At 46.9% G+C, this 64,092-nt stretch overlaps 3 protein-coding genes, 1 long non-coding RNA gene and 2 other non-coding genes across 7 annotated transcripts; 1 reads left to right on the top strand and 5 right to left on the bottom strand.

Moving 5' to 3' along the window:
* Positions 1–4,329: 4,329 nt before the first annotated feature.
* Positions 4,330–31,594, bottom strand: LOC137412931 (uncharacterized). 2 transcript variants are annotated; one of them, XM_078770439.1, is made up of 5 exons: positions 31,466–31,594; positions 29,769–29,841; positions 29,308–29,544; positions 15,868–18,388; positions 4,330–5,591 (listed from the first exon to the last, which is right to left on the bottom strand). In XM_078770439.1, exons 3-5 carry the CDS (start codon positions 29,542–29,544, stop codon positions 4,942–4,944), a joined length of 3,408 nt encoding a protein of 1,135 aa, XP_078626565.1. In that variant the 5' UTR covers positions 29,769–29,841; positions 31,466–31,594; the 3' UTR covers positions 4,330–4,941. The 2 variants fall into 2 exon arrangements, with proteins under 2 accessions (XP_078626565.1, XP_078626566.1); XM_078770440.1 differs by lacking the exon at positions 29,769–29,841 and having other exon boundaries at positions 31,466–31,539.
* Positions 24,902–24,973, bottom strand: TRNAG-CCC (transfer RNA glycine (anticodon CCC)). Its single transcript has one exon. It is a non-coding gene; the product is annotated as a tRNA-Glu (tRNA).
* A 1,283-nt stretch (positions 31,595–32,877) lies between the features above and the next one.
* Positions 32,878–32,949, bottom strand: TRNAE-CUC (transfer RNA glutamic acid (anticodon CUC)). The gene has a single exon. It is a non-coding gene; the product is annotated as a tRNA-Glu (tRNA).
* A 4,049-nt stretch (positions 32,950–36,998) lies between these two features.
* On the bottom strand, positions 36,999–43,183 carry LOC137412270 (uncharacterized). The gene is made up of 2 exons (XM_068097526.2): positions 42,796–43,183; positions 36,999–38,886 (listed from the first exon to the last, which is right to left on the bottom strand). Exons 1-2 carry the CDS (start codon positions 43,181–43,183, stop codon positions 37,970–37,972), a joined length of 1,305 nt encoding a protein of 434 aa, XP_067953627.2. The 3' UTR covers positions 36,999–37,969.
* Positions 42,694–44,070, top strand: LOC137412271 (uncharacterized). The gene is made up of 2 exons (XR_010981460.2): positions 42,694–42,762; positions 42,866–44,070. It is a non-coding gene; the product is annotated as an uncharacterized LOC137412271 (long non-coding RNA).
* A 1,910-nt stretch (positions 44,071–45,980) lies between these two features.
* LOC137412269 (uncharacterized) lies at positions 45,981–55,123 on the bottom strand. The gene is made up of 2 exons (XM_068097525.2): positions 54,035–55,123; positions 45,981–48,126 (listed from the first exon to the last, which is right to left on the bottom strand). Exons 1-2 carry the CDS (start codon positions 55,041–55,043, stop codon positions 47,651–47,653), a joined length of 1,485 nt encoding a protein of 494 aa, XP_067953626.2. The 5' UTR covers positions 55,044–55,123; the 3' UTR covers positions 45,981–47,650.
* Positions 55,124–64,092: the final 8,969 nt, after the last annotated feature.

The following is a 64,092-nucleotide window of genomic DNA, read 5'->3' as shown; positions in this document are numbered from 1 at the left end:
TCTGAGGTATTATTAAGTCGTGTAATTGTCCTGACTGCATGAGAGTGATTATGAATTACTACAAGTACAGATACATTCAAAGTACATCGCCTCCATGCCAAATAAATAAATAACATCCTCCAGCGCATAGAGACGGCATTGGGAGGGAGAGGTGTACAATAACTGATTGATTAATTGTGAAATTAAAATTAATATATAATAATCATAAAATAATTAATTTCTTAATCAATTGGCGAATAGCATACCAAAACCACCGGTGTTTCACCCGAAGCTGGAATTTTTGAAAAGTAATTAAATAAGTCATTAATCCAAAATAAATAAATAATGAATTGATTAATCAATAAATAATTAATCGATTAATAAAAAAATCAAAAATATCCTTTATAGCCACATCACCTGGTCACTATCATGTCCAAATATTAGCTTCTGAGCTCAAAAGGTGCCTGAGATATTGCCCAGATGAGAAAGAAAATAAATAAATGATTAATAATGAAAATAAATAAATAATAATCGCAAAATAATTAAATTCTTAATCAATTGGCTACAAGAATACCGAAACCACCACCGTTTCATCTGAATCGATAACTTTTTGAAAACTACTTTTTTTTTTTACCCAAGGCATTCACGAACCGGCTGTCCATGCCTGGTCAAAAAAAAAAATTTGCTAACTGGTAACTGGTATCTCCACCCAGGTCATACTATCCTCTTCAACTAAAGTATCAAACAAGCCAGGATATGCCACTGTTAGACTATCGATCTTGTTAACTTGAAATAGGCAAAGCCAATAAACCAGCGAAACCAATTATAATTACCGTTTAGAACCCATTAGAATTAAACACTGAGGGTTGGAAAGGTTCTTCTTCTTCGTTTCTGACATCGGTGGAAGGAAGAGGAGCCAAATATTAAAGCGGCTTCACCGCTTTTAAAACTAGAACAATGTGACTGTCACCAATATGGCTCCGCGTAGTCCCACAACGGGTAGGGGATCACGTTTGTGAAGTTTCGTGTTGATCGGATAAGGTTCGTTTTTCTATCCAAGATGGCTGCCAAACTACGTGACCCATGACATCATCATTTTCAAACTATATGAAACAGTGCTGCTAGATTATATTTGTAAAATTTCACATCAATAAGGTGAGAGGTTTCAGAGATATAATTATTTAATATTTTCCTTCAATCCAATATGGCTGCCAAACCATGTGACCTACGATGTCATCAATTTAATATTTCAAAAACAAATGGGTCATAGATCATGCGCATGCAATTTCAGATTTTTGGATAAGGAATTCGATTAAAACATTTTTGGCTGGTATACCACTTCACCGATGATGTCATCATTATCATGCTTTTGTTCCCCATTGGGAGTACTTGACAATGTGCCAAGTTTCAAATTTTTCCATTCAGCAGTTTCCAAGAAATAATATTTTAATGATTTGCTTTTAATCCAAGATGGCTGCCATACCACGTGACCTATGACATCACAATTATAAAAACATTCTGCATGGGTGTCACTCCGACCCTGAAAGTTTCGTCTCCATCGGACATGTGGTTGCTGATAAAAACGAGGTTTAGCCCGTAAGGACGGAAGGACGGACGGACAACCCGAAAACATAATGCCAGTCGGCGGAGGCACAAAAAATATTTGCTGTTAAGAAATACAGTATAAAACCTCCCATTTTGAGCTCTTTCAACCAGGCCAAGAATAAAAGGCTTCCTTTTTTATATCGTTGTATTTTTTTAACACGGGCTTCTGTTGGTTTCACATTTAAGTGACATCCTTTAAAACGTAGTTCTTCAGATACACAAATGTAAAAAAAGAAATATTGTATTTCTGATGCACTACCACACCTCATTGCTTTGCATGTCCTGTATTTCATACGTTATTATCTGTGGTCCTGCTCTTCCACTTAGATTGGTAAATCGTAAAACCAATACGCTATGCTGTATACATCTTTCAATAATACAAACCCCTTCGTTCAATAAAATGGTGAAAGATGCATCATTCTCTTTCACCATATACAGTTGACTTATTTATTAATTTCGCACCATTGATGGCGGCTTTAGTTGTCGAGCCTGGGTCCGAATGTCGGCCCAGCTGTAAAGTGTTACCCGCATGGCATTTCACATCCTGGGTGAGGTATCAACGTGTGCGGCATCCGTTGGGAGGATGGTCAGCCGGAGGAACAGTCTGCCAGCATTGGTTAGTAGTGGGTGTTTAAAAAGGAGGACCAGTCTGCCAGCATTGGTTAGTAGTGGGTGTTAGAAAGGAGGACCAGTCTGCCAGCATTGGTTAGTGGTGGGTGTTAAAAAGAGGACCAGTCTGCCAGCATTGGTTAGTAGTGGGTGTTAAAAAAGAGGAAGTCTGGCAGCATTGGTTAGTGGTGGGTGTTAAAAAGGAGGACCAGTCTGCCAGCATTGGTTAGTGGTGGGTGTTTAAAAAGGAGGACCAGTCTGCCAGCATTGGTTAGTAGTGGGTGTTTAAAAAGGAGGACCAGTCTGCCAGCATTGGTTAGTGGTGGGTGTTTAAAAAGGAGGACCAGTCTGCCAGCATTGGTTAGTAGTGGGTGTTAAAAAAGAGGAAGTCTGCCAGCATTGGTTAGTAGTGGGTGTTAAAAAAGAGGAAGTCTGCCAGCATTGGTTAGTAGTGGGTGTTAAAAAAGAGGACCAGTCTGCCAGCATTGGTTAGTAGTGGGTGTTAAAAAGGAGGACCAGTCTGCCAGCATTGGTTAGTGGTGGGTGTTAAAAAGAGGACCAGTCTGCCAGCATTGGTTAGTGGTGGGTGTTAAAAAGGAGGAAGTCTGCCAGCATTGGTTAGTAGTGGGTGTTAAAAAAGAGGAAGTCTGCCAGCATTGGTTAGTAGTGGGTGTTAAAAAAGAGGACCAGTCTGCCAGCATTGGTTAGTGGTGGGTGTTAAAAAGAGGACCAGTCTGCCAGCATTGGTTAGTGGTGGGTGTTAAAAAGAGGACCAGTCTGCCAGCATTGGTTAGTGGTGGGTGTTAAAAAGGAGGACCAGTCTGCCAGTATTAGTTAGTGGTGGGTGTTTAAAAAGGAGGACCAGTCTGCCAGCATTGGTTAGTGGTGGGTGTTAAAAAGAGGACCAGTCTGCCAGCATTGGTTAGTGGTGGGTGTTAAAAAGGAGGACCAGTCTGCCAGTATTAGTTAGTGGTGGGTGTTTAAAAAAGAGGACCAGTCTGCCAGCATTGGTTAGTGGTGGGTGTTAAAAAGGAGGACCAGTCTGCCAGTATTAGTTAGTGGTGGGTGTTTAAAAAGGAGGACCAGTCTGCCAGCATTGGTTAGTAGTGGGTGTTAAAAAAGAGGACCAGTCTGCCAGCATTGGTTAGTGGTGGGTGTTAAAAAGAGGACCAGTCTGCCAGCATTGGTTAGTGGTGGGTGTTAAAAAGAGGACCAGTCTGCCAGCATTGGTTAGTGGTGGGTGTTAAAAAGGAGGACCAGTCTGCCAGTATTAGTTAGTGGTGGGTGTTTAAAAAGGAGGACCAGTCTGCCAGCATTGGTTAGTAGTGGGTGTTAAAAAAGAGGACCAGTCTGCCAGCATTGGTTAGTGGTGGGTGTTAAAAAAGAGGACCAGTCTGCCAGCATTGGTTAGTGGTGGGTGTTTAAAAAGGAGGACCAGTCTTCCAGCATTGGTTAGTGGTGGGTGTTAAAAAAGAGGACCAGTCTGCCAGCATTGGTTAGTGGTGGGTGTTAAAAAAGAGGACCAGTCTGCCAGCATTGGTTAGTGGTGGGTGTTTAAAAAGGAGGACCAGTCTTCCAGCATTGGTTAGTGGTGGGTGTTAAAAAAGAGGACCAGTCTGCCAGCATTGGTTAGTGGTGGGTGTTTAAAAAGGAGGACCAGTCTTCCAGCATTGGTTAGTGGTGGGTGTTAAAAAAGAGGACCAGTCTGCCAGCATTGGTTAGTGGTGGGTGTTAAAAAAGAGGACCAGTCTGCCAGCATTGGTTAGTGGTGGGTGTTAAAAAGGAGGACCAGTCTGCCAGCATTGGTTAGTGGTCAGTGTTAAAAAGGAGGACCAGTCTGCCAGCATTGGTTAGTGGTGGGTGTTAGAAAGGAGGACCAGTCTGCCAGCATTGGTTAGTGGTGGGTGTTAAAAAGTCCACACGGCTTTTCGCGAAGAGGCGAGATACGTCAGCACCTGGCCAAAGTTCCCAGTTCCTGTCCTGACCTACAGAGGGGCAGTCAGTACCAACACTTGCCAACCTCTCCTCCTCTCCACTCAGTCAATGATGCTACTTGCAGCCATATGCTGTATTCAACATAAGAAGAAAAAGAAGAGGAAGAAGCGTGCTAGTAGAGAGCTCAAGAAGAACCTGCAATCGAGTCGGCGGTGAGGCAATTTATTTGGGGACAATCAAGAACAGGAAGGCAAACGTACCCCAATTTACTTCTGCGATTATCCTCTCTGAATGTCCGAGGTTTCGCTCTCAGCTGCAACCGATCTTGTGCTCATCACATCCGCAAGCTGGCCTGAAAATCCCGCCATCATCTGAGAATTCTCTGCCGACTCCGATATGATACCGACTTCTTTCATGGAAGTCCTTGTAGTGTCTTTGTGTTTTATACTTCTCCACCCCCCCCCCCCTTTCCCATGCCTCCTCCCCCCAAGCCCTCTCCCTCCCACAGATCTCCCTGCTCTCAAATTTTGTACTTATGTGCTGCTACCCGCTCTATCTCCCCATTTTGTCTCCCGCTCCCTTTATCATATGCGTTATGTGTCAGTTTGTCTTTTTGTGATCAAAGTTAGCTCTTGCACGAGCCTCGATCTTGTATACAAAAAAAATAAAAATCGTCTGCCTCAATGTCTACTCCGCCCCGTGACGAGCATGTTCATTTGCAAATAGTATTTACCCCACAATGCCGTTGCATAAACGTTGCGAATGTAAGGACGCTCCTCCGTGTGAATTCCACATATCCGATCAAGTCCGATTCTAAACGGGTTTCTGCAGCAAGATCCGATTCATAGTGGATCTTTTCAGCAACGTCCGAACCATGGGGGGATCCTTTCCCCTGAGGTTGATGTGCTTTTTAAAATCCCTTTCGTACCAGAATGTGAACGAACACACTTCGCAAACGAATCGATGCTGTGCCATATGAATACACATGTGCCTCTTCAAGTTTAACAGAGACGAAAATATCTGTGGACAAATCTTGCAACAGTACGGGCGCTGTCCCATGTGAATGCGCATGTGCGCTTTTAACGGCTGTTCACACCAGAAGGCCAGCGAACAAGCTTTGCAACTGTATGGGCACTCTCCCGTGTGAATGCGCCAGCATTTTTGACATGTCAAAGCCCGGTTGAATGCCTTCCAACACTTCACATTGTTGGAACTTCTCCTATGACAATGGATGTGTCGGTTGTACATTGATCGGTAAATGAACGTTTTCCCACACACGTTGCACGTATATAACAGCTTAGATCCTGCTTGGGTTTGTGGGTGTGCCATGTTGGTCGATTTATCCTTTTCAACATCGGAATCCGGTCGATGCCACTCCGAATGCACCCGCAAGTAGGCCTCGGTGGTGAAGCTGCAAGAGCACGAGGGGCAGACATACTTCCCGACGAGACTCTTGCATGTCCCTGTGAAGAAGATGCATGAAAAAAATTAGTAACTCCAAACAGCTGGTCCATTGAATGAATATAAAGCTCAAAGTAGAGCCACAAAGGTTCCCATTTACAAGCATGTGAAGTCAAAAAAGGGTCAAATCGGCATCAAACCGGTATGCAAAAGATTTTCTACAAAAATGTACACCGTTCCGAGAATTCACCCCCTATCAACTGCCATCTGTGGTGTTCCAAGGTGCAGGGAAATCTCTACATTGTGTGTTTACTGTTTAGGTTTGTTGCATTCCATTCATGGGCAGGCTCTTTTGAGAGAATTGCCGCTTGCAAAGCAGTCACGAGAACGAGAATGGAATGGGCATTTTGCATTTGCCTGTCCCAGGAGTTATCAGGTCAGGAATTTAGAATCCTAACATTGCCTAAAATCCTAGCCTGGTGTTGGCTTAGCGGTTAGGGTGCTGGCTTGGGATCCTAGGATCCTGGGTTCGAATCCCGGTCAATCGCTGAATTAATGCCAGAAGGGTTGACTCAGCCTGTCATCCTTCCGAGGTCGGCAAATTGAGTACCAGCTTGCTGGGATGAATGATCATGGTGTGTACCCCAGTTTAGAATAGGTACACCGTATCCCTGCGCATCGTAAGAGCGTGACCAAGGGTTGGCGTCAGGAAGGGCATCCGGCCATAAAAACATTGCCTCAAACAGGGAACCATGATCGTCATGGGGCCTGCAAGGCTAACCCCCGCTCTAGCGGGGAAAATGGCCTTAAAACGATCATTCATATATATTCTTTCAACATTGTTTTTTATGGATATCGCCCCCAGACAAGGCATACAGCCACTCTAGGTAAGGGGCTAAGAGAATGTTGGAAAAAATATGAGGATAAAGCAAAAAAGAAAAATAATAATAATAAATAAAATAAACAAACAAACAAACAAACAAAAACAAATGAAAAATCACTCATAGAGCAACACTTGGCAAAAGAGAACAAAGCAGAATAGCACTCAGTAGAGAATCATTTTGACCTCACAAATAGTTGATTGAATTCAGTTAGCTGATATGAAAATCCAATTAAAATTTCAAGCCAATCGGATGAAAATTGAGGATTTTAGAATTTCGAAAAAAGTGGTTGGTTGACCTTTGGCCTATGTTGACCTTTTGACCTTAAAAATATATAGGATTTTGTCGGACCACAAACTCTACCATTTGGTGAAGTTTAGTGAAGATCGATTTAAAATTGTGACCTGTAGGCAAGTATAAGTGAGCGGACAGACAAACAAACACACACACAAACAAACCGGAGTGATCAACATACTTGGGGAAAAAAAATTGTTTTGCCAAGTCACAAACAAACAAACAATTAAAAAAATTAAATTAAAATTGAATAAAACAAAATAATAAAGAACCTGTCTCAACCACACTCAAGATTGAACTCTCAAACCTGTCTCCTTCCTCCAAATCCTGGTGGCGTCTGGTCAAATCCATTTTTGGTGTTTGTTCCTCCTCCATCCCCTCCCTTAACTCAAATGTCCACACAGTTGACACCACACGTGACAAAGCCGAATGCCTCAACTCTATGTTTGCCTCTAAATATTGTGTCCCAAACCCATCTCTCTCTATTCCCACCTTTCCCAGTCGTACCCAGCTGCTCCTGGACTCTGTGTCCTTCTCTCCTGACAAGGTGGAGAAGTTTTTGTCCAACCTTGACTCTGATTCTGCAAATGGACCAGACGGTATCAGCCCACGGGTCCTAAAATCCTGCTCTGCCGCTCTATCTCACCCTCTCTCTGTTCTTTTTACCCTCTCTTTTGCTCAAGATCATCTGCCAGCATCTTGGAAATCAGCAAACATTACCGCTTTACACAAAAAGGTGCAAAAACAGATCCTTGCAACGACAGACCAATCAGCCTGCTCCCAATTATCAGCAAAGTCATGGAATCCATCATTGCTTCGGATATCAAATCCTTCCTCTTCTCCAATGGCTTGATCTCTGATCATCAATTTGGATTCAGACCACGTCATTCTCCTCTGGACATGTTGCTTCTGCTGTCTCAACAATGGATGGAGGTCCTCAATGCCAAACAGGAAATCAGAGCTGTCTCCCTTGACATATCATGTGCCTTCCATACGGTCTGGCACCCAGCTCTGCTCACCAAACTCTCCTCCTATGGTATCCATGGAAATCTCCACTCATGGCTTGCGGACTTCCTCTCTGGTCATAGGCAACGTGTGGCCCTGAATGGATTTCTCTCATCTCCCCTCCTGTTCTGGCTGGAGTTCCCCAAGGTAGTGTTCTGGGCCCTGTGCTAGTTCTGGTCTTCATCAATGATCTCTCCGACTCTCTGGAAAATCCTCTCCATCTCTTTGCTGATGACTCCACTATCTGCCGCTCCATTCCTCATCCCTCAGATCAGCATTCTGCAGCCTCCTCACTCTCTGCAGACCTGGACAAAATCACAGACTGGTCAAACAAGTGGAACATGTCTTTCAATCCTGACAAATCTCACACTCTTACTATGTCTCTCCGAAAAGACCGACTGGAAAACCCTCCCATCTACTTTCTCAACAATCCTCTCCAAGAAGTTCCGTCGCTCAAACTTTTGGGTCTCACTATCTGCCATGATCTTTCTTGGAAAAACCACATTTCCAAGCTGGCCTCCAAAGCCAGTTGCCGACTGGGCATCCTCCGTCGTGTGAAGTCCTTCCTTGGCATACCTGAGCTCCTCACCACATACAAAGCTTTCATCCGGAGCTCAATGGAATACTGTTCTCCCCTCTGGGCCGGTGCTCCTGCCTCACACCTAGCTCGGCTTCATGCTGTTGAAACCAAAGCTTTCAGAATCATTGGAATCTCCCGCGATGAAGCCAACTCCGAGGGCCTTTCACTCACTCACCGCAGGCAGGTTGGTTGTCTTTCTGTCTTCTACAGACTCCTCTCTGGCCTAGCCCCCCCAGCTCTGTCTGTGCTCTGTCCCCGAAATACTCCTACAGGTCGCACAATATCTGCCAGCAACTCTCTTATGGTGAAATTGTCAAAATCAAGACTCTGTGCTCACCTTCACTCTTTCATTCCTCTTTTCTCCCGCCTCTGGAACAAACTCCCGCACTCTCCTCAATCCCACTCCTCCCTCCAGGTCTTTAAAACAGCTGTTCACCACCATCTCTTATCTTCCCCCTTCCAAAACCTTGATCTTTTCTACCCCCGTTAATTCACCCCAGATCCATTTTTTAAAAATAGCGACTTCTTTCCTGGAGTGTCCATGTGTTTTATACCTCTCCCACCCCCATTCCCCTCCCATGCCTCCTCCCCGCCAAAAAAACGCCACGATAAAGCTAACTTAACATGGATATACACCTCAACACACAACCCCATTGATGGCAATGGCGGGGAAAACCCCGCCCGGGGGAGAAAACCCACTTGGGGAGGGGGGCAAATGAATACGCTACACCTTCATTTTGCAACCCTTAGTCATCCTGTCAAGTTTGTTTGAGATTGGATAAGTAACGACGGAATGTATCACGGTCAAAAAATCATCAGACAGACAGACGCCAGTTTGAGTATTTTAGTGTGATTGTAGTGACACTGTGTGGAGTATTGTGCATGTCATATGAACGCTCTAGTTTAAGTCTTTGATCGGACTCAGGCGGGGTTTGAACCAACGACCTCCCGGACTTAGAGTGGACACTCAAACATTACGCCACAGAGTCCAGAAAAGTGTTTTACTTTCTTTCAAAAAATAATAAAAAACGAAGTTAATTCTATGGATAACATGTATATATGTAAGAGAAAGATCCAAAATGAAGAAGAAGAAACTCTCTAACACACTGTGTTTGCAAATCGTGTCGACTATGTCACCACCTACTTCACCACCTACATCACCGCATGGATGCCACCATAACCCATATTGGCCACCATTGTTACCTCCGCCCCCGAAAGTTTGGGGAGGTTATGTTTTCACCCCTGTCTGTCTGTGAACAGGATATCTCAAAAAGTTATGGAAGATTCAGACTAAACTTGGTGGATAGGTTGGGTGTGAGCGTGACAAAGAAGAATCAAATTTTGCTGAAGATCCGAATAAAGATGCGGATATGAGAATTGTTAAGTGATTCTTCCCCAATGAGTGATAGGGTCAAAAACAATATATTGCACGATATTCCAAAAAGTTGTTCGTTAAGTGACAAGAACAAGCCGATCAGATTTTGGTTCAGGTCCGAATCCAGATCCGGCCAATCAGTGGATACAAAACATAAACTGTTCAGCCTGGTGGAGGAATGCGCTCCACCGAGTGCCCTTCTAGTTACCTCCGCCACCAAATGTGGATGGAGGTTATGTTTTCACCCCTGTCTGTTTGTCTGTCTGTATGTTTGTTTGTGAACAAAATATCTCAAACAGTTGTGGACAGATTTGGACGAAATTTGTCAGAGATGTAGCGAATGTGACAAGAATGAAAGGATTAGATTTGGGTGAAGACCCGGATCCGGCTACTAGAATTTTTCAAGTGATTCTTCACCATTGGGCGATAGGGCCAAAAACGATACGTAGCAGGATATCTCAAAAAGTTATGGATGGATTTGGATGAAACTTGTTGGACAGGTTGTGTGTGTGACGAGGAAGAATCGATCCGATTTTGGTGGAGATCTGAATATGGATTCGGATATGAGAATTATTTAATTCTTAAGCGATTCTTCACCATTGGGCGATAGGACCAAAAACGATACATAGCAGAATATGTCAAAACGTTATGGATGGATTTGGACGAAACCTGTTGGACAGGTTGTATGTCTGACAAGGACGATTCGATTCGATTTTGGTGAAGTTCCGGATCCGGGTCCAGATGGGAGAATTTTTTAAGTGATTCTTCACCTTTGAGTGATACGGCCAACCACGTGGAGGTATGCTCTCCACTGAGTGCCGTTCTAGTTTTGTTATTGCATTGTGGATCCATTCACCAAAATAAAAGGAAAAACAATTCTCATTTTCTGATGTATTTTGTGGACTTGTAACCAATGAAGACAACGAGGATAACAAACCAGAGATAAAAAAAATTGTTCACGTTCAACGCACGCTGGAGGCAACACCGGAAACTAAAGAGGTTCACGACAGGGGTGGTCATCGTCTGCTTCTGAATACCTCATGCCAGTGATGACGATGATGAGCACTCCTTTTTGCATCTCCAGGTGCTTAGGGCTGCCGTAGCAGTTTCTTGGCGATTTGGCACAATCCTGGACGGGTCGCCACTCCGACGCAGGATACTCAAATGGCTTTTTTTTTTTTTGTTTTTTTTTTTGTATACAAGATCGAGGCTCGTGAAAGAGCGAACATTAATCACACAGAAAGACAAACCGACACATAAAACATATAACATCGGGAGCGGTAGACAAGATGGGGAGAGAGGGGGAAGGACACAAACACAACATTTGAGAGCAGGGACCGAGAGACATGGAGACATCGAGAGATCTGAGAGAGGGCGAGGGCTTTGGGGGGGGGGGGGCATGGGAAGGGGGCGGTGGGAGAGGTATAAAACATATGGACACTGCCAGGACTTCCAGGAAAGAAGTTGGAATTTCAAACAAGGTGGATCTGGGGTGAATTAGCGGGGGTAGAAAAGATCAAGGTTTTGGATGGGGGAAGATAAGAGATGGTGGTGAACAGCTGTTTTAAAGACCTGGAGGGAGGAGTGGGATTGAAGGGAGTGAGGGAGTTTGTTCCAGACGCGGGAGAAAAGAGGAATGAAAGAGTGAAGGTGAGCAGAGAGCCGAGATTTCGGCAGTTTAACCATCAGAGGGGAGAGGAGTCGGTAGAAGACAGAAAGACCACCTACCTGCCTGCGGTGAGTGAGTGAAAGGCCCTCAGAGATAGCTTCATCGCGGGAGATTCCAATAATTCTGAAAGCTTTGGTTTCAACAGCGTGAAGCCGAGCTAGGTGTGAGGCAGGAGCACCGGCCCATAGGGGAGAACAGTATTCCATTGAGCTGCGGATGAAAGCCTTGTATGTGGTGAGGAGCTCAGGTGTGCCGAGGAAGGACTTCGCACGACGGAGGATGCCCAGTCGGCGACTGGCTTTGGAGGCCAGCTTGGAAATGTGGTTTTCCCAAGAAAGATCATGGCAGATAGTGAGACCCAAAATCTTGAGCGACAGAACTTCTTGGAGAGGATTGTTGAGAAAGTAGATGGGAGGGTTGTCCAGTCGATCTTTTCGGAGAGACATAGTAAGAGTGTGAGATTTGTCAGGATTGAAAGACATGTTCCACTTGTTTGACCAGTCTGTGATTTTGTCCAGGTCTTCAGAGAGTGAGGAGGCAGCAGACTGCCGATCTGAGGGAAGAGGAATGGAGCGGCAGAGAGTGGAGTCATCAGCAAAGAGATAGAGAGGATTTTCGAGAGAGTCAGAGAGATCATTGATGAAGACCAGAAAAAGCACGGGGCCCAGAACACTGCCTTGGGGAACTCCAGCCTGAACAGGAAGAGGAGATGAGAGAAACCCATTCAGGGCCACACGTTGACGACGACTAGAGAGGAAGTCCGCCAGCCATGCGTGGAGATTTCCATGGATACCAAAGGAGGAGAGTTTGGTGAGCAGAGCGGAGTGCCAGACCGTGTCGAAGGCACATGATATGTCGAGGGAGACAGCTCTAATTTCCTGTTTGGCATTGAGGACCTCCATCCATTGTTGAGACAGCAGAAGCAGCATGTCCAGAGTAGAGTGACCTGGTCTGAAACCAAATTGATGATCAGAGATCAAGCCATTGGAGAAGAGGAAAGATTTCATATCCGAAGCAATGATGGATTCCATGACTTTGCTGATAATTGGGAGAAGGCTGATTGGTCTGTAGTTGCTAGGATCTGTTTTTGCACCTTTTTTGTGCAAAGCGGTGATGTTGGCTGATTTCCAAGCAGATGGCAGTTGACCTTGAGCAAAAGAGAGGGTGAAGAGAACAGAGAGAGGGTGAGATAGAGCAGCAGAGCAGGATTTTAGGACCCGTGGGCTGATGCCGTCGGGTCCAGTTGCAGAATCAGAGTCGAGGGTTGACAGAAACTTTTCCACCTTGTCAGGAGGAAAGGACACGGAGTCCAGGAGCAGCAGGGTACGATTGGGTATGGTGGGTACAGAGAGGGATGGGTTTGGGACACAAGATTTAGAGGCAAACACAGAGTTGAGGCATTCAGCTTTTTCACGTGCGGAGTCAGCTGTGTAGCCGTTTGAGGTAAGGGAGGGGATGGAGGGGGAACAAACACCAGAAACAGATTTGACCAGACGCCACCAGGATTTGGAAGAGGGAGACAGATAAGAGAGTTCGGTCTTGAGAACGGAGAGATATTGTTTCCTGGCTCTCCTGAGGGTGGACACACACTTGTTTCGGGCTTTGTGAAAGGAAATGAGATTTCCTTCCGTTGGATTTGCTTTCCAGGAGACGAAGGCAAGTTGTTTCTGGGCAACAGCCTCACCACAAGATTCCGTGTACCATGGACGGGAGGAAGGGTATGACAACTGAAGACGAGATGGGATAAATCTGTGCATGAGAGAGAGCAATTTACTTTGGAAGAATTCCCAGGATGAGTTGATGTCAGAGGTGGTAGAGATGGGAGACCAGTCCAGATGATTGATGGCTGCTTGAAGACCGTGCCAGTTGGCCTGAGTGAAATGCCAGACTCGTCGACGCTGAGCAGGCTCCCTGAGGATGGTCAGAGAGATGTCCACTTTAACAAGGACATGATCAGATGATCCGATCGGAGCAGAAGAAGAGCAGCAGACATTTTCAGGGAAGTTAGTCATAACCAAGTCCAGAAGAGAAGATGTTCCGTTGACTGAGATCCGGGTCGGGAAATTGACAGATTGTGTCAGTCCCAGTGAGTCGCAGAAGTCCTTTGCTGAGGAGCCATGGCTGGTGAGAGAGGTACCCACACCCAGCCAACTGGCATGATGACAGTTGAAATCACCACATATGAGGAAGAGAGAGTTGGGATGAGTAGATAGAAGTTGGTCCATATCATCAGACAGCGAGAGGTAGATGGAGTCATCACTGTTTGGTGGACGGTACAACACACATATGAACAAGAGGTGGGAGCGAAGGGGAAGCCGTAGCCAGAGGTATTCCTGGGGGTGAGGTGGAGAGAGTGCAGTGCAGGGCGAGTGAGGAAGAGAGTTTTTGATAAAGATAGCAACCCCGCCTCCAGGACGAGGCTCAGGTCTATCATACCGGAGGAGAGAGTAGCCCGGGAGAGATACTATGGAATCAGAGACATCATAAAGGAGGAAAGTTTCTGTGAAGCAGATCACGTCTGGTTTGACAGAAGCAACCTGTATGGAGAGATCAGTTAAGTTTGAACGAAGGCCCCGGATGTTTGAGGTCCATACCGTTAATGAAGAGGAAGGGGGAGCATCAGATACAGAACAGGGGGGAGGAGGGGTAGGGTAAGATGTGGAAGAGGTGGAAGAGGTAGGGAGAGCTGTTGAAGGTGTGTCAGAGATTTCAGAATAGCTCGGAGAAAGGGAAGGATGGGGCGGACAAAAGGTTTGATGGTGATTGGGTGAGCCACAATGAGGTGTTATTTGAGGAGGGGGGAGAGCGAGGCAGAAGGTTGGGGGAGATGGAGGTGAGAGTTTGAAGGGGGAAGAAGCGGGGAGGACGCTTTGAGGAGGGGGAGTGAGAGGGGGGAAATTGAGAAGCAATGAGGGTGGGGAGATTTGAAGGGGAGGGGTGAGGGGGGAGTTTGGGAGGGAAGGGACAAGGGGAGGGATTTGAAAGGGATGGGATATGGGGGAGATTTGGAGGGGAGGGGTGAGGCAGGAGTCTAGGAGGGGAGGGGCGAGGGGGCGTCTTGGCGGGGAGGGGTGAGGGGGTAGTTTAGGAGGGAGGGGGCAAGGGGGGAGATTTGAAAGGGATGGGTGATGGGGAAGATTTGGAGGGGAGGGGTGATGGGGAAGATTTGGAGGGGAGGGGTTATGGGGAAGATTTGGAGGGGAGGGGTGAGATTGGATTTTTGAAAGTGTACGATTTATGGGAAACGAACATTTATTGCAAAATGAGTTTCTTGTGACCTTCGAGTTAAAAATACGTTTAAGGACGCTGGATGGAGGATGGAGTGCAGGAGAGTTTAGGGAATGTAGAAAAAAGGCACTATAGGAGATGGATATTTTTTTTGGGATGAATTGATTTGGTGAGCAAGTCGAAAGCAGCCTTTTAAAGAAGAAGAAGAAAAAGGTGTTATAAAATATGACGGAATACATAACTTGAGGGGAAAGTGTAAACATTGAAGGTTAATGAGTGAAAACTATCTGGGGAAATGGGGGAGAAACACGTGGTCGAAGAACGAACGAACGAATAAGAATGAATAAACGAATGAGAACAGAGAAGGAAATGTTTTTTGTTGTTTTTTTTTTGAGTTGAGATTTACACAAGGAAGTAGGCTATGGGTGAAAAGACTGGGAATACAGAGAACGAAAATTATTGGATCACAAACGACGGACCGCTGAGAGAAAAACAAAGCCTCAAGGTTGTACAGTGCACACTGTACAAGGCCTCAAGACACGACACGAATTAACACGATTTTCAATACAGGTATGAAAGATTTGCACCGAAAAATCTTCGTCGGGACACAATATACGTACAACACCATAAATAAATACAGTTTTAACGAAAATACAAATGGGAACAATCACTTAACTTCGATTTCAAATCGTTCGCGACGCGGCAAAGGCCTTGCTCGCGACACGGCAAACAGACGATCAATTTATGAAAGATAAACACCGAGAAACAACCAAAGTTGCACACAATAACTTCACACACCGAAAGATAAATACAGTTTCGACAAAATACAATTGTGAACAGACTTAACTTCGAAAAACGTGGAGACCGTGTGGAGCTTCGAAAATCACTCCCACCGTCTCCGAGATCTCAATTCATTGAGATCTCATTCATCCTCGTAAGCTTGTACTCATTTGGCCGACCTCGTAGACGCAAACCCGGTTCCCCGAGAGCCGAGTAATCATTCCCCGGCAAAAATATAGGGTAACTCCTCGGCTCTCGGGGAGAAAGATGTCCCCAGGGTGTGTAGATGCGATGACAAAGGAGAAGGGTACTGATCGCATGCGCGATAAGCAGTGTCCCCGAGAGGTGGGGACAATGTGTGAATGCAGTGTTTGTGAAAACTGGAGAGATGCCGATACCATTAGGATGGAACTATGGAAAGGAAACGAGACTTGAAGTACTGGGCCAAGGTTAACCCTGGACTAAACTTGTCAAAACCCGATTACGTCATGGACTCCCCACAATAATGACAATTCACAGGACTCACCATCCTCCTGGTCCCTTCCATCAGACCCAAACGAATCCTCTTCTTTGATCTTGATGCTCAGGACTCCAACATGTCCTACGGTCAGGTCCATATAAGTCTGCATAATCGGCCCCCCAGTAGGCCTCAATGCAAGACCCACAATAGGCCCCAGTGCAGGCTCCCCAGTCGGCCCCAGTGCAGGCCCCACAGTCGACCTCAGTGCAGGCACCACAGTAGGCCCCAGTGCAGGCCCCCCAGTCGGCCTCCGTGCAGGCCCCACATTCGGCCTCAGTGCAGGCCCCACATTCGGCCTCAGTGCAGGCCCCCCAGTCGGCCCCAATGCAGGCACCACAGTAGGCCCCAATGCAGGCCCCCCAGTCATCCTCAGTGCAGGCCCCCCAGTCGGCCTCAGTGCAGGCCCCCCAGTCGGCCTCAGTGCAGGCCCCCCAGTCGGCCTCAGTGCAGGCCCCCCAGTCGGCCTCAGTGCAGGCCCCCCAGTCAGCCTCAGTGCAGGCCCCTCAGTCCTCAGTGCAGCCCCCCCAGTCGGCCTCATTGCAGGCCCCCCAGTCGGCCTCAGTGCAGGCCCCCCAGTCGGCCTCAGTGCAGGCCCCCCAGTCAGCCTCAGTGCAGGCCCCCCAGTCAGCCTCAGTGCAGGGCCCCCAGTCGGCCTCAGTGCAGGTTCCCCAGTCGGCTGCAATGCAGGCCCCCCAGTCGGCTGCAATGCAGGCCCCACAGTCATCCTCAGTGCAGGCCTCCCAGTCAGCCTCAGTGCAGGCCCCGCAGTCGGCCTCAGTGCAGGTTCCCCAGTCGGCCGCAATGCAGGCCCCCCAGTCGGCTGCAATGCAGGCCCCACAGTCGGCCTCAGTGCAGGCCCCCCAGTCGGCCTCAGTGCAGGCCCCCCAGTCGGCCTCAGTGCAGGTTCCCCAGTCGGCCTCAGTGCAGGTTCCCCAGTCGGCTGCAATGCAGGCCCCCCAGTCGGCTGCAATGCAGGCCCCACAGTCATCCTCAGTGCAGGCCTCCCAGTCAGCCTCAGTGCAGGCCCCGCAGTCGGCCTCAGTGCAGGTTCCCCAGTCGGCCGCAATGCAGGCCCCCCAGTCGGCTGCAATGCAGGCCCCCCAGTCGGCCTCAGTGCAGGCCCCCCAGTCGGCCTCAGTGCAGGCCCCCCAGTCGGCCTCAGTGCAGGCCCCCCAGTCGGCCTCAGTGCAGGTTCCCCAGTCGGCCGCAATGCAGGACCCCCAGTCGGCTGCAATGCAGGCCCCACAGTCGGCCTCAGTGCAGGCCCCCCAGTCGGCCTCAGTGCAGGCCCCCCAGTCGGCCTCAGTGCAGGCCCCCCAGTCGGCCTCAGTGCAGGTTCCCCAGTCGGCCGCAATGCAGGACCCCCAGTCGGCTGCAATGCAGGCCCCACAGTCGGCCTCAGTGCAGGCCCCCCAGTCGGCCTCAGTGCAGGCCCCCCAGTCGGCCTCAGTGCAGGTTCCCCAGTCGGCCGCAATGCAGGACCCCCAGTCGGCCTCAGTGCAGGCCCCCCAGTCGGCCTCAGTGCAGGCCTCCCAGTTGGCCCCAATGCAGGCACCACAGAAGGCCCCAATGCAGGCCCCACAGTCGGCACCAAAACAGGCCCAATAGTCGGCCCCAATGCAGGCACAACAGTAGGCCCCAATGCAGGCCCCACAGTCCACCCCAAAGTCAGCCTCAGTGCAGGCCCCCCAGTCAGCCCCAATGCAGGTCCCACAGTCGGCCCCAATGCAGGCCCCCCAGTCGGCCGCAATGAAGGCCCGCCAGTCGGCCGCAATGAAGGCCCCCCATTCGGCCCCAATGCAGGCCCCTCAGTCGGCCCCAATGCAGGCCCCACAATCGGTCCCAATGCAGACCCCACAGTCGGCCCCAATGCAGGTCCCCCAGTCAGCCCCAATGTAGGCCCTACAGTAGGCTCCAATGCATGCCGGCCCCCAGTCGGCCCCACTGCAGGCTCCAATGTGGGCCCCACAGTCTGAACCAACGCAGCCCTCACTGTGGGCCATAATGCAGGCCACCCAAACGGCCCCAATGCAGGCCCCACGGTAGGCCCCAATGAAGGCCCTACAGTCGATTCCAACACAGGTCCCACAGTAGACCCAAATGTAGGCCCCAATGCAGCCCCCCCAATAGGCTCCAAAGCAGACCTCTGAGTAGGCCCCAATGCAGGCCCAACAGGGGCACTAGGCCTTAATATTGTCTGCACAGTCGACCTCAATGCAGGCCCCAGAGTCTCCTCAGCGTAATTTCCATGTCCATCCACGACGGTCCGTTCCGATCCTCTCCCCGCTTGGCACGTCTCCATGAAATGGTACAGCTTGGCATACATGGGGTAGTTGAACTTTCGTGTGACCAATAAACACAGTCGATCCCTCACCGGAGCGGGCTTGGCTCGGGCACAGAGAGCTCCGAAGATCTCGATCCCCAGACCCGTAACCACGGCTCGGAGAGACTCCTCCGACAAAGCCTGGATCTCCAGCCAGGACAGGCTGGACCCGAGGTCACGAAGAGCTGTCGTCTGGTCCATTGTCTGTGAAAAACGCACGTCCAGTGAGTAATAAATAAATGAAAAATCACTCAAAGAGCGACACTTGGCAAAACAACAAAGCAGAATGTGTTACGGATTCATCACTTCCGTTGTTGTGGTTTTCATCCACTGTAAACATTTTTTATTCCATGTACTATTATTGTTATCATTTGGGGGAAATAGAGATTACTATTTTCAAAAGGTAAAAAAGTTAATGTTTTAAATAAAACCGGAACCAGACGACGACGAAGAGGAAGAAAAGGCGGCGCGAGTGAGTCGGACAAGAAGCCGAGCTGCTTCGAGGTCTGGAGCAAACGATTGGCGAACGAGGGTCACGAGTGAACTTTGGGTTTCCCGTGAAAGGGATTCCTGCGACAGAGTGGTTATCGCTGTGACAGATTAACCTGCGTGTCAGGTTTTGCGGTTGATTCTGAAGAGAATCGTTGGAGTGCCGTTACGCCACGAGAACGGGCCGTCGGCCATTTTGACTCGCGCGCTTTGCGCATCGCTCAAGGTTTTTCACTTTGTTTCAACCATTTTCACCGCATTCAGACGTTAATCTGGTGTGCGTGTGTCACGTGACTTTTGAGTGGGAAATCTGTGGTTCGCCGATTTGGAGCCGTGGAACGTCCATACCCGAGGGTGTGATTTCCCAGTCGCCTTGGGGGCACATTTGCGCAGCTTTGGCAGCGGGCGTGACTGTCAACCGAACGGGATTCTGGTCTCGACTGGACATCGTTCTGATGATCGCTGGAGCGGATCGACTTTGGCTTGATGCCGGAATAGAATTGGGGAATGTTCTTCGTTTCGCTCACTGGGAGCACAGTGAGTTATATTGTACAAACCTGATGGTACCATCATAGGAAATATATATTGGTTGTACAATTGATTACTATTGTTGTTGTACTGTTATTCTTGTGTGATCTTAATACAATATTTGTTTGTTGGTAACAATTGGTGTGCCGTGGAGCCGTGGAACCGTGGAGCCGTGGAGCCAAAGTGGAAGACGCAGAAAACATGCTATGATATGATATTTCGCTCACATCTTCACCATTGATCTTTGACATACAGAATAACACATCTTTCTGCCGTGACTCCTCTCGGGGCTCGGAGGTACACCGTGACCGGGGTTTGGGGAGGAGCACGTAACAATTGGCACTCAGTAGAGCATCCTTTTGACCTAAAAAATAACAAGCGTTACGCCTCGGTCCCCCGTTGGGGAAGTGATGTGAGTTGACAAAGTGGAAGACGCAGAAAACATGCTATGATATGATATTTCGCTCACAAGGTTCAGACATACATGGAGGCGGCCATCTTGGATTTTGACGTGGCGACCCAATTTTCAATAGCGTTCTTCCTTATGCCTAGATACACCCACACACCAGATTAGAAGTTGGTACTTCGCTTATTTTTCAAGATATTCCGCTCACAAGGTTCAGACATACATGGCGGCGGCCATCTTGGATTTTGACGTGGCGACCCAATTTTCAATAGCGTTCTTCCTTATGCCTAGATACACCCACACACCAGATTAGAAGTTGGTACTTCGCTTATTTTTCAAGATATTCCGCTCACAAGGTTCAGACATACATGGCGGCGGCCATCTTGGATTTTGACGTAGCGACCCAATTTTCAATAGCGTTCTTCCTTGTGCCTAGATACACCCAAACACCAGATTAGAAGTTGGTACTTCACTTATTTTTCCAAGATATTTCGCTCACAAGGTTCAGACATACATGGCATCAGACATACATGGCGGCGGCCATCTTGGATTTTGACGTGGGTTGCACCCACACACCAAATTCGAATGCGGTCCTTCGCTTACGCACGCACGCCCGCACGCACACACGGACGGACGGACACACGGACGGACACATGGACGGAGGGGAAACCATAGTCCCCCTTTCGCTCCGCTGTACGACGGGGGACAATTAGTGGTTGAACTCAGTGACCTGATATGCAAATCGTCTTCAAAGTTTAAGTTAATCTGATGAAAATTGACAATTTTAGAAATTTGGCCTATGTTGACCTTTTGGCCTATGTTGACCTAAAAAATAGTTGGTGGTTGGTTCCAGTAAGCTGATATACAAATCCTATTCAGATTTCAAGTCAATCGGATGAAAATTGAGGATTTTAGGAATCTGCCGATTATGCAGACTTATATTTGAAAAAATACCTATGTTGACCTTATGACCTGTGTTGATCTCAAAAATAGTTGGTGGTTGAATTCAGTCAGCCGATATGTAAATCCTATTCAAATTTCAAGTCAATCGGATGAAAATTGAGGATTTTAGAAATTTGGAAAAAAGTGGTTGACCTTTGGTCTATGTTGACCTTTTGACCATTTGACGTCAAAAATATATAGGATTTTGTCGGAGCACGAACTCTCCCATTTGGTGAAGATTCGTGAAGATCTGTTTAAAATTGTGTCCTGCAGGCAAGTATAAATGAGCGGACAGACAAAAACACAAACCAACAAACAAACACACAAATGGAAACTCACTCATCGAGTGACACTTAGCAAAACAGAACAAAGCAGAATGCCACTCAGTTGAGCATCCTTTTGACCTCACAAATAATTGGTGGTTGAATTCAGTGAACTGATATGTAAATCCCATTCAAATTTCAAGTGAATCGGATGGAAATTGAGGATTTTAGAAATTTGAAATTGTTGTTCACCTTTTGGCCTATGTTGATCTCAAAAATAGTTGGTGGTTGAATTCAGTTAACCAATATGTATATCCTATTCAAATTTCAAGTCAATCGGATAAAAATTGAGGATTTTAGAAATTTGAAATTGTTGTTGACCTTTTGGCCTATGTTGATCTCAAAAATAGTTGGTGGTTGAATTCAGTTAACCAATATGTATATCCTATTCAAATTTCAAGTCAATCGGATGAAAATTGAGGATTTTAGAAATTTGAAATGGTTGTTGACCTTTGGCCTATGTTGACCTATTGACCTTTTGACCCCAAAAATATATAGGATTTTGTCGGACCACGAACTCTAGCATTTGGTAAAGTTTCGTGAAGATCGGTTTAAAATTGTGACCTGTCGGCAAGTATGTGAACGGACAGACAAACACACACACAAACAAACACACAAACCGGAGTGAGCAACACACTTGTCAAAAAAAAAAAAAATGGCCAAGCAACAAATCACACATGTCTTGACCGTCTTTATGCCTCTGTTGACGAAGTCGACAAACGCATTATGTTTTCAGGTTGTCCGTCTGTCCGTCCGTGATAACTTGAGATAACGTGATACCTTTTGTCTGTGATAACGTCCGTCCATGTTAACTTGAGAATGGCGAAAGGGATCTTCGTCAAACTTGGTGCAGGTATATATAATGAGGTAAAGATGAACTGATTAGATTTTGGGGTCAGGAGGTCAATGGTCAGGTTCGGTAAAAATCCTGTTACCATGATAACTTGTGAACCAGTGATGGGATTCTGACCAAATTTGGCACAATTGTGTCTAATAATGTATGGATGAACTGATTCGATTTTGGGGTCAAGAGGTCAAAGGTCAAAGTCTGTTATAGGTCTATAACTTGAGAACGGCTGAAGTGATCTCATTTAAACTTGGTACAGGTATGTATAGTGATGCAATGATTAACTCCTTAGATTTTGGGGTCAAGAAGTCAAAGGTCAAAGTCTGTTATCGGTCTATAACTTGAGAACGGCTGAAGTGATCTAATTTAAACTTGGTACAGGTATGTATAGTGATGTAATGATCAACTGATTCGATTTTGGGGTCAAGAGGACAAAGGTCAAATTCTGTAATGGGTCTATAACTTGAGAACGGCTGAAGTGATCTAATTTAAACTTGGTACAGGTATGTATGGTGATGAAATTATTAACTGATTCGATTTTGTGGTCAAGAGGTCAAAGGTCAAAGTCTGTAATGGGTCTATAACTTGAGAACAGCTGAATGGATTTAAAACAAACTTAGTACAATTATTGTAATGATGTAATAATGTGGGCGGAGGCATATCGGTCGACGTCGTGACGTTGAAGAGTGCCGTTCTTGTTTTATAAAGAAAATGTTTCCGGAGAGTAACTGCAGCAAAGATAATTTAAAGACAAGATAGCTCAACCTGATGAAATTCAGTTTGGATTCTCGATCATTTTTGAAAAAAAACAATTCAGTTTCTCAGTTCAACGACTAATTTTCTCGGGGGAGGGGGGGGGGGAAGGGGGGCGGGGAAAGTTATTGTCGGCGGGGGCAGGGGAGGAGCCACAGACAGCACGACCGATATATATATATATATATATACTGTATATGCATATGTAATAATAATAATAATACATTTATTTTATATAGCGCTTTTCAAGAAGCCCAAAGACGCTTTGACAGAGTACAAAAAACAAGTGCAAAAAGACAAAAATCAATAGTTAAATAATCAGAGCAAAAGGAAGGAGAAGGAGAAGAGATAGTCAGGGGTTAAATGCTGTGGGTTAAATGTTGAATGCAGTGTTGAACAGGTGGGTCTTGAGTGATGTTTTGAATGTGGTGAGTGAGGAGGAGTCTCTGATGGTGTGAGGTAGTGAGTTCCAGAGGGTGGGAGCAGCGATGGAGAAGGCCCTGTCCCCCCAGGATCTGAATTTGGTCCGGATGGGCGGGGGGGGGGGGGGGGGGGGTCAGGAGGTTGGTACCAGCAGAGTGGAGGTTGCGGGTGGGAGTGTGTCTGGAGAGGAGGTCAGTCAGGTAGGATGGGGCCAGGTTATGGAGGGCTTTGTAGGTTAAGAGGAGGATTTTGTACTGGATTCTCTGGGAGATGGGGAGCCAGTGAAGCTTGTAAAGGACGGGGGTGATGTGGTCACGGGTCCGGGAATGGGTGAGTAGACGGGCAGCGGAGTTCTGAATGTATTGGAGTTTATTGGTGATTTTTGAGGGTGAACCATAGAGGAGGCTGTTGCAGTAGTCCAGACGGGAGGTGATGAAGGCGTGGATGAGGGTTTCTGCAGCCGTGGAGGAGAGGGATGGACGGAGACGGGCGATGTTTTTCAGGTGAAAGAAGGCTGTCTTTGTGATGTGTTTAGTGTATTTGTCGAAGGAGAGGGTTTGGTCAAAGATGATGCCAAGATTCCGGATGTGAGGGGAGGTGGATACTGGGAAACCGTCGATGTTGAGGGCAAAGTTATGGGTGGATTTGGTGAACGTTTTTGGGCCAATGATGATTATTTCAGATTTATCACAGTTAAGCTTGAGGAAGTTAATTTGAAGCCAGGATTTTATTTCAGTGATGCAGTTTGTCAGGATAGAGTGGGTGTCGGTGGAGACGGACTTGGTGGAGATGAAAAGCTGGATGTCATCGGCGAAGCAGTGGAATTGGAGACCATGACGGCGGATTAAGTGACCGAGGGGGGACAGGTAAAGGATGAAGAGGAGGGGGCCAAGAACTGAACAATTCTTCCCATTTTTCTGAAGAAAATAAATAAATAATGATTTTGTACTTACAAAGCAGGAAATTCGATGAGTCACGAGTGGAGCAAACATATTGTGTGAGGAAAGCGAGCGATAAACAGGCTGCACCACATGGTATGGACCGTCCGTTGTTTACTGGCACGAAGACAATGCTGAGAAAAATGGTCACACCCAATTGGTCAGTGGTGTGACCAATCGACGAGAGAAAAAGGTGACATCACACCCAATTAGTCATTGCCGCAACCAATCGATGAGTGAGCAAAGGCGACGTTTCACCAAATTGGTCATTGCCGCGACCAATCGACGACTGAGAAAAAGGTGACGTCACACCAAATTTGTCATTGCCGCAACCAATCGATGAGTGAGCAAAGGCGACGTTACACCTGATTGGTCAGTGCCGCAACCAATCGACGGTGGAGAAAAAGGTGACGTCACACCGTCACAACAGAACTAGTCCACAACTTTGAGATATCCTGCTCACAGACAAACAACCAGGGGTGAAAAGGTAACCGCCCACCTTCGTGACGTGGCGGATAAGTTTATCAAGAAGAGTCCGCAATGACGACGACGACGACGAACCATCCTCGGAATCTCTTCCCTCATCTTCAGGTACAACGGAGCCATTTTTCTGCAGGATTTCAGGGGATCCTGGAACAGGTCCTCCCGTCTCCTCGACGTCTTCTCCACGTCTGTTCATGACGGTCCGTCCCGATCGTCTCCCCGCACAGCACGACTCCACGTACCGACAGAGCTCGACGTACATGGTAATGTAATGGTGAACTTTCGTGCTGACAATGAACAGAGTCGATCCCTCACCTGGGCAGGTTCGGCTCAGGCAGATAGAGCTCCAAAGATCTCGATCCCCATCTCCGTAAACACGGGCGGGAGAGACTCCTCCGATAAACCTTGGAACTTCAGCCATGGCGGAACGAGACACTACGAGCTCTCGCAGAGTCCATTGTTCCTCCGCAATCCGCGCCGAAACATTCAAAGGAAAATAAATAAATAAACCTCATATTCAAAAAATAAATAAATAAACCTTATATACAAAAAATAAATAAATACCGAGTGTCAAAAAAAAAGAAGTTCCCTGACCGGGAATCGAACCCGGGCCGCGGCGGTGAGAGCGCCGAATCCTAACCACGAGACCACCAGGGAGACTGACCGCCATGAACAACGTTTCTGCCCATTTATTTTAATATAACAATTTTTGAATTTTATTATCATTTTTTATGAATTTATGTAATCTGGTGTTGGTGCGGCGTGGACATGATGGGCCGAATCTCCTGCGTGAAATCCCCTTGTTGTTTTCAATAATTGGGTCCGTTAAATCACAACAACACGTGTTTTCAAAAGCAAATAACGAGCGCTTGCCGAGCGAGCCGTTAGTTATCAACGGTTTCGAGTGGAGTGCATAAGCCGCATGGCGAGTGCTCCACCAATAAACGAGGTAACTCCAATCAGCTTGTGGAGTGGCTTAAGCACTCGAACAAGCACTTCATGGATGAGATCTCGTTTTACTCCCGTCAATGAGCGATGTTGGTACACACGCAAGCAAACACACTGAACAGCCGGAACGTGTGCTGAAAAGGATAATGACGGCACCTTATTATTTATTTATTTTGCGTGTACAAGATCGAGGCTCGTGAAACAGCAAACATTGATTACAGAAAGAAAAAAAAAGGACACACAAAACATACAATAAAGGGAGCGGGAGACAGGAGAAAGGGAAGCATACAAGTGCAACATTTGAGAGCAGGGACATCAGGAGATCTATGGGAGGGAGAGAGCTTGGGGGGAGGAGACATGGGAAGGGGGGTGGGGGTGGGATAGGTATAAAACACATGGACACTGCGAGGACTACCAGGAAAGAAGTCGGCATTTCAAAAAAGCGGATCTAGAGTGAATTAACGGGGGTAGAAAAGATCAAGGTTTTGGATGGGAGAAGATAAAAGATGGTGGCGAACAGTTGTTTTGAAGACCTGGAGGGACGATTGGGATTGAAGAGGGTGAAGGAGTTTGTTTCAGAGGCGGGAGTAAAAAGGAATGAAGGAGTGAAGGTGAATAGAGAGTCTTCATTTTGGCAATTTTACCAGAAGAGGGTTGCTGGCAGATCTTGTGCAACCTGCAGGAATATTTGGGGGGCAGAGCACGGATAGAGCTGAGGGAGCTAGGCCGGATAGGAGCCGGTAGAAGACAGAAAGACCACCGACCTGCCTGTGGTGAGTGAGTGAAAGGCCCTCATAATCAGCTTCATCATGGGAGATTCCAATGATTCTGAAAGCTTTGGTTTCAACAGCGTGAAGTCGAGCTAGGTGTGAGGCAGGAGCACCGGCCCAGAGGGGAGAGCAGTATTCCATTGAACTGCAGATGAAAGCCTTGTATGTGGTGAGGAGCTCAGGTGTGCCAAGGAAGGACTTTGCACGACGGAGGATGCCCAGTCGGCGAATGGCTTTGGAGGCCAGCCTGGAAATGTGGTTTTCCTAGGAAAGATCATGGCAGATAGTGAGACCCAAAAGCCTGAGTGACGGAACTTCCAGGAGAGGATTGTTCAGAAAGTAGATGGGAGGGTTGTCCAGTCGGCCTTTTCAGAGAGGCAAAGTAAGTGTGAGATTTGTCAGGATTGAAAGGCACGTTCCACTTGTTTGACCAGTTTGTATTTTGTCCAGGTCGGCAGAAAGTGAGGAGGCTGCAGACTGCCGATCTGAGGGATGAGGAATGGAGCGACAGAGAGTAGAGTCATCAGCAAAGAGATAGAGAGGATTTTCCAGAGTTGAAGAGATCATTGATGAAGATCAGAAAAAGCACAGGGCCCAGAACACTGCCTTGGGGAACTCCAGCCTGAACAGGAAGGGGAGATGAGAGAAATCCATTCAGGGCCACACGTTGACTATGCCAAGAGAGGAAGTCCGCAAGCCATGCGTTGAGATTTCCATGGATACCACAGGAGGAGAGTTTGGTGAGCAGAGCGGGGTGCCAGACCGTATCGAAGGCACGTGATATGTCAAGGGAGACAGCTATAATTTCCTGTTTGACATTGAGGACCTCCATCCATTGTTGAGACAGCAGAAGCAGCATGTCCAGAGTAGAATGACAGGGTCTGAATCCAAATTGATGATCAGAGGTCAAGCCATTGGAGAAGAGGAAGGATTTGATATCCGAAGCAATGATGGATTCCATGACTTTGCTGATAATTGGGAGCAGGCTGATTGGGCTGCAGTTGCAAGGATCTGTTTTTACACCTCTTTTGTGTAAAGTGCTAATGTTGGCTGATTTCCAAAATGATGGTAGATGACCTTGAGCAAAAGAAAGGGTGAAGAGAATAGAGAGAGGGTGTGAAAGAACGGCAGAGCAGGATTTTAGGACCCGTGAGGTGATGCTGTCTGGTCCAGTTGAGGATTCAGAGTCGAGGATTGACAGAAACTTCTCCACCTTGTCAGGAGAGAAGGACACAGAGTCCAAGAGCAGCTGGGTTCCACTGGGTAAGGCGGGTACAGAGAGAGATGGGTTTGGGACACAATAAATTGAGGCAAACACAGAGTTGAGGCATTCGGCTTTGTCACGTGCAGCGTCAACTGTGTTGCCCTTTGAGGTAAGGGAGGGGATGGAGGGGGAACAAACACATGAAACATATTTGACCTGACGCCACCAGGATTTGGAGGAAGGAGACAGGTTTGAGAGTTCAGTCTTGAGAGCAGAGAGATATTGTTTCCTGTCTCTCCTGAGGGTAGACACACACTTGTTCAGAGCTTGTTGGAAGGACATGAGATTGCCTTCAGTTGGATTAGCCTTCCAAGAGGCAAAATTCAAGTTGTTTCAGGGCAACTGCCTCACCACAAGATTCAGTGTACCATGGACGGGAGGAAGGGTGTGACAACTGAGGACGAGATGGGATAAATCTGTGCATGAGAGAGAGCAGTTTACTTTGGAAGAATTCCCAGGAAGAGTTGATGTCAGAGGAAGTGGAGATGGGAGACCAGTCTTGATGATTGATGGCTGCTTGAAGACCGTGCCAGTCGGCCTGAGTGAAATGCCACACTCGTCGATGCTGAGGAGGCTCTCTGAGAATGGCCAGAGAGATGTCCACTTTAACAAGCAAATGATCAGAAGAACCAATTGGAGCAGAAGAAGAACGGCAGACATTTGCAGGGAAGTTTGTCATAATCAAGTCTAGAAGCGAAGATGCTCCGTTGACTGAGATCCGGGTCGGGAACTTGACAGATTGTGTCAGTCCCAGTTGGTCACAGAAGTCCTTTTCTGAGGAGCCATGGCTGGTGAGAGAGGTACCCACACCCAGCCAGCTGGCATGATGACAGTTGAAGTCGCCACATATGAGGAAGAGAGAGTTGGGATGAGTGGATAGAAGTTGGTCCATATTGTCGGACAGGGAGATGTAAATGGAGTCATCACTGTTTGGAGGACGGTACAGAACACACATGAACAAAAGGTGGGTGCGGAGGAGAAGCCGCAGCCAGAGGTACTCCTGGGGGTTGGGTAGAGAGAGGGCAGTGCAAGGAGAGTGAGGAAGAGAGTTTTTGATAAAGAAAGCAACCCCACCTCCAGGACGAGGCTCAGGTCTATCATACCAGAGGAGGGAGTAACCAGGAAGAGATATTAAGGAATCACAGACATCTTGAAGGAGGAAAGTTTATGTTAAGCAGATTACGTCTGGTTTGTCAGAAGCAACCTGTATGGAGAGATCAATCAGGTTTGAGCGAAGGCCCCGGATGTTTGAGATCCATACCGTTGAGGAAGAGGGAGGGGGAGCATCGGGTGCAGGACAGGGGAGGGGAAGGGTAGGGTAAGATGAGGGGTGAGAGGGGGTGGTAGGGAGAGCTGTTGATAGTGTGTCACAGATTGCAGAAGAGTTAGGAGAAAGGGAAGGATGAGGAGGACAAAAGGTTTGATGGTGATGGGATGAGGCACAATAATAATAATAATAATTAATAATGCATTTATTTTATATAGCGCTTTTCAGGAAGCCCAAAGACGCTTTGACAGAGTGCAAAACATAATGCATAGCAAAACATAAAACCAATTGCAAAAAAAGAAGAATCAGACAACAATGAGGTGTTTTTTGATGTGGGGGGGGGGGGGGGGCAGAGCAAAGTAGAAGGTTGGAAGAGGTGGAGGTATGAGATAGAAAGGAGATGCAGTGAGGAGGAGCGAGCTTTGAGGAGGAGGGGGGGGAGAATTATAGAAAGACTAGCCGAAACCCGTGGAACATCCACGGAAGGGAGGATGTGGTGTCTGGATAGAGTGTACCATTATGGATGGCATAGGGGATTTGCTTGTCCGAGTAAGAGTTAGGAAGAAAGATGAGAATGAAGAGTGCGTATATGAACAACATTTTTCAATACAGATGGATACGGATGTAGTGGTGGAAGTTCAACTTTACCATTGTGGCAGCCGTTTTATGCTTCCTTCGGGAAACGAAGAGCTGCACAGTACTCACAAACATTGTCCATTGTTCCAGAAAAGAATTGTCCTACCTGAGGAAACATTTGACGGCCGAGGAATCGACTGTTTGAGCGGTGTGGTTGATCCATGGCAGTAGACGCTTCATTGCCATGTTCAGGGGCTTTGGCAGTGGAGTGGTGTGGTTGATCCATGGCAGTAGAGGCTTCATTGCAGTGTTCACGGGCTTTGGCAGTGCAGCGTTCAGACCGTCTTTGATGCTTGATCCTGAGGTTCCTTCCCCTGCCTTCTAGCTGTCTCTTTCGCGGCATCTGAAAAGTATTTTTTATGAGACTCCATATGGTGTGGGTTGGATTTGTGTGAACAAAATCAAGAAAAAGGCGACACTTTGGAGAATCCAACTTACACTGTGTATAAAGTGTCACCTCCTGACTTTGTATTTTATATTGTTAGAGACAAAACAAACACTAAATAACATAGCCACATACCAAAAACGTGTATTTTCAATTTTCACTTGTGCAAAAATGCTACTCACAATTACATCGCCTGTGCGTCGGCCTGTGATTGAGCCAGAGAGTTGGCCTGTGAGTCAACTTCCTTTCCAATGTCTGCAAGAATTGAAATACTGATTGTGAATGTGTAAAATTATATGAAAGAAGAACATGCATATCAATAGACGATGCCATCGAAAAGGAGAGCAGCTGTCAATAGAAAAGGATGTCTGACTTGTCAATTTGACATTATTGCACAGGAAATGACAAACAAAGAAACAGTTCATTTCCATCGGGTAATATTACGATGAGAGATCAGCCGATACCTTTATTATGTCCATGAGCATCCATGGCACTTCGAAAAAAAAACGTGGCATCAGCCAGCCGCAGCCAACTATCACGTACCGTCTCGAAGTCAATGCCATCCTTTTATCTCTTCGTATACAACTCACTGATTTCTACCTTAGGCCAGATTTTAAAAAAGAGTTGGTGATCGTCCTTTTTTCTCAAAAGTTCGGGTAGGGAGGGAGCTTTTTTTTTGTTTGTTTGTTTTTTTCCCCCTACTTTCCATTGAGTTTTGTTGACATGGAAAAATATGAAATAAAGACTCCTTTCTCCTCAAAATGATTTAATTTCTTCATTCATCTCACAGATTTACAGACATTGCCCAAATCTCTATGAAACACAGTGTTTGTGTGATTTTGGATGATGTTGAACGTCCTAGCTGAGCTTGGTAGTGAAAGGGCAAGACACCTGTACACGTATATCCACCATGACATCGGAAAAACAGATAAACACCATGCCCTTGGCACCTTGAAACTATTGAGCATGTTGAACAAGCATTCTGCCACGCTTTGGTACTGGCTTTGCAGTACAAATGTTACATTGAGGGTATTGCCCTGCCTTTTCGACCAAATTCTCCTCAGTACCACAGTGGATGCAGAGCATTTCATAGCCAGCAGAGTCGTACGCTAGTTCTATAGGGGAAGCACAGTTCAGATTGGCACGAACATAAAGATCAGCGAGTCTGGTATCCTGTTCAGGATCGTCATCACCATTGTTGTTGATCTCCGTGAACACACTTCCACAGCTGTAGAGAATGGTGGCCATAGCAGCACGAATCAATAGATTTCAGCGGGAAAAATCTCACACAATAGCCGCCATGAATGGCTAACGTAAAATGGGTGAAGTTGCCCGAGGCACTTGGACTTGCGACGCTCCGCGCAGCATGCCTGCGCAGCACGCGCCGCGCAGCATGCGGTGCAGAACGGCGCCAAATTTGACTGTGAAAAGATCGTTTTTTAATGATTTTTTTCAAAATAAAAAATAAAAAAAGTTTCGGGTCGGGTGTGTTTCGTACGGTCGGGCGGGGACGATCACCAACTCTTTTTTTAAATCTGGCCTTATCGTGAACAGGGTAAGTAAAGCCTACTTTGATAATCATGAACGGTGGCAGATGCAGGAGTTGGTGAAACGAAAGGGGGGGGGGCTGATCATGACCTACCCTACGCCACATGGCCTACGCCATTTGTTGAGATCATGGCCACAACGGGAACACAACAACTGGATAGGTAGGGCCTAGGCCTACGCATACTTTTCGTCACTCGGCGAAGTACACTTTGTTTTAAGCTTTCAGAAGCTGAAGCCTTGGTATTTATTGCTTTATATGATACTGATGGGCTGCTGATCGGTTTCACTTCGTTGTAATCACAGTATATGGAAGAAATTATGGTAAACCCACCTGATGAGGTTAGCGTACACCGCGATCGACACCTGCACAAATGCATGCTCTGGATTGTCCACTCAGTGGACGGCTTGCTCTTGCTGTCGCCTTCGACTGTCCAATCAGCGGACGGCTTGCTGTCGCCTTTGACTGTCCACTCAGTGGACGGCTTGCTATCGCCTTCGACTGTCCAATCAGCGGACGGCTTGCTTCGCCTTCACCCAGAAGACGCTAATAAAATGGAGTCGTAAGATGGCGTCGTATCGGCAGTTAATCGGATGCTTTTGGGCCCCAACGTCGGCTAACTCAGATTTTTCGAGTATAGTCAGGTTCACTATGTTTTTTCGTTCAAAATTTTGGTAGATTAGCAAAACTATACATTTTTGAAATATTCAGAGCATGAGGAATCCAAAAATTAATGTTTACATTTGCGTAGACACCTTTGCGAAAATGACACTCAGGAGTCAGGACAGTGATGAAGATCTGTAAAAGCATATTCCTGAACGGTATAGACTTCGTAGATCCTGTGTATAGGACTTAGAGTTCAATCTGATAATACCTATAACTTCCTATAACAACCTATAACTTCAAAGGACTTGCAATATCATGTATTATGTAATACAGTTATATCACAAATATAAAGACAATGGTGTGGCGGTTACCTTATGTGCAGGTAACCGCATGTGGCGGTTACCGTATGTGCAGGTAACCATTACCTTATTTGGGCATAGTGCACGGGCCAAGTTGGACTTTTGGTTGTGCGGACGTGACGTACGCGCGGTTACCGGAGCCACGCCCTCCGAAGAGGGCTTTTCGTTTTATATAAGCGTGCCGACTTCCGTTCCGTCTCCGTGTTTAGTGTGCTGGATCTTGCTGTTTGAATAAACCATCTTCGAACCCTACGAATGGCCTCGTTCTCTCGCCTTCCGCGACTCCTAAAATGGTTTTCAATTACCTTTGTTTGTTGCTTTTCTATAATCCTGAGCACTATTTTGAGGCCTTTATTGGATTCCTTGACCCAGAAAACATAGGATTAGCATATTTAATTAAGTCTCTAGGTTGACTAGAAGCCGAGATCGCGCAAAATATGTATTTTATGGCGGCCATTTTCAAAATCCAAAATGGCGGCCATGCAGGTGTCTGGGCAAATGCCAACATTGATTTTCGGATTCTCCATGCTCTGATAATTCCAAAAATGTACAGGTTTGCTAATCTCCCAAAATTTTGAACGAAGTTATATTTGTTAACATAGTGAACCTGACTAGTATGTCTATACGTGAATAAACAAAGAGTGCGGTTCGTAGATCGTAGATCCATTAGTGCCGTGGGCATCGGGTCACTGGGTGTGGCGTAAAGGGGATAACGAAGTCGAGTACTTACGCTATTATTATATAGAAGATAGATTATTATATAGATATAGATAGAATGTGGTCCCTGACCGGGAATCGAACCCGGGCCGCGGCGGTGAGAGCGCCGAATCCTAACCACTAGACCACCAGGGACACTCACTGAAACTCAACGTTTCTGCCCATTTATTTTGTTAATATAACAATTTTTGAATTTTATTATCATTTTTTATGAATTTATGTGATCTGGTGTTGGTGCGGCGCGGACATGATGGGCCGAATCTCCTGCGTGAAATCAGCTTGTTATCTATCTATAATTCCAGTAATCTCTGTCTGTCTGTCTGTACGTTTGTTTGTTTGTCTGTGACCGCTGTTTCTCGACAACTACCGGTCCGATATACTTGAAACTTGCCAGGTATATTGCTGGGGACCCGAGGATGTGCCTTTTCAAGGTTTCATATTAATCGGACAATTACTTACCGAGCTATGTACAAAAAACGATTCAACCAATCAGAGAGCAGCGAACGATCGCGTGTGCCGAACGTGGAGGACACACTCTGCCTCGGATGGCACATTTGAGAGCGTATTCATTTATTTCACGTTTGCAAACTATGTTGGCGTTAAACTATGTTTTAATAAAGTTTTAAAACTAATAAAAACGAATTTGCGATTCATTCGCTTTCCTGCGCGTTTGTGCACGCGATGGCGATTGCTTTACCAAACTCCGGAAGCCGTTCGCTTTGAGTTTGGACCAAACCATTCATGTAAATAGAGGGGGGGGGATTGTCACTGTACTCGCAAGCCGTTCGCCGTTCGCTTTGGCGTTGCGAATGAACCAAACCATTTCATGTAAATAGAGGGGGGGGATATAATTTTAGATAGATATATAGTACGGGCATATATATAGTACGGGCATGCCCTAGTTTTCAATAATTGGGTCCGTTAAATCACAACAACACGTGTTTTCAAAAGCAGATAACGAGCGCTTGCTGAGCGAGCCGTTTGTTATCAACGGTTTCGAGTGGAGTGCATAAGCGGCTTGGCGAGCGCTCCACCAAGAAACGAGGTAGCTCCAATCAGCTTGTAGAGCGCTCGCCAAGCGGCTTAAGCACTCGAGTAAGCACTCCATGGACAAGATCTCGTTTTACTCCCGTCAGTGGGCGATGTTGGTACACACGCAAGCAAACACACTGAACAGCCGGAACGTGTGCTGAAAAGGATAATGACGGCACCTTATTATTTATTTATTTTTCGTGTACAAGATCGAGGCTCGTGAAAGAGCTAACATTGATTACAAAAAAAAATAAAAGGACACACAAAACATACAATAAAGGGAGCGGGAGACAGGAGAAAGGGAAGCACACAAGTGCAACACCTGAGAGCAGGGCCATCGGGAGATCCATGGGAGTGAGAGAGCTTGGGGGGCGGAGACATGGGAAGGGGGGTGGGGGTGGGATAGGTATAAAACACGTGGACACTGCGAGAACTACCAGGAAAGAAGTCGGTATTTCAAAAAAGTGGATCTCGGGTGAATTAACGAGGGTAGAAAAGATCAAGGTTTTGGATGGGAGAAGATAAGAGATGGTGGTGAACAGTTGTTTTGAAGACCTGGAGGGACGATTGGGATTGAAGAGCGTGAAGGAGTTTGTTCCAGAGGTGGGATTAAAGAGGCATGAAGGAGTGAAGGTGAATAGAGGGTCTTCATTTTGGCAATTTCAACAGAAGAGGGTTGCTGGCAGATCTTGTGCGACCTGTAGGAATATTTGGGGGGCAGAGCATAGATAGAGCTGGGGGGGCAAGGCCGGATAGGAGCCGGTAGAAGACAGAAAGACAACCAACCTGCCTGCGGTGAGTGAGTGAAAGGCCCTCAGAGATAGCTTCATCGCGGGAGATTCCAATGATTTTGAAAGCTTTGGTTTCAACAGAGTGAAGCCGAGCTCGGTGTGAGGCAGAAGCACCGGCCCAGAGGGGAGAGCAGTATTCCATTGAGCTGCGGATGAAAGCCTTGAATGTGGTGAGGAGCTCAGGTGTGCCAAGGAAGGACTTTGCACGACGGAGGATGCCCAGTCGGCGAATGGCTTTGGATCGCTTGCTGAGCGAGCCGTTGGTTATCAACAGTTTCGAGTGGTGCGCATAAGCCACTTGGTGAGCGCTCCACCAAGAAACGAGGTAGCCCCATTTGCATATTTCAATGCAAATGGGCCATGGATCATGTGCATTCAATTTCAGATTTTTAGGATAAGGAATTCGATTAAAACATTTTTGGGTGGTATACCACTTCACCTATGATGTCATCATTATCATGCTTTTGTTCCCCGTTGGGAGTATTTGACAATGTGCCAAGTTTAAATTTTTTCCATTCAGCAGTTTCTGAGAAATAATTTTTTACTTATCTAATTTAATCCAAGATGGCTGCCTTAGCACGTGACGTATGACATCATAATTATCATAAAATTATTCTGCATGGGTGTCACTCCTATCCTGAAAGTTTCGTCTCAATCGGACATGTGGTTGCTGAGAAAAACGAGGTTTATCCCGTACGGACGGACGGACAACCTGAAAAAATAACTTCTCCGGCCACCTTCAGGGGCGGAGGCATAAAAATCGCCCATTCACTGTTGATGCAGTGTCTTTTACACCACCTTATTTAACACCTTGCATTAGTTCTTCATGTCTGTTGTTTGTGTCCTTTATGACATCCTGGTGCGCTGCTGCAAGCAAGGGGTTTTTTTACTTGCAAAATCGAATATTTTTCAAGTATATTGGCAGGTCTTGTGCGTCATTCTGTCTGTCTGTCTGTCTGATCGCCTACAGGTCACAATTTAAAATCGATCATGAAGTCATTTGATTTTGAGGTCAAAGGTCACATTGAGGTCAAATTTCTAAAATTGCCATTTTTCATCCAATTCACTTGAAAATTGAACAGCTTTTGCATATCGAGTCAGTAAATTGGGAAACCACCAAGGTCAAAAGTCAACTCCAGGTCAAAATTCTAATATTAATTTTCATCTAAAAAAAATTCAATCAATTTCAATCTGATTTGACCCAAGCTTTGATTAAAATCATCAATTTTAATCTTAATGAAATGGACAATTTCATGTATACATGGCAACTTTTTTTTTGGGGGGGGGGGGGGGGGAGAGGTGGATTTTGCAAGCATCATGCTCTGCATGACGTCTTCTGGTTTTTTAAATTTACTTTTGCAGAGCACAGATTCCAGAAGTTTAACAGACTACCTTGACATACACCTTCCCAAGTGCATTACATTTTTGGCGGCCCTCTTTTTGACACCCGGATATTTGGTTGACCGGACGATCTCTTCTTCTTCAATCGTAGTGCTGCAGCAAAACATACGACGTCTATTTCACCTCAGAGAGGTGTTTTGATTGTCAGTTTTATTTTGAGTAAGGGGTATGAAAAGGCCCCCGGAGCTCCGATTGACCGTCTCGCTGTGATCCTATTACAAGGGAAATCCGAATGACGGAAGTCTACAACAACAACATCCATTTTAAGGCCATTTCCCCTGCTAGAGTGGGGGTTAGCCTTGCGGTCCCCATGACAATCTTCTCCATTTTGCCCTATTTTCTGCATCTCTCCTTGTTAACCCCCTTGCCCGCATTTCTTCTTCCACCACCTTCAGCCAAGTCTTTCTCGGTCTTTCCCGTCCTCTACTTCCTTCAACATTCATTTCCATCACTCTTCTCAACCAGTCACTTTCATCCTTCCTCAACACATGACCAAACCATCTCAACCTGTTTCTCTTCACAGCATCAATCACAGGCTCTATTCCCAACGTCGTTCGCAATTCATAATTTGTCTTCCTCTCTCTCGTGCGTCAGGAAGGGCATCCGGCCGTAAAACATTGCTTCAAAAAGGGGACCGAAAAACAACAACAACCCCAGTTCCCGAAAAAGGCCAACCCCCGCTTGCGGGGAAAAATGGCCTCTAAAGGTGGTTTTTTTCTCTCAACGATACTCCACACATCTACCGAACCATTCACATTTCCACCCTTTCCAGCCTTCGTTGCTGCTCAACGTTCATTACCCGGAGCTCCTATTGACCGTCTCGCTGTGATCCTATTACAAGGGAAATCCGAATCAAGGAAGTGTCTAAAAACAAAATCTACTTGATTAAACTATGAACGTATTACAGCCTCAATGAAAAAAAAAAAGAAGTGTTACTCACTTGAATAATCAATAAAATCATTTACAGAACTTAGGTATTTATTCCCATGGCATTGGCATAGCAATTATTTTACAGGTTTACTCAAGTCAAAAATGCCCACATTGGAACGATTCAATTCACAAAACAAGAAATCCAAGTCAAAACTTTGAAATGTAAACTCTGTGCAGGGATTGCTTCTTTTTTTTTTCCACACAGAGAACAACGGCACAATGCAACCTGTATTTGTGGAAGTCCATCATCTTCTACTTTTCTCAACACGAAGAGGTCGGCGCTGGAGTCGAGAGCATCAGGTTTTTTTTTTAATCGCACCTGGCGGCAGAAAGCACTCCACCTGGAGGCCCAGGCCTGAGCGAAAGGTTCTCGGCAAGAAGGCAATTTCTCTGTAAGCAATGCTGCTTTTTTGTTTTCCAAAAAACTATCTGGTCACATTGCCTCGTTTTCAATGTTCATGTGGGATGGAATGGTCCGTCGTCCTTCTTTGTTGGTCATGGCTCGGTCAGGTCCATACCAACTGGAACACCGAGGTTTCATATCGATGGCTTATCTTTTTTTCTTTTTTGTGTGCAAGATCAAGGCTCGTGTAAGAGCCAACATTGATCACAAAAAGACAAACTGACATAAAACACATGATAAAGGGAGCGGGAGACAAGATGGAGAGCATAGCCGTTGAGAGATCTGTGGGAGGGAGAGGGCTTGGGGGGAGGAGGCATGGGAAGGGGGGGGGGGGGTGGGAGAGGTAAAACAATACACATGGACACTGCTCGGACCTCCAGGAAAGGAGTCGGTATTTCAAAAAAGTGAATCTGGGGTGAATTAGCGGGGGTAGAAAAGATCAAGGTTTTGGATGGGGGAAGATAAGAGATGGTGGTGAACAGCTGTTTTAAAGACCTGGACATCTTATGTCTTAGTACGTTGTTGTACGTCTCAGAAGTGTTTTTCATTCCGAGAGAAGGTGACTGATGCTGCCCATTTCAATTTCCGCAGAGCCACGTCAAGTTGACTCAGCAGTGCAATTTTCCCCAATACCGAGTGCCCTTGTTCTTGTCAAACGTCGGGGTTGTTCCGTCTCGTGACCTTGCACGTGTATCCAATAGGTCGACGGGCAAAAGAACCCTTGGCCACAGACACTGCAGCGATGCCGCTCTCTCGGCTGGTGGTGGCGCATGTGCGCTTTCAAATCGGACTCGTACCAGAACTTCTTCACACAAACTTGGCAAGCATAGCGGAACTCTCCGGTGTGAACGCGCATGTGCTTTATCAACTCCGATTCGTACCAGAATGCCTTTTGACACATTTCGCAAGTGAATCGACGCTCTCCCGTGTGAATGTGCATGTGCCTTGACAAATCGGACTCGTACCAGAAAGGCTTTTCACAAACGCCGCAACGATGTCGATACTCCCGCATGTGAACGGCTATGTGCCTCTTCAAAACGGAGTCGCACGAGAACGGCTTCGCACAAACTGGGCATAGGCATGGTTTCTTGGGCCGGCGAATGCGCATGATCTTTCCAAAATCCGATTTGTCCTGGGATTCTTTTCCACAAACTTCAGAAACAAATGGTCGCTCTCCCAAGCGAGGTTCCGCGTGTTCATGAAAGTCAAATGACGGACTCGATGTCTTCCCGCAAACAGAAGAGGTGCTCGGCCGATCTCCGTTGTGAGTTTGCATGCGTGCCGTGCATCCCGGTTTATGAATGAATATCTTCCCGCACACTTTGCAAGGAAACGAGTTCTTTCTCCTCTGGATACGAGCGTATAGCGCGAACACCTCTTGGAAATGGCGAGTGTCAGAATGATAAGTCCAGGAACCCGGTCGATGCATCTCCATGTGCAGCTGCAAATCAGCCTTCGTGAAGCTGCGAGAGCAGGAGGTGCAGGGAAACTTCCTGGTCAGCGTGTCTTGTGATCCTGTAAAAATCATTCAGAAAAAAGAAGCAACTTAGCAGCAGCTGGTTCAATGAATGTGAAGCTTAATTACCGACACTGAAGGTGCAATCGCAGCATATAAAACTAGAAAGGCATTCATTAGAGAGCATACGTCCGCCAGGTTGGCCACATCACTCAATGGTGAAGAATCACTTAAAAATTAAATAATTCTCATATCCGAATCCAGATTCCGATCTTCACCAAAATTGAATCGATTAGTCCTTGTCAGACACCCAACCGGTCCAACACGTTTCGTCCAAATCCATCCATAAATTTTTGAGATATCCTGCTATTTATTGTGTTTGGCCCTCTCTCCCAATGGTGAAGAATCACTTATAAAATTCTACTAGCTGGATCCGAAACCAGATCTTCCCCAAAATCTAATCATTTAGTCCTTGTCATATATGCTACATCTCTGCCGAATTTTGTTCGAATCCGTCCACAACTTTTTGAGATATCTTGTTCACAGACAAACAGCCAAACAGACAGACAGACAGGGGTGAAACCACAACGTCCATCTACCTTCGGTGGCGGAGGTAATCAATCAAACAGCTCGATTGGATACGATGAAAAATACCTGCAAAATGTGTCTACAAAGGGTGACTCGGCACCAAAACGACACCGACCGGATCGTGCTGTGAACTACAGCGGGGTTGAAGTGTGCAGGACACCATTTAATTTGTACGAGAGCTAGTTGCCACAAAGCGTTAAGATTTGTTCCATTTCAAGAGTTGTTTGTCATTCCTCTTCCCAGCAGAAATTATGTCGGGATTTGGAATGTAATCACAGAGCGAACACACACACACACACACACACACACACACACACACACACACACACACACACACACACACACACACACACACACACACACACACACACACACACACACACACACACACACACACACACACACACACACACACACACACACACACACACACACACACACACACACACACACACACACACACACACACACACACACACACCGTAAGCAATTGACTCGTTTCCCGACTGCATGGATCATCAGCTGGGCACCGTTCTTCCTCGAGGTTTCGATCCTTTCAGCCCAGGACCTCTCCAAACGGCGGATCCACAACCTCGATCGTGGATCCACATCAATAGATGGTACATCAGTAGATCCACAACCTCAGTTGCGTCCAGGCAGTCAGCCAATAGGATTTAATGTGTTATCATATATTTATAACTTTCCTTACACACTCTATAATATGATAATATCATTAAGTCATGCACATCTTACCCTTAAATACATCAATCGACCAACCGGCATGACCACACCACCTACCTTTCTATCAAACTGTGCTTCGAATGTTCAAACTGTCATTTATAACGGTTTTTGGCATGCTGCTGTATCCTAGCAACCACTGATTCCTAGCAACATTGATTTGTAGTATATTTAATTATTATATTGTACTGTATTTACATAAAGATCACACATACACATACACATTTACATAAAACACACACACACACGTGTACTCCTTATTGAACGGGTCCGTCGGATATTTGGCGTTTCCACAGCGAGCGAACGTGAGCAGACAGGACACCCGGAAAAATGTCTTCCCGAAAGACCACGTAGTCGACGATGCTCCGCCCGGGTCAATTAATCAAACACAGACTAAAGAGCCGAAAGGTGCGCTTGCTACGAACATACATTGTCTCGACAAATGAAATTTGCCAGGTGCTCTCAGGGCGGAGTGACAGTGACGTTCAGACAAAATGGCGGCACTTAGCAATGCAACCACAGAGCTAACTCCGTCCAAAATATTTGTTTGCTTCATGCAACTTTTTCTGAAAGATTCCTCCAAAATCATCAGTTTCCCCGGGAAGAAATTTTTCACCATCTCTTATCTTCCCCCATCCAAAACCTTGATCTTTTCTTCCCCCGTTAATTCAGCCCAGATCCACTTTTTTTTAATTCCGACTTCTTTCCTGTAAGTCTGAGCAGTGTCCATGTGTTTTATACCTCTCCCACCCCCCCCCCCCTACCCCTTCCCGTGCCTCCTCCCCCCCAAGCCCTCTCCCTCCCACAGATCTCCCGATGCACCTGTTCTCTGCTGTTGTACTTGTGTGTTTTCCTCTTTCTCCCCATCTTGTCTCCCGCTCCCTTTATTATATGTTTTATGTGTCAGTTTGTCCTTTTGTGATTAATGTTAGCTCTTACACACACCTCAATCTTGTATACAAACCACCCCCCAGCCCCCCCCCCCCCCCCCCAAAAAAAGAATTGGCACAAAGTTGCACCTGTTATTCAAAGTTCATGAATAACACTAATATCGATCGTGCTCAGAAAAGAAAAGCAAGAGTTGAAAAGCCCCTTCCCATGTCCTTTTTCTCAAGACCGTGTGGGGCACGGTGTCCTGCAAACTCTCCAGCCCATAATCATAAGACTTTTGTTTTAGCAAATATGTCATTGACCTTTATGTGACGTAAGTCAAGTTCCAGAAATCAATCGGTTGGCCGCAGTTTCTTGGGAAGGGTTATATTAGGTGGTTTGCCATTGCTTCCCCGGCATCGTTTGTCCGTGCTCTCGCCTTTATAAATGCAGAGCATCAAGCAAGTAAGCAGCACGTACCATTTTAAAGTCGTTGGTACAATTCGAACGCGGTTCGAACCACCCAGACTCAGGGCGGACGCTCCTTATACCATCGAGTCTTGTTGGACTTGTGCAGCAATCGGAGAGTGCCCCCATGACGCTGTTGTTGAATGTGTGGCGAGTAGTTTAACTGAGTGAAATTGGATTGGATTTCGTTTTATTAATCATTTCTTTACCAGCAACGAGTACAAAGACCGGTTTTCAAGTCATTCCATAAGGCAATTTCTGGTTACAGTGATAAAACGAACACACTATAACCACAAACAGACATGATAATACACTGTTTGTTTGTTTGGGTATCTTGTATCATTTATTCTTTTTTATTGCTACCCCTCCCCCCACCGAAAAGGAGGGCCCAGAGCCCAAAGAACCCACCTCCCCCAGTGGGACACAGATCACCCCCATGGCCCGAAAGCCCCCAGAGACCAAATCCCCACTCCAATGGAACCCTCCCCACCCTCACCTCAATGGATCCTTCCCCACATCCACCCCAATGAGTCCCTCCCCAGCCTCACCTCAATGGGTCCTTCCCCACATCCACCCCAATGAGTTCCTCCCCACCCTCACCTCAATGGGTCCTTCCCCACATACACCCAAATGTGTCCCTCCCCAGCCTCACCTCAATGGGTCCTTCCCCACATCCACCCCAATGAGTTCCTCCCCACCCTCACCTCAATGGGTCCTTCCCCACATACACCCAAATGTGTCCCTCCCCAGCCTCACCTCAATGGGTCCTTCCCCACATCCACCCCAATGAGTTCCTCCCCACCCTCACCTCAATGGGTCCTTCCCCACATCCACCCCAATGAGTTCCTCCCCACCCTCACCTCAATGGGTCCTTCCCCACATACACCCAAATGTGTCCCTCCCCAACCCCATCTCAATGGATTCCCACCACCCCACCCCAATAAAACCCTCACCACCTCTACCCCCAATGGATCCTCTCCCCCCAACTCCCAACCCCAATTAACCCCCCATCCCTAATAGTCCAATGGATCCCCCTCCTCCAATGGATCCTCCCTCCCACACCCAATAAACCCCCCATCCCCTACCCCAATGGACTCCTCCCACAATGGATCCCCTCCCACAATGGATCCCCCTCCCACAATGGATCCCCCTCCCACAATGGATCCCCCTCCCACAATGGATCCCCCTCCCACAATGGATCCCCCTCCCACAATGGATCCCCCTCCCATAATGGATCTCCTCCCATAATGGATCCCTCTCCACAACTACAGGTATGACTATGAGGTGCAGCTCCCCCAACTCACCATCTTCCATGTGGTCCCTTCCGTCCTCTTCAAAACCAACCGAATGCTCATGTTCTTCCTTGATCCGCAGGGATGTAACAGTTTCAGACCCTCCCAGGTCCTGGTCGTGCTCTCCACGTCCGGACAACACGGTCCGTTCGGATCTTTGCCCGGCACGGCACCACTCCATGAAACAGCACAGCTCGGCGTACATGGAACAGGTGAACTTCCCTGTGACCAAAGAACACAGTCGAGCCCTCATGGACGGGGGCTCAGCGAGGGCACACAGGATTCCAAACACCTCGATGCCCAATTCCTTGAGCACGACCCGGAGCACGTCCTCCGTCAATCCGTGCATCTCCAGCCAGATCGGGATCGGCCCGATACCGCCATTACCTGTGGAGTCCATTGTCCGTTAAGAACACTCGTCGCGCGGCCTGAAAATAAAACAAATAAATAAATTAATCAATACCGCCATCGCTCGAGGGTTTTGTTGTTTTTTTAGTTTTAAAATTTTTTACACTTTCATGACAAGAGACCTTAAGTTGATGATATTCGCTTGATGCTCCTCATAATCTTTATTCTTGAGAAAACAAATGGAAGAATCTTCCTTTTCCGGTGGAAGTGTGAAAGCTTCTTCTTCGTTTCCATATTTGTTGTTGTTGTTGGTGACGAAGAAATTTGCCACAAAGGCTTCTTCTTCATTTCCAATATTTGTTGTTGTTGTTGTTGTTAACGAAGAAATTTGACCCAAAAGCTTCTTCTTCATTTCCAATATTTGTTGATGTTGTTAACGAAGAAATTTGCTCGAAGAGCTTCTTCTTCATTTCCAAAATTTGGTGTTGTTAACGAAGAAATTTGATCGAAGAGCTTCTTCTTCATTTCCAAAATTTGGTGTTAACGAAGAGATTTGACGCTAAAGCTTCTTCTTCATTTTCAAAATTAGTTGTTAACGAAGAAATTTGACCCGGAAACTTCTTTTACATTTCCAATATTTGTTGGTGTGAGAAAAGTGTGGCACGCATAGGGATATCTCCAGGGTGTTCAAAATAGAACAAATGCTTTTTTTTTGTGTTTGTTTCGGTCAACAAGAGCTTCATGTTGTTGTTGTTCTTGTTCTTGTTGGGGTCGATTTTTGAAATGTGCACCAATTGGTCAGACAGCTGCCAGACGACACCCACCTCTGTCACTTGACTCCACCCACCATAGCACAAAGCGAAATGACAGTCATCAAGCGTTGCATTACGTAATGAAGCTTATGTTACGCAAATTACTAAATAAAAAAGCTATAACTAACTATACTGTCATGGCCATAATGTGTAGTTTTAAAATAGCGTTACACAATTGTTGAATGGCCCCACATTGCAGTTAAGCAATCCGTGACCATGTGACGAATCAACACGTTCTGACATAGCCGTGGCGGAGGATGACGTGGATGAGAGGTGTCGAGTTAATTATTTAATAGCACATTAAAGGTGTGTTTCCCAATCGTGCTGTTCATCTTTTAAGAGTGCTTTCAATGCACGCTTCCCAATCGGCCCGTTATCGGATTTTGTCACTGGTTGTGACCACAGTGCGGTCATTCTTGTTTTTAAATCTCAGGACGTGTTTTAACTTTCACTTTGAAATGAAGTCCTCCCGTCTCCTCGCCATCCATTCCACATCTGGACACAGTGGTCCATTCCGATCCTCGTCCCGCACGGCACGGCTCCAGCCTCCATGTACCGACAAAGCTCGGCGTACATGGTGAAGGTGAACCAAAGAACATATGGAATGTAATGCAATTCCTGCTCCATGTGTGTGTGTGTGTGTGCGTGTGTGCTGGTGCCGTGTTTTAAGAAATACCATATGCCCTTGTGACTACAACGGGATCGTGTGAGATCTTGCGAGAGCACGCCAGACAGCCATGACCTAACAAGAAAGCAGTTAATGTATAGGGGTGTCTTTATCTTTACCAGTGGTCTTGAGGAGGAATGAGAGTGAGGAGGGAAGAGGGGGAAAGGTCGCCAATTCTCCACATAAATGTGTTACGTGTAGCGCCGCCTCCAGGTGAGAGCCGGTATTACAAGTCCCACCCTTTACAGTCCAGTATTCCTGTTCCCACATTTTCCAGTGCAGTGAGGTGTTTGAATTATAAACAGTAGGCACGTTTTCGCTTCATGCACGTCACGCGGGTTATTAAAAAAATAATTGGGGAGCTGTCAGTTGCCTATACACTGCCCAAATAAAGGTACGCATCAGAAGAATGTAATGCATGCTTAGAAGAAGATCGCCTGTAGGACGGGTACCCTGATAGTGGTAAATAACAATCCGTCTCAGAATACCACCGTGTGCGGGTGGTCGTGTGGCGATTCATCAATGTGTGGCATCGGTGGACGTTAAATATTCCACTGTGTCCTTCGTGAAGAGCAGGTGACCTATCGCCGGCACCACAAACAAATTCCTGCATTGCATCAGCGGCACAGCCGGCCTGGTTCTGCGTACGAAAGAAGAAGAAACTTGAACGGCACTCAGTGGAGAGCATACCTCCGCCTGGTTGGCCATATCACTCAATGGTGAAGAATCACATAAAAAATTAAATAAATTTCATATCCGAATCTATATTCAGATCTTCACCAAAAGCACCCAACCTGTCCACCAAGTTTCGTCCAAATCCGTCCACAACCTTTTGAGATATCCTGCTATGTATCGTTTTTGGCCCTATCTCCAAATGGTGAAGAATCACTTCACCATTTGGATCATTTCATCCTTGTTAACACTCCCACCCTCTCCACCAAATTTCGTCTTATCCATCCACAACTTTTTGAGACATCCTGCTCACAGACAAACAAACAGGGGTAAAAACAACCTCCAACCTCCATCCACCTTTGGTAGGAGGTAACACTTTAGGTGAACAGAAGGAAAGTGACTCAATGATGAAGTTGAAAGAGGGAAAGTGACAGAGAGGGTGTGGGAGGAGGTAGAGCGAGGATGGGAGGGGCTAGAGATAGGGTGGGACAAATGCTTTTGGGAGGGTGTGAGGGAGAGGGAGAGAGGGAGAGAAGAGATCCTCTTCAGTCTCATTTTTCACACCAGCAAGCCTTCGTGAAATCTTTACCCCTCACGCGTGAAGCAAGAAGAGGGGTTAAGCAATTGGTTTACTTTGTCTATCTGTCTAAAAACGTCAATGCAAAGTGATAAATAAGGTGGTGTTGTAAACTTCTGAGAAGAGTTTTATCAAATCTTTATTTTATTTCCATTCAGTTATATACTTGAACAGTGAAGAAAACAAATCACCTTCTCGGCAATTTCAAAACCCTTCCGTTACTTCAGCAAAATATTACGGCATTTCATGTCATTACGACCAATCAAATTTGCCACTCGCAGACCCTTCCCATGCCCTTTTTGTCAAAACTGCACAGGGTAAGGTGTTCTACGAACTCTCTCGTTGCAACTGCATTGGTGGGCTCTCGTGTGAATGCGGACGTGCCTCATCATATCCGATTCACTCGGAAAGGTTGTTGCACGCACTCTGTAACTGCGTGGACGCTGTCCAGCGTGAATGCCTGCATGCCCGGTTGAGCTAGACTCCGGCCAGAACTTGTTTGTGCAAACTTTGCAACGGTCCAGACAATGCAAATGTGCTGGTGCCTTTAAAAAACCGCCTCATCAATAAATACCTTTAAGCAAACTTCACAATGGTACGGACCATCCTGCTCCAGTGCCCTCTTTGTTGTGGGATTTCATAAGATTCGGACAGTTTGGAGACCGGCGGAATGCCATGCCGCAAACACCACAGGTATACGGCTTCTCCCATTGGTTGTTATCTCCATTTGCGGGTTTCAGAAGGTGGGAGGAAGTTCTCCCAGAACTCAAATTCTCCACCTCCTTTTTCATTAAAGGATCATTATTGAATATGAATGAATGAATGATCGTTTTAAGGCAATTTTTCCCCGCTAGAGCGGGGGTTGGCCTTGCGGGCCCCATGACAATCATGGGTCCCTGTTTGAGGCAATGTTTTTATGGCCGGATGCCCTTCCCGACGCCAACCCTTGGTCGCGCTCTTATGATGCGCAGGGATACAGTGTGCCTATTCTGAGTCGGGGTACACACCGTGATCATTCATCCCAGCAAGCTGGTGCTCAATTTGCCGACCTCGGAAGGATGGCAGGCTGAGTCAACCCCCCTGGCGTTAATTCAGCGATCGACCGGGATTCGAACCCAGGATCCTAGGATCCCAAGCCGGCACCCTAACCGCTAAGCCAACGCCAGGCTTAGCCTTATTCATGAACCAAATTGTGAAACGTCGTTCGGCCTTGGCTGCCAGCTTTGTTGGTTTCAACTTGTACATGAATCTTTCTCCTTTACCGTTAGTCCCCCGTGCTTCTTACGGTGTACACTTCGCAGTGGAGGACGATTCCCTTCTCCTCTTATCTCCAGCTCTGTTCTTTTAATCATCTCCCATTTGTCTGGAACCTCGTAGTAGTTGGTTGTACAAGAGGCGACATCTTTTTAGCTTTGGTGTTGAGTTCTGTCCTATCATGAGGCAGGAATCCCCTCCCTCAATGGAGAGGGTGCAATCATTATCCATTTCAGCACACATTCCGGCTGCTCGGTGTGGCCGCACAGACTTAGGCCTTGGCCTACGATGGGCGTGTGTCCCTTTAGTCATTTTCTGTGACTGATTGTCATTGTTTGGCACATTTTTGCTAGAGCCAGGCATTTTGCTTTCCCCAAGAGGCCATCAGGCCTCGGCTGTTTGACATGTGTCTTCTACCCAGAGTAAACACGCAGGTGCTCTTCCAACTCAGATTTGTACCAGAACGTCCTCGCACAAACTTCACAACCGATCTGATAGACTCCCATGTGAATGTGCATGTGCCGCATCGGGTCAGACTCATTCCAGGACATCTGCGCAAATGTTCCAACCGTTTGGATGTTCCTCGGTGTGGTCGCGCATGTGTCTTCTTAATTCCGAACTGAAACAAAACGTCTTCGTACAAATTACACAACCGTATTGGAGTTCCCCCATGTGACTGCGCAGGTGCCGCTTTAAATGTGATTCGTGCGAGAACGTCTTCGTGCAAAGTTCGCAACTCTGCAGCTGCTTTCTGCTGTGAGTACGCATGTGTCTCTGACAGAATAATGATTGAGTGAATCTCTTTTTGCAAAACTTACAGGCAAATTGCTTCGGTGCAGGCACTGCAAAAACGCTTTTCAAGTGGGAAGTATCAGAACCATTGGCTCGTTGATACTTGTCGCTTGTTGATAATGGTCGGTGCAGGTCCAAGTGAACAAGCAGAGTAGCCTGAGTGGTGAAGCTGCGAGAGCACGAGGTGCACAGGAACTTCCTGATGATCTTCTCGTGTAACCCTACAAACAAAATTCACGTAAATTCATAATTTAAAGAAGCTGGCAAATTGAAAAGAAGGCCGAGAACAAGCTACAAGAGACACATTCATGGTATACAGTCACATCGCTCAATTGCATCTGTTGTCAATGTGCAAAATATCCTGACGTTTCCCACCTAAAGCAAAGTTGAAAGAAGGTGAAACGTCCAACCAGGAATGACCAAATATCAAATTTTGAGGGCTTGTTTCCCCTCTTTTGACCCCTGTGACTCTAAATTCCAACCCCAAGACATGAACTAGTGGTCAAATCAAAAAAATCATTCAATATTTCACGCCCCCCACACCCCCCCGTGTCGATTGTATATACCACAAGAAAGAGCAAGCAAAGATTGCAGACCCTCGCCAGAATATGTTTTTAGTTTTTAGTGATTTTTAAGGCTTTTGTGTTAAAACAGAAATGGCGGCCGAACCATGTGGCCGATGACATTGTTTTTTTTTCTCCACCAATTTATCCCGAGGTTTTCGAGGTTTCCGAGGAGGATTTTTTCTATGCAGCGCTTTCGAAGATATAGAGGTGCAAAGTTTTTCGGTTTTTCCAAGATGGGCTCCGTCCCACGTGACATATGATGTAATAATTATCCTTTTTAAGCATCAAGGTAATCACAAATCAATCTTCAGGCCACAATCAAATTTACATGGAAGGAAAGTGTGGAAGAGAAAACTCGGTGGTTTGCCTTTGCACTTCCCAGCGGTCAACTGACGAACTTGGGATTGAGCCGAGGCTCAGGTAAACATGGAGTGTGGCAGTCAGATCTCTTTGGAAAGGGGAAGTCGCATCTTTTACGCCCATCAGCATAAAAAACAATCAGATGGGACAACCTGCTCAATTCTGGAGCATGTACACATATCATATCCGTATATTGGACAAAATACAGTATATATATCCAGTCAGTACTGTACAGTGCCCTCCATAAGTATTGGAACAGTGAAGTCAAATTTATTTCATCCCTGTCTGTTTGTTACTTGACAAAACAGTTTTTTTTTTTGACAAATGTGTGTGTGTGTGTGTGTGTGTGTGTGTGTGTGTGTGTGTGTGTGTGTGTGTGTGTGTGTGTGTGTGTGTGTGTGTGTGTGTTAGGGTTTGTCAAGTAAGATTGTCAATTTTCATCCGATTTACTTAAAATTTGAAGACTATTTGCATATCTGGTCAGTGAAGTCAACCCCCAACTATTTTTGAGATCAACATCGGCCAAAAGGTCAATATAGGCCAAAGATCAACCACTTTCTTACGAATTTCTAAAATCCTCAATTTTCATCCGATTGACTTGAAATTTGAATAGGATTTACATATCCGCGAACTGAGACCAAGCACCAACTATTTTTGAGATCAGCATCGGCTAAAATGTCAACTTAGGCCAAAGGTCAACAACAATTTCAAATTTCTAAAATCCTCAATTTTCATCCAATTGACTTGAAATTTGAATAGGATTTACATATCCGCGAACTGAGACCAAGCACCAACTATTTTTGAGATCAGCATCGGCTAAAATGTCAACTTAGGCCAAAGGTCAACAACAATTTCAAATTTCTAAAATCCTCAATTTTCATCCAATTGACTTGAAATTTGAAAAGGATTTTTGATGTCAGCTTAGTGAAACCAACAACCAACTATTTTGAGGTCAACGTAGGCCAAAAGATCAACATAAGCCAAATTTCTAAAATTGTCAATTTTCATCCAATTAACTTAAAATTTGAAGACTATTTGCATATCTGGTCACTGAAGTCAACCCCCAACTATTTTCGAGGTCAACATAGGCCAAAAGGTCAATATAGGCCAAAGATCAACCACTTTCCTACAAATTTCTAAAATCCTCAATTTTCATCCGATTGACTTGAAATCTCAATTGGATTTGCATATCAGCAAACTGAAACCAACCACCAACGATTTTTGAGATCAACCTTTGTCACAAGGTCAACATAGGCAAAAAGGTCAACATAGGCCAAATTTCTAAAATTGTCGATTTTCATTCGATTAACTTAACATTTGAATGTGATTTGCATATCCGGTCACTAAATTCAACCAATAATTATTTTTGAAGTCAGAAGGATGCTCTACTGAGTGCCATTCTACTTTGTTCTCTTTTGCCAAGCGTCACACCATAAGTGATTTTTTTCGTCCGTTTGTGAACAAGATAACTCAAAGAGATGTGGACGGATTCGGACGAAACTTGGTGGCCAGGTTGTGTATGTGACAAGGACTAATCGATTCGGTTTTGGTGAAGATCTGAATATGGATTCGGATATGAGAATTGTTTAATTTTCTCAGTGAGTCTTCACCATTGAGAGATCGGACCCAAAACCGATATATAAATAAATAAAAAAATAACCACCTTTAGAGGCCATTTTTCCCCGCAAGCGGGGGTTGGCCTTTTTCGGGAACCGTGGTTGTTGTTGTTTTTCGGTCCCCTTTTTGAAGCAATGTTTTACGGCCGGATGCCCTTCCTGACGCCAACCCTTTTTGCCGCCTTTAACGACAAACAGGGAACAAAAACCGATATATAACATGATATTTAAAAAAGTTACGGGCGAGTTACGACTAAACTTGGTGGATGAGTTAGTTCGGTGACAAGAACAAGCCGATTAGATTTTGATTCAGGTCCGAATCCAGATCCAGCCAATCAGTGGGATACAAAACATAAACTGTTCAGCCTGGTTGTTATTGCTATATGCTCAAGTTGGATTTGCGATCAAAGGATGAATATGAGGCAAGAGTAAAGAAGGTTTATTGCCATTTTTCAGTTATATTTTCAGAAGTTTTACACCAATTTATTGCAGCCATTTTCAGTTGTTGTTTACAGTACACAGCTCTTAAAACAGCTGTTCGCCACCATCTCTCATCTTCCCCAATCCAAAACCTTGCTCTTTTCTACCCCCGCTAATTTCACCCCAGATTCACTTTTTTTAAATACAGACTTCCTTCCTGGAAGTCCTTGCAATGTCCTTATGTTTTATACTTCTCCCACCCCTCCCCCCCTTCCCACACCTCCTCCCCCCAAGCCCTCTCCCTCCCACAGATCTCCCGATGTCCCTGCTCTCAAATGTTGTGTTTGAGTGCTTCCCCTTCTCTCCCCATCTTGTCTCCCGCTACCCTTATTATATGTTTTGTGTGTCTGTCTGATTTTTTTGTGTGATAAATGTTAGCTCTTTCATGAGCCTCGATCCTGTATCCAAAAAAAGAAAAGAAAGTAGATTGTGATACTTTGACGCCTGCATTCTGGAGATTGTTGGTGATGTCACGGACAGTTCTTTTCGGATTTTTCACTGCTCTGCTGATTATTCTGTCATCAGCTGCAGTTGTTTTCCTGGGCTGACCATGCCATTGTCTATTGCTAAGTGCACTAGTGCTTTCTTTCTTTGTCATGATATTCCAAATTGTTGTACTTGCGTTGCCCAGTTTTTGTGTTGCGGTTCTAATTGAATTATTCAGTTATTTCAGCTTCCAAATTGCTTGCTTTTCTTCCATAGACAGTTCTCTGGTCTTCATGTTGGTTTATGCTTGCTGACTCCCGAGGAGGACTCCCGAGGAGGACTCCCGAGGCAGAAGGCAAAAACCAAGACGAGACATTCACAGCTCTTCTGTGTGTGATGAATCAATGCAACGAGAGACACCTGAGTAAGAAATACCTGTCAGACATCTGTTCCAATACTTATGCTTACCTAAAATGGTGAGACTCATTATAAAAAGTGCTATTGTTCTACATTGATAAAACATATACACATAGAAATACCAAAAAATAAAATCTGACCTTCTGTACTCTTGCCTCGTATTCATCGTTTGATCTCAAATCCAAACTTCTTGAGTATTTACCAATAATAACAAATTTAACTTCACTGTTCCAATACTTACGGAGGGCACTGTATATCTGTATATTGTGCAGTTCCTTTTAGGCCAATTTGGCTTGTGCGAGGAACAGACGATCAGGAGGAGGCCATTTCTCCCCTCATGCCTACACTCACTCAACACCACATTAATTCATTCTCTCAATTTATTTAATGAAGTTTACTGGAGGTGGGGAAGAGTAAAAGCAGGGAGAACATTGGAGCAGCACAGGGGCACCAGCAGAGCATGCGCGGGGGACGAGGTTTTGCAATCACTTCAATTTTTCAAAGCTTTATTATGATAACACGGAGAAGAAAAATTATTAATTTTTTCAAAAGGTCAAAGGTCAGCGTCTCCTAATATAATCCATTTTCATCCAATTTACCTGAATTTTAATTTACCATTTGAGCTTTGTCATGAAATTTTCAACAAAGCTTTATGATGAGAATATGGAGAAGAAAAATTAATATTTTCGTCAAAAGGTCAAAGGTCAGCTTTACATAAAATAGTCAATTTTCATCCAATTGATCTGAAATTTTAAGAATTTGCATATCAGGTCACTAAATTGGTTTACCAATCAAAAACTAGAAGCCGATTGTTTTATTTATTTATTTACAGATCAAAAAGGCAGAGGTCAAAGGTCAAGATTGCATAAAATCATCAATTTTCCTCTGATTGACCTGAAATTTTAAGAATTTGCATATTGAGTCAATGAATTGGTTCACCAATCAAAATCTATAAGATTATTGTTTTTTTTTATCAAAAGGGCAAGGGTCAAAGGTCAATATTGCAAAAAATCATAAATTTTCCTATGATTGACCTGAAATTTTAAGAATTTGCATACTGGGTCAATTAATTGGTTCACCAATCAAAATCTAGAAGACTAGTTTTTTTAATATCAAAAGGTCAAAGGTGAAGGGTGCATAAAATCATCAATTTTCATCAGATTGATTTGAAATTTGAGCAGGGGTTGTATATTGGGTCAACGAAGCCAAGAAGTCAAGGTCACCTAAAATCATCAATATTTTAGCTGTTTTTTTGTCATGTTTCGCACAAAGAAGAAGAAGAAGTCTGGCTGCAAAGCAGACGCGGCCAGTCGATAAATTTTCAGGTGCTTTCTCCTTTATATTTTAAATTTGGTCTTTTCTCATTTTAGAGGGAATGGAGGCGGATGAGGACAGTCGTGAGATGCCGAATTAACACACATAGACAGCACATTCACCTTTGGGTGAGACCTTCACGCAGACAATACAATCGTGATACAGATAAACAATCGCTCATCGATTCCTTGTCCTCTCTATCTCTCTCTGCTTAACCACTCCCCGTAGTCCAGATAGGCCCAGTCATAGTGTAGCTATGCCCGGATTCAATGTAGTTGCTCTTCGCTGTACCCTCTCCAAAGCAGTCGTTCCTCAGGTGTGGTGACCAAAACCACTGAAAGCCACCTCAGATGTGGTTACGACTCCATAGGATCGTGGTATTTTTACCACGGGCTTCCGCTAGTAAATGATAAACTGCATCTACCAATATTTTGCCCAATAAATAACGGGTGAAGGTTTTTGCCCAGTCTGTCAGGAACCGGCTGGCAAGGCCTGATGTTCAACTGAAGGTGCCAGTACTTTGGAACTTGGCCAGGGTTTATGGAAGAGATTACTTGGCCAGGGTTTATGGAAGAGATTACTTGGCCAGGGTTTATGGAAGAGATTACTTGGCCAGCGATCGCTTGCTCACTATTCAGGAGACAGTCTTGTATTAATGAATGCCGTCTTGGTACCGTCCTATTGGACAAGGTCTTTCTGCCTAAATGAACCAGAGACCTATTGCGTCATGCATGTCATTACACCACCGGATCATCTTGTTAGAGTACAGAATAAATACACCATTCGTAAAAGTATTTGTCTCCGAGCGCATCAAAATTGATATTCAGTGAACTGCTTAGGTCTTTGTTTCAGTAATTATTTTCATGACCAAGACTGGACGCATCACGACACAGTCCGGACAGGAAATAAATCAAGTTTATCATGAATTAATGGCAGTTCCCACGACTCACCATCTTCAGGTTGCATTCGCTCCTCTTTGGTACCAAAATAACCCTCGTGTTCTTCCTTTATCCACAGCACTCCAGTCGACCCTCCAGTAGGTTGTGCAGCAGGTACACCATTAGGTCGTGCCGCAGGTACACCATTAGGTCGTGCCGCAGGTACACCATTAGGTCGTGCAGCAGGTCCACCAGAAGGTCGTACAGCAGGTCGTGCAGGTCCTCCAGAAGGTCGTGCAGAAGGTCGTGCAGCAAGTCCTGCAGCAGGTCGTACAGCAGGTCGTGCAGGTCCTCCAGAAGGTCGTGCAGCAGGCCCTCCAGAAGGTCGTGCAGCAGGCCCTGCAGAAGGTCGTACAGCAGGTCGTGCAGCAGGTCGTGCAGCAGGTCGTGCAGCAGGTCGTACAGCAGGTCGTACAGCAGGTCCTCCAGCAGGTCGTGCAACAAGTCCTCCAGCAGGTCGTGCAACAAGTCCTCCAGCAGGTCGTGCAACAGGTCCTCCAGCAGGTCGTGCAACAGGTCCTCCAGCAGGTCGTGCAACAGGTCCTCCAGCAGGTCGTGCAACAGGTCCTCCAGTAGGTCGTGCAACAGGTCCTCCAACAGGTCGTGCAACAGGTCCTCCAACAGGTCGTGCAACAGGTCCTACAGCAGGTTGCGCAGCAAGTCCCCCAGTAGGTCTTGCACCGCTTCCACCAATAGGTTGTGCAACAAGTCCTCCAGCAGGTCCTCTCATCTCAGCGTCCTTTCCGTGTCCGGACACGACGGTCCATTCTGATACTCGCCCCGCACGGCACGACTCCATGTACCGACATAGTTCCGCGTACATGGTATAGCTGAACTTTCGGGTGACCAAAGAACAGATTTGAACCCTCACCGGTTCCGGCTTGGCCCTGGCACAGAGAGCTCCGAAGATCTCGATCCCCATCTCCTTAACCGCGGTTCGTCGCGCCTCCTCCCTCAAGCCCTGCATCTCCAACCAGACCGGGCCGAGGCCGAGCCCATCATGAGGTCTCCCCGACTCCATTGTCCGTCACGCACACGAGCCGCGATATTCAAAATAAATAAATAAAATGCGGATGCGGAAGCGGAACGCACCTTTTCCACGTACCGGATCTAGAAATCGAGGTTGTCAGAACTAGTGTAATTCAAAGAGACAGGACAACCTCCATTTTAAATGTTAAAACTAATTTATTGTGATAAGTTATAATTAATTTTGTTGTTTCAATTGTCTTCCGTCTTCCGCAGACGATACGTCATCGGGTTGTCCCGTGCTCCAGGCATTTTTTTTCCATTACCAGTTCCAGGCTGTGGACAATAATTAAATAGGCCTGTGTACTTTTGACCAGAGGATGTAGTTATTCGTCAAGTGTGATTGCTAGTTTATTTAGAACGATTAATATTTTGAAACAAATTTTTAGGGTTTGTGAGCGTTTTGATCTTTTTTAACGCCAAATCGGACTGTGGCACCGAAAGTACTTGTCCGGTGAAAAGCGGCCATGCGCGACAATGAGCTGTAGTAAACACTTTGATAATTTCATTTTATTGCGAAAGAATTACGTGCACATCTCAAGTTTCCAAGCAAGACAATATCATAATCTTTTGCTTTCAATTAACCTTTAAAACAAATTGGAGAAAACAAAGAAATACCTTTAATATCTCATGAAGAAAATTTAAGAAATCATGTTGGCTTTATTCGACAGTTACCTTTGCTGTGGTTAAAAACAGTGGCACGTGTGGGACAATACCAGGAACCTTTTGGATTTCATAGAATGTTCAAATACTGGAAATTGAATTGAAATTGAACTGGAGAAAGAACAATCGGAAGTGTGCAATGACGTCACGTCGCTCTGGGATATGAAGCCCGTCAGCCATTACGGGAGACAAATAAGACGAAGCAGTCTTGGCACAAACACGCGCAGATCAAAACGAAAACACATCAAATAATACCGAGTCTAGCATGGGGAAATCCGTACCACTGATGAAATGGCCGCGACATACATCAGCTCGTTGTAAACAGTTCGCTTTGTCTCCCATAATGGCGGCAGCATCACGAAGCCATAGAAGCAGAAGTGAAGTGGGGCGCACTCCCGATTGGCACTGTCGCAAAACAGCACCTGTCCTGAATATTTCTGCTTCCAGTGTCGTTTTCCAGTGTTCTCGCTGGAACTGATCATGTTCTTGTACGAATTTTGAACGGAAATTGCCATCTCTTGGGAATTTGGAAATTTTTATTTACAGGAAAGACAACCAAGTGTCAATCTTTCACATCATGCACTTAATACATAGGACAGATGCACCTGGCCACCTGGGTGTAGCACTCATTGTTTCTGTGTCACGTTTTCATCCAAAAAAAAAAAACTCAGGCTTTTGGAGAGCAGACTGCAAGCTCCCAATCTGTGCATTTGTAGGTGCAAAAAAATTAACTAGAACGCCACTAAGTAGACCGCATACTCCCGCCGTGGGGTTAGTTGGAATAATACTACTGCGGTTTTGAGATTTGTACATATGACATCATTAAAGGCTAAAGGTTTGCCCCCATAGTTAGTCCACAAGCAACACGTCGGCCCACTTCGAGTATTAGTTATGTCATAGTGAGTATAGGCCATTCCCTTAGTAATATCTGCATTGTGTAAAGACATGAGCTTAGGTCCTTTCATTTTGTGCCACCCTCCAAATTCCACCTATAGGCATAATTGATCCCGCGCCCCATTTGGCTGATCCTTCATTCTGTTACGCTTTGGGCTACCCGCAGCAGTTTGTTACGCTTTGGCTGCCAGCAGCATTCGCTGCCCTTTGTTCGCTCGAACTAGTCAAGTGACACGGGGTAGGCCTGAAAAGAGGGAGGAGCGTGGGGTCAAGGTGGGGCGGTGCAAGGCAGCACGTCAGAGGCGATGCCGGTAAGGGCCACCAGCCAACCAGGGCTCTAAGGGCATGGCGTGATAGGGTGTGGTAAGGGAGTCTAGCAAGTGCTAGAAGGTTCGCTGGGCAGGGCTATAAAAAGCTTCGCACAAAGCCTTTGAACAGGACTGGAAGGAATTGCGCTTTGCCAGAGGACTCGCACGGTTGACGCGATAAGGACTCGCATGAAAGGACTTGCCAGAGAACCTATGCACGAGAGGATGGAACTGTATTGATAGGACTGCAGTGAGGACTTGCACGAGAGGAGAGTAATGCCCCTTTTGCGAGCACAAATGGCATATGGCGTCCCGAGCCGGACACGCGGCCCGGGAATGACGTTGCCCCCCACAGAAATAGCAGGTGGCCCCACGTAAGGCCTTGGGTCTGGCCGTTGCGGCAGCCATCAGGACTGGGTCCTCCTCCGGAGCATCCTGGAGTTCCGCGAGCAGGTCCGCTTCCTCGGCGGTAGCACTCTCCGGCCGTGCATGTAGCGAAGTTCCCGCCAAGAGGCGCGTGCGATCATAGGTGTTCGATTGCAACCCGCTTCGGTGTATACCTTTCCTTGCTCGAGTGCCGTAGCGAAGGTCAGGTCGGTCTTCTCCAGGAGTTTGAGCCTTAGGTCCTGGGACGAGACCCCAGCGACATAGGCGTCTAAAAGAAGGTCATCTTGAGACTGCGCGTGAGTCCGTGGCTCCCTGGTGCTGTCCAGCAAGAGCTGCCGGAGCTCCTGGGCATAGTGGTCCATCGGCTCGTTGGGTTGCTGACGTCGCGTTAGTAGCAAATACCGAGCATACACCGGGCTCTTTTCCTTTATGTACAACCGTTTGAACTCCGCAATCGCGAGGTCGTACGTCGCGCATTGTGCGATGGAATTGTACACCTTGTAGTCGTTTTTCGAATGCAGCGTTGCTAGCTTCACGGCAGCTGTCGGCTCGGTCTCAGGCTCCGCGAAATGATGCTCCAACGTTTTGAGCCAGTGCTTCAGTTGCAATCCTCCATCCGAGGCTTGTGGGTCGGCACAGAATGTTGCAACCCCCAGCGTCTTGTTGCAACCCCAAGGCCTTACGCGGGGCCACCTGCTATTTCTGTGGGGGGCAACGTCATTCCCGGGCCGCGTGTCCGGCTCGGGACGCCATATGCCATGTCGGTAGATCTTTAATGGAATTAAGTGTTGTGGAAAACCAATCAGGTCCACACAACTGAGTCCAACTGGTGGTTTAATTCCATTAAGACCATGACATCATTCTGTAATACAGGAAATGCAATAGGAATAAGATTTGGCATCACATGGGTCCATCCATAACATTCAATGCAAGCAAGCTTAATATTCTATGCAGGCGTACCGTTAGCGAGTCTGCTAGATGTAACATGTCACAGGAGAAGTCTCGGAGCACTGTCCGCGGCGGGTCTTATAGCCCCGCCCCCTAGCGGTGTCAGTGAGCAGCGAGCATCACCCCGGGTTCAGTACGAATACGATTTCACTACACTGGTAGTATGACAATTCGGTGCAAAATTGCCGGCGTGGGGGTAGACGCCGTAGCGGACACAGGAGCTAGCGCCACGATCATCAGCCCTGTGATCCTTAATTCGAGTGCAGACGGCTGGGATAAAATCCAGCGTCTGGAAAATCATAGTTTGCAGCTGGCTACCGGGGTAACGGCCCCCATCATAGGGTGTGGTTTTGTAACTCGCTCAAGATTTTGGGTCTCACTATCTGCCATGATCTTTCTTGGGAAAACCACATTTCCAAGCTGGCCTCCAAAGCCAGTCGCCGACTGGGCATCCTCCGTCGTGCGAAGTCCTTCCTCGGCACACCTGAGCTCCTCACCACATACAAGGCTTTCATCCGCAGCTCAATGGAATACTGTTCTCCCCTATGGGCCGGTGCTCCTGCCTCACACCTAGCTCGGCTTCACGCTGTTGAAACCAAAGCTTTCAGAATTATTGGAATCTCCCGCGATGAAGCTATCTCTGAGGGCCTTTCACTCACTCACCGCAGGCAGGTAGGTGGTCTTTCTGTCTTCTACCGACTCCTCTCCGGCCTTGCACCCCCAGCTCTCTCTGTGCTCTGTCCCCCAAATATTCCTACAGGTCGCACAAGATCTGCCAGCAACCCTCTGATGGTTAAACTGCCGAAATCTCGGCTCTCTGCTCACCTTCACTCTTTCATTCCTCTTTTCTCCCGCCTCTGGAACAAACTCCCTCACTCCCTTCAATCCCATTCCTCCCTCCAGGTCTTTAAAACAGCTGTTCACCACCATCTCTTATCTTCCCCCATCCAAAACCTTGATCTTTTCTACCCCCGCTAATTCACCCCAGATCCACCTTGTTTGAAATTCCAACTTCTTTCCTGGAAGTCCTGGCAGTGTCCATATGTTTTATACCTCTCCCACCGCCCCCTTCCCATGCCCCCCCCCAAAGCCCTCGCCCTCTCTCAGATCTCTCGATGTCTCCATGTGTCTCGGTCCCTGCTCTCAAATGTTGTGTTTGTGTCCTTCCCCCTCTCTCCCCATCTTGTCTACCGCTCCCGATGTTATATGTTTTATGTGTCGGTTTGTCTTTCTGTGTGATTAATGTTCGCTCTTTCACGAGCCTCGATCTTGTATACAAAAAAAAAAAAAAAAAAAAAAAAAAACCCTCAAGTTGGGGTCGGTAAAGAGCGAGATAGAAGTTTGGGTGGTGGAGGTGTGCGACCCATGCCTAATCGGGTTGGATTTGTTGACTGGCAGCGGTTGTAAAATCGATTTGTGCTGGGGCCCCTGCAAGTGGGAGTAGATGGCTGCCATTGGGAGGGGTGAGCACGGCCGAAAGGACGGAGATGGAGGCTTCTGAGGCCGTGACCATTCCCCCAAGGGCCGAGGCAATATTGCCGGCCTGATGGCTAGCTCGCCCAACATGGCAGGAGTCCTGCAGCCTGGTCGAACCGGTGGCAGCGCAGTCCATCCCGGGTTTAGTCATGGGCCGCACCCTCGTAAAAACGGACGGGCCGGTGGTGGCCGTCCGGGTAATTAACATTAGTACAGAACCACGCACTACAGGACGGGGCACGAAGATAGCCGGCTGCACCCCAGTTAATTAAGTCGCGGCAGTGAGGGGCGAGCACATCCAGACGAGCTGGCCCCGGAGGGAGTCTTCAGAAAGTACTAGGAATTGGCCTGATCCCATTTGTGAGATGTTAAATCGAAGTAGCGTAGAGTTGGAGGAAACCCAGAGGGAGGCCTTACACAAATTGATTGAAACCCATTTGGATATCTTCTCTTTGTCCTCCGAGGATATTGGACATACGGGCCTGGTGAAACATCAGATCCACACCGGTGAGGCCCGACCTATTCGTCCGCCCACCCGACGGCTCCCTTGGAGCAAGAGGGAGGAAGCTGATGAGCAGGTAGAAAAATGCTCGATGCAGGTATCATCGAGCCCTCGGGAAGTCCTTGGATGTCACCTGTTGTGTTGGTCAAAAAGAAAGATGGGACCACGCGTTTCTGCGTGGACTATCGCCAGCTAAACAACGTGACACTCAAAGACTCATATCCCCTGCCAAGAATTGACCCTACCCTCGATGCCGTTGCGGGCTCAAATTGGTTCTCAACCTTGGAGCTCAAGAGTGGGTATTGGCAGGTGGAGATGCATAGGGCAGGGAAGGAGAAAACGGCATTTTCCACAGGTAAGGGGCTGTATCAGTTCACTGTGATGCCGTTTGGTTTGTGTAACGCCCCCACCACCTTTGAACGATTGATGGAGCATGTACTGGGCGGCATGCCGTGGCAGTCATGTCTGGTGTACCTGGATGACGTCCTGGTGCATGCTAAAACATTCCCCCAAGCAATAGCTAATTTGGACCAGGTGTTTGGATGCCTCAGACCGGCAGGGTTGAAGCTGAGCCCGAGTAATTGCACTTTGTTTGCTAGCGAGGTGGCCTATCTAGGTCACGTCATTGGTCGCCAGGGGGTAAAAACAGACCCAGGCAAAATTACAGCGGTAAAGGAGTGGCCCGCACCATGTACCATCAAGGAGGTGCGGGGATTTTTGGGACTCTGCTCCTACTACCGGCATTTTGTGGCAAAATTTGCAGAGTTGTCCCGGCCCCTTCACCGGCTTACGGAGAAGGGGACGAGATTTAATTGGACAAGGGGGTGCCAAGAGGCCTTCCTGGCATTGAAGGGGTGTTTGACATCCGCACCCATTCTAGCTTACCCCACTAGTGACGGGACATTTACCCTGGACACGGATGCAAGCCAGGAAAGATTGGTGCAGTTTTGTCCCAGACACAGGGGGGCGTGGAGAGAGTGATCGCGTATTATAGTCGGGCCATGAGTAGGCCCGAGCGAAATTATTGCGTCACTCGTAAAGAGTTATTGGCTATGCTGGCTGCCATGAGCCATTTCCACCCGTACTTGTACGGGCGGAAATTTCTGGTTCGAACTGACCATTCCTCCCTGCAATGGCTCCTCCGGTTCTGGGAACCTGAGGGCCAAATTGCATGGTGGTTGGACAAGTTGCAGCAGTACGATTTTAGTGTGACCCATAGTGGCGGGAAGGCCCATGGGAATGCCGATGCACTCTCTTGATGTCTTTGTTTGGGGGAAAACTGTAAATTTTGTGCGAGACATGAGGAGAGAGAGCAATTGGCAGACTCCACCCCTACCCTCGTAGTCTGTGCAACCCGGGTGAGAGGGCCAATCTTGCCACTAACCGCCGATGAATAATTTGGAACTTTGGCTTGGAGCACGTCCCAGCGGGAGGATCCCGTACTGGGACCGGTGTACGAATGGGTTCGATTAGGGAGAAGACCGAATGGGGAAGAGGTCACCCCCCTTGGGGTGCCAACAAAGGCATATTGGGCTCAGTGGCAAACCCTGGAATTGAAAGGTAACGTCTTGTATCGCAAATGGGTAGAGATTTCCTCTGAGAGAACTTCCTGGCTGGTGATTGTCCCAGACAAATTTAAGAACACCATATTGCAGCAGGTGCATGGTACCCGCTCTGGCGGCCATTTGGGCAGGACAAAGACAACATCTCGGGTCCGCCGGAGGTTCTATTGGGTAAATATGGGGCGCAATATACAGGACTGGTGTCGGAGATGCGACGCCTGTATGGCTAAAAAGGGACCAGCACGGAGGATGAGGGCCCCCCTTCAATTACACCCGGTGGGGGCCCCCCTTAAGCGGGTGGATATGGATATTCTAGGACCACTACCCCGCACCCACCAAGGTACAAGTACATCCTCGTTGTAATGGACTATTTCACCAAGTGGCCGGAGGCGTATGCACTCCCCAACCAAGAAGCCGGGGTGGTAGCACAGGCCTTCGTGGAAGGATTTGTATGTCGGCATGGGATTCCGGAGGAGCTGCACACCGACTAGGTTCGAAATTTTGAAAGCCAATTGTTAAAAGATGTGTGCAGGCTCCTGTCAATTAGGAAAACTCAAACAACGCCCTTTAGACCTCAATCTGACGGGATGGTGGAAAGGTTCAACCGAACCTTGGTTCAACAATTGGCGTTATTTACCAGCACCCGTCAGGACGACTGGGACGAACATCTCCCATATTTGTTAATGGCCTACCGAACCAGCCAGCACGGGGCCACCGCATGCAGCCCAGCGTTGCTTATGTATAGGTGGGAGTTGCGGGCTCTCACCGACCTGCTATGCGGTCCCATGCCAGAGACCACTGATAGACCGCCGGGGGAGGGCTATGCACGTCACCTGGAGGAAGGCATGGAAAGGGTCCATGCCTTCGCATGCCGCCAGCTTTAGCTGGCGTGTGCCAAAATGAAGCGCAGGTACGACCACCGGAGCCAGGGGAGTCAGTACGCTCCGGGGATGAAGATTTGGTTCTTCAATCCCCGGAGGCGGGAGGGCAGGTGTCCTAAACTCACCTCACCCTGGCAAGGCCTGGGGGTCGTCCTGGCGCAAATTTGTGACGTGGTCATTAAGATCAAAATGACTGTGGCCACGAGCCCTCCCTTGGATCGTCCACGCCGACCGGGTAAGACCCTACACCGGCGAGCAAGCGCCCTCATGGATCACCTTGGCTTTAGAGGCCGAGGCAGGACCCAGTACCTCTAATGAAGGGGGCTCATAGTGCAGAGGACTGGGGGGGTGATAGTATTGGGGGAATGGTGTCCGATGTGGAGGGATGGTAGATCTACCATCCCTCACTTGGGGCACATGAGCTATATATTATGGGGTGGCAGAGAAAACTAGCCGAGGGTGGGCTAGGATATTGTTAGGGATTTAGAAGTGACAATAGGGACAAGATTTAAGTAGTGAATTTTGTGCAGGTAGAGGGGACGTAGTCAGATTCGATGGATGTTAATGACGAGGGAGTGCTTAGTGTAAGGGAAGACGGGAAAGCACGAGTTTTAGAGGGAAGTAGTTAGTTAGATGATGCTGTGTGTGTGTAGAAGTGTATAAGTGGTGTATTGAAGACGAATGGAATTGTGTTGAGTGAATTGACTTGCATGGTGTGGTGTGGAATGCTTTGGTGTGGAATGCTTGGTGGGAGTAAATGGTGTGGAATGAGTGCTGTGGAGTGCATGGTGCAAAGGAGTGAATGGGGGGAGGATGGACCCTTTCACGAGTACCCGGGGCAGGTAGGTTAAAGTTAGGTAGAGGGTTTCGGTAAATTGTTGGATATTGACACCTGTGGTGCAGGTAGTGGCAATGAAGTGCTTTGATGGGTGCATGAGTCTGTGGAAATGGCTGGGCGTGTGGGCTTTGTTGGTGCATATGGTTATTCGGGCACTCCGCCACTGGTGGTCTGTCGGCCAGGTGAGGCCGCAGGTAGGCTCTGGGAGCCAGTTAGAGTCAGAGTAGTGTTCAGTGGGGCCCGAGGATCCTAGGAGAGGACCCGGGTCGCCCAATGCCAGAGAGGGCATCAGAGGGGTGAGAGAGCCAGGAGGGGCCTTCCCCGATTTAGGGTAGTCGCAAGGAGCATGGTAAGCTCAGGTGGCGACTTCAGTGGCGGAGGTGCGCAGGTAGGTAGACCTGCTGGTGGAACCACACGACCCAGCCCCAAAATTGTGCGAAGGCACAGTAAGAAAAATTGGGGAGTGAGACCCAAATTTGGAACGCACCACAGGGTGGGTCAATGGGAATTGGTTTTTAGAACCACATAGTGTAACGATGGCCAATTGAATTGGCAGGGCAAGACCCCGGGTAGTGTAACTGAGTT

This window comes from Myxine glutinosa, chromosome 1 (assembly GCF_964187855.1).
Source record: "Myxine glutinosa chromosome 1, kmMyxGlut1.1, whole genome shotgun sequence".
In the NCBI taxonomy this organism is placed as follows: domain Eukaryota; kingdom Metazoa; phylum Chordata; class Myxini; order Myxiniformes; family Myxinidae; genus Myxine; species Myxine glutinosa.
Note: the sequence above shows the minus strand (reverse complement) of the source record. Positions and strands in the feature narration are given on the sequence as shown.

What these genes read in the sequence shown, in the direction of transcription:
- LOC137412931 (XM_078770439.1), bottom strand. Translation starts at nt 29,544, where the DNA reads ATGCCGCGAAAGAGACAGCTAGAAGGCAGGGGAAGGAACCTCAGGATC. An exon ending in GCCGTCAAATGTTTCCTCAG is followed by an intron (nt 18,389 to 29,307) that starts GTAGGACAATTC and finishes CGTTTTTCACAG; the next exon opens with ACAATGGACCAGACGACAGC. An exon ending in TGGAAGGGACCAGGAGGATG is followed by an intron (nt 5,592 to 15,867) that starts GTGAGTCCTGTG and finishes TCTTCTTCACAG; the next exon opens with GGACATGCAAGAGTCTCGTC.
- LOC137412270 (XM_068097526.2), bottom strand. Translation starts at nt 43,183, where the DNA reads ATGGACTCCACAGGTAATGGCGGTATCGGGCCGATCCCGATCTGGCTG. An exon ending in AAGGGACCACATGGAAGATG is followed by an intron (nt 38,887 to 42,795) that starts GTGAGTTGGGGG and finishes TGATTTTTACAG; the next exon opens with GATCACAAGACACGCTGACC.
- LOC137412269 (XM_068097525.2), bottom strand. Translation starts at nt 55,043, where the DNA reads ATGGAGTCGGGGAGACCTCATGATGGGCTCGGCCTCGGCCCGGTCTGG. An exon ending in GCGAATGCAACCTGAAGATG is followed by an intron (nt 48,127 to 54,034) that starts GTGAGTCGTGGG and finishes TTTTGTTTGTAG; the next exon opens with GGTTACACGAGAAGATCATC.